The sequence below is a fragment of the Dermacentor silvarum genome, chromosome 6, assembly GCF_013339745.2.
Source record: "Dermacentor silvarum isolate Dsil-2018 chromosome 6, BIME_Dsil_1.4, whole genome shotgun sequence".
Lineage (NCBI taxonomy): Eukaryota > Metazoa > Arthropoda > Arachnida > Ixodida > Ixodidae > Dermacentor > Dermacentor silvarum.
In genome coordinates this window covers 25,900,239-25,967,028 of record NC_051159.1, presented here as the reverse complement: position 1 = coordinate 25,967,028, position 66,790 = coordinate 25,900,239, and the positions used below count along the sequence as shown (strand labels likewise).

The 66,790-nt window shown below is 49.0% G+C and overlaps 2 protein-coding genes across 2 annotated transcripts in view; one reads left to right on the top strand and one right to left on the bottom strand.

Annotated features, from left to right (window-relative positions):
- LOC119456584 (uncharacterized) overlaps positions 1 to 25,092 on the top strand; it is a 69,675-nt gene extending 44,583 nt beyond the window's left edge. Inside the window, exons 5-8 of the mRNA XM_037718414.2 lie at positions 8,792 to 8,960; positions 9,462 to 9,599; positions 24,543 to 24,660; positions 24,942 to 25,092. Coding sequence (XP_037574342.2) covers positions 8,792 to 8,960; positions 9,462 to 9,599; positions 24,543 to 24,660; positions 24,942 to 25,092 — 576 coding nt within the window. The remainder of the gene's footprint in view (positions 1 to 8,791; positions 8,961 to 9,461; positions 9,600 to 24,542; positions 24,661 to 24,941) is intronic.
- Positions 25,093 to 51,088: 25,996 nt separating this feature from the next.
- Positions 51,089 to 64,602, bottom strand: LOC119456583 (ATP-binding cassette sub-family A member 2-like). The gene is made up of 4 exons (XM_037718413.2): positions 64,276 to 64,602; positions 54,399 to 55,016; positions 53,260 to 53,488; positions 51,089 to 51,394 (listed from the first exon to the last, which is right to left on the bottom strand). The coding sequence occupies exons 1-4, from the start codon at positions 64,506 to 64,508 to the stop codon at positions 51,089 to 51,091; spliced, it is 1,386 nt and encodes a 461-aa protein (XP_037574341.2). The 5' UTR covers positions 64,509 to 64,602.
- Positions 64,603 to 66,790: the final 2,188 nt, after the last annotated feature.

The window sequence follows — 66,790 nt, the reverse complement described above, 5'->3', positions numbered from 1 at the left end:
GCCAAACTAAATGGAATAATAAACTACTGATGGGCACATGTTTGTGAGAGCGCAGCAGACCGTTACTCTTTTGTCAAGAGGGGTGCGCTCATCTCCTGGTTTGGAGGCAACATTGTCAATTGGCTGAACAGCCCTTCATTATGAGATACTTGATGCGTACAAGGCCAATCACTCGTTCCACGTGGATTCGGACGTTGGCCAGCTTTCTCGTTTTTTCAATGTCTACAGCTGTCAGCTGCTTCTGGCCCTTAGTAAATGGAGGTATATCCAGCTTAGCACAGTAGAGACCCACTGAGTCAGCAATGTCAAATCCTCGATCAGCCAGAATTACATCTTCTTGCGACAATTTCTCCAGGATGCCACAGTGTTCCGTGATAAGTTTATCACTGCTTCTGCCTCCCCAGCCTTCAGAAATGTATCATATGGAACCCTGAGGGCATATGCCTATTAAAAACCTTGCAGCGTTACAGTTCTTATAATTAGACCATGTTTCTCTCCTTGGTAGCAAGCATGATGGCCTTTCAATCCTAATTTCAAAGCAATAAGCTGTAAATGCTACCTTTGACCCAAAGGAATCAAAGAATGCCTGTGGCATGGTCCTCTGAATGTCACTTCTGGATGGCCATGATATCAAAGACTTAAGTCTCCAAAGTGCAGCGTCAAGCCACTTATCAAAAATCCTGCTTATGGTTGCGCACGAGACACCAAACCTATATGCCAGGTCCTGGTGTGGCAAGTTTAACTTTAGCTTCATTAAAAACACAACAAATTCTTCAAATTTGGGTAGCCCATTCTGTATCGTGTGCTTCACCGCACATTCGATACACTGAAATACTGCCCACAACGTTGAAAATTTGAGCAATCCACTATATAAAACTACTTTTCCATTGTCCTCGCGAAGTGATGCCTCAGAAATTCTTTGAATATCGTTTTCCTTCTTCAAATGGCACACCTATGAAGCGAGTCTTCGGTTGTCGGTCTCAAGTGCCTGCACGTCTTGCAGTGTGAAGTCTGTCTGCACAGGAACCTGTGCTGCTAAAAAAAGAAAAAGACAGGCTTTGCTCATTGAGCACCAAGAGAGATCGACATTCAATTGATAACTTATGCGGAAAATGGTTTGTGCAAACTTACCTATGCTTGTTTCCGCTTGAAGCCTCTTAGCAGCTTGGAGGCGGCGAACAACTGGCGGACTCTTTTTCCGAGCTCGCATCCCTTTCATGCAGGCAGTCGTCTGCTCATGAAAACTGGCAGCCTGTCATGCTAGTTGTGGCGACGAGTGTTTTAATTTCGCTGGGCTTTTTTGAACGTTGAAAGCGTGCGTCCTCAGTTGCAGTTCTTTCGTCACCGCCGTAGCCCAGATACAATGTAGGCGCCTAGTCTAGATTCGCATCGTCCATCAGCTTGGACGGTTAGCCTGCAAATGAAGAGTCGTTCTCAAAGCAATATTCTGCAGGCATTTAAAGATTGCTCAGCATATCGCTAAGCGAAGCACACATACCAAGAATTGACGATGCGAAGCAGTTTGCAGGCCGTAAAGAAAGAGAGGTTTTTCCGTGCTAAAATCACGATCTAATTATGAAACACGCGGTAGTGGAGGGTTCCAGGATAATTTTGACCGCCCGGAGTTCTTTAACGTGCACTACAACACAAGTACACGGGCGTTTTTCAGAGCGGTAAAAGCGACCATGCGGCTCAGTGTGTGCGGGCAGACGGTCACCAACGAGTACGGGTGCTGGCGCTTTCGCTGCCGCCCTTTTACGATCATGCATCAGTGATGTGCAGTGTTTTGATGTCTTATATACTCACCCGAAACAAAGTGACGACCACAGACACGCACGTTTTTGAGGTTCTTCAAGTCCTTCTGATTTATCCGGGAAAGCCACATGCACCGATGTTTCTCCGACAGCATTCTTGTGCATTCGCACGGCCATGTTATTACTTTTGGTAAGGAGTACAGACCTACGCCCGGATCTGCGTAGCTCGGCTTCGCGGCAGTGGTACTTCTTGTGCGGCAACCGAAAATCGTACAGATTGGCATGATCACGACGAGAGAAGGAACTTCGGATCAACAACGCGTCAGCGCGTGCAGCCTGCTCCAGCACGCTTCCGCAGGCGCGCAGGTGCCTAAAGATGGTGGACAGGACAAACTATGTATAGTCATCTCGTCAAACTGGCAATCGCCATGGTTCAGTCAATTGTTAAAGAGGTTGTGTAATAAGAAAAAAACATTTTTCCCTCTGCAAAACTAACGGCTACTCAAGAGCGTTTGACGGCTTATGAGGCTGTGGCTACCGAATACAAAAAAGCTCTCAAGCACGCCAAGGATTCATTTTTCAATACAATGTCATTACCATCTCTTTTAACTAGTAACCCTAGGCAATTTTAGAGCGTAGTCAATAAAATAGACAATTAAGCTGTCATCCTTAAAGACTCAAACGATGAACTGATCCTACTTTATCAGTGCGCAAATGTTCTGAACTCTGTATTTGTTTCTGCATTTTCAAAAAAGTGTGTTCTCTTATCCCTACCTGTCCCGGTACTGACTTTTTACCAATGGACCCTTTGTCTTTGATATTGCTGGCATAGAAAAAATATTATATAAACTAAAGGTTTCTTCATCATGTAGTGTTGATTATATGAATTCTAACTTTTTTATCATGACTAAAGTGTACAGTGCTGTAATACTTTCTTATCAATTCCAGAAATCTCTTTAGACAGCCTGCATTCCTGTAGACTAGAAGGTCGGTAGGGAGATTCCTCTGAACAAGTCTGGGGATAACCATTCGCGACTTAATTATCGACGAATTTCACTTACGTGCATTCCATGTAAAATTATGGAACATGCCATTTGCTCTCACCTTGCATCATTCCTACAGTCAAACGCCTTTTGTACAGATCACCAGCATAGATTTCGCAAGTCAATTTTCTGTGAAACTCAACTTTTATCGTTAACAGATGACCTAAATGGCATCCTGGACAGGGGTTCCATTGTTGACTGTATATTCCTAGATTTTCCAAAAACGTTTGACAAGGTCTCTCATCAGCTGCTCTTTTATTGTGATAGCAATTATATGGACACTTCCACCGGATTTCTGCCGTCGGCGTCACCGTCATCGTCGCCATCGCCGTGAGGTTCCGTATAGATAAAATCTTCGCCGCGCGCCGTATGCCCGAGCGGAAGCGTGCGGGGACGCACGCTGTCACGGAGAGCGAACGCACTCAATCGTCCACACGCAAGCAAGGAAGCGGGAAGCGAGCGCCGGAGGGAGCGGGGGGGGGGGGGGGGGCGCACTTCTACTCTGCCAACAACCGCGCTCGTCGCTCGCTCGCACCGTCTCTTATCTCCACACGGCTCTGACCTTTATGCGCTGTGCATTCGCCGCTCAGTTTCCGTTGAAGCGATAGACCGCACGTACCTTCGCCCGCTGCGGCGTATATGCGCTTGCTGCCAGCGTTTTGACAGTCGTTGTCTGCAGTCATTCAGTGTGATCTATTCATCTTTTTTGTGCGCGCTCACACCACAGTTAGTAATAGTCGGGCCACATTTTCCAACGCACGCTACACATGCAATGTGTGCCAGGATCGGCAGTGCAGCGCTACAGGTGTGTCCCTTCGCACGCGCTGCCCACGGGCAGCGCTTCTCATCAACACCACCGTTTCACACGCGCCCTCTCGTGGTCATCGAGTTTCTCTTCATGTCGGTCTACTTACGCCGCAGCACACCTGCTTACTTAATCAGCTCATGTTTACTACAATTCATATTGCTACCAAAGCCGCTCACCTTACTTCGTATGACATTGCTGTGTTGCTATCGCATTCATTGCTTCGCCCTTAGGGCGAAACTGTGACATTTTTTGAAACTAAGTAAACTTAACCTTGATACTAACGTTCCTCAATGGCTGCGCTGTTTCCTCACCAATCGTTCACAATTTGTCACAGCTAATAGCACTTCCTCTTTCACTTCTGCAGTTCAATCAGGCGGGCCTCAAGGTTCTGTGCTGGGACCATTGCTTTTTCTCATCTGTATCAACGACTTACCTGATAGGTTATGTTCATCTATTATATTTTTTCAGGCGACTGCGTCATATACCGCGGAATTAACAGTGACTCTGATGTTGGTCTTCTTCAGTCCGATATCAACCATGCTCTTGACTGGGCTAACATGTGGAACATAGAACTAAACACTAAGAAATACAAGTACCTGCGTGTTTCTCGTCCTAATACCACATTGCCCTCATGTCTTCTTAATACTAGTAACCTCGAATGTGTGTCCTGTTACGAATATCTAGGCGTATTTATTTTTCTACTCTTACTTGAAAGATGCATGTAGACCATATAACTAACAACGCTAATCGCATGCTGGGCTATATACGCCGCAATTTATATCTGTCCTCTTGTTCTGCAAAATTACTTTACAAATCGTTAGTTCGTACTAAACTGGAATATGCTGCATCTGTCTGCGACCACAGTTAAGCGATGATCATCTATCAACTCGAATCTGTCCATAACCTGGCGGCTCGCTTTATTCTTCCTAATTATGACCGTAACTCCAGCTTCACTACTATGAAAGCAAGCTTATCATTACCACTGCTATCACTACGTAGGAAAATATTCCGTGTTTGCCTGTTTCATAAGATATATCATGACAACCCTATTCTTAAAAATAAATTGATAACCCCCTCTTGTTACGTTTGGTATTCATTCATGCCAGACCAACCACTTTTTTTTTCAATTTATGCATCCCCAGCACGTCAGCAAGTTGGAATCACTTTCCCCAATCCATCTTCGAAATATCTGATAATGCTAAGTTCAAAGCTGCTTTAACTAACCTGCTCTTGTCATAAACACAAGAAATTGTAGCATTGCCAGCTTTTTTCTTTTCACTTAGCAATTTTTCTTTCCAATTTTTTTAAACGGGTGTTCTGCGTTTTGTAGGCACATATTAGTGCTTTGAGGGTCATTTCTATTGTTTTGTTTCTTTGGTGCAAAAGATCTCTGTATGTTTCGTTTTCTCAGCTGGTTATTTTACGCTCCTTTTACTGTGCGCTATTTATTGTTAATTTTCTTTATTGTTGTGATGTCTCTTTCTTTTTTTCCTGTGAGCCTCAATTATGCTTAGGTTATATAAATTTACTGCAGTTTGTTGTCTTCCACTTTTTCGAATGTAACCCACCCCCCTCTGTAATGCCTTCTGACCCGAAGGGTACTGAAATAAATAAATAATAAATAAAATAAATAGGCGGTACATCTATAAATAACGGGTGTACATTGACCTATAATTACAGATTTTGACAACCAACGACGGCGCTCGCTGCTGTCGCGCTTTCAATGTTGCTTTTTGATTCTAAGCGTGAGTTCCCCAATGTCCAGTCAAATTCTTAATTAGTGATCACAGTGCTCTGAGTGTCCACCGTACGCGTAACTACAATGTGACAATATATAGCGTACATTGCATTAATAGAGTTTATGCAAACATCGGACCTAAATTAAAGAAGATTACGGTTGATCCCTCTTTCACAGGAATTGGTAGGACACGGAAGTGAAACTTGTCTTCACAGAAGCTGTTGCATATTTGCTTCATGAATTCACAGCCCGCTGCAGCGAAAGGCGCACAACTTGCGGGACGGCGACCGTGTTGCAAGTTCGTTTCGCGCGCGGCGTCCTATTGGCGAGCGGCGTTTCAACGCGTTGACTTGCCCGCGAAAAATTGATAATGCCGTTCTAAGCCGTGTGTCGGTGCTACCGTCCGTGGAGTAAACCGGCAACAAATTTTAAAAAAAACGTCGATGGAGTAATAGTTTCAATGTCGGGCTTCCGTACAAATAGTCCTGGGTTCGAATCCTGCCGTCGGACACTTTTAACACTGTTTCTTTTGTTATTTATTACACAGTACTTTGTTGCTAAATCCTGACTGGGAGCATACAACTGTCGTTGAAAGGAAAAGTGTACAAATATTGCATTTTAGCGGGGCTAACATATCGGGCAGAAATTTGGAGGTGAACAAAGAAGCTCGAGAAAAAGTTAAGGACCGCACAAAGAGCGATGCAGCGAAAAAAAAATCGCGTAGATTGCACTGGAGGCGCAATGCTAAAGAGACATCGGAGCTGATGGGCACCTAGCTAGTCCTGGCTTTTCGGCTAGGCTAAGCACTACCAAGTCATCCCCAGCATTTTCCGGAATTTATTGATCGATTATCGATTAGCTATTCATTGGCTATCGCAAGGTACGTTGGCCACGTATTTGTGCTAGGCTAAGCACTACCAAGTCATCCCCAGCATTTCCTGGAATTTATTGATCATTGATCGATTATCTATTGATTGGCTATCGCAAGGTATTGGCCACGTATTTTGGCTAGGCTAAGCACTACCAAGTCATCGCCAGCATTTTCCGGAATTTATTGATTGTTGAGCGATTATCAGCTATTTATTGGCTATTGCAAGGTATTGGCCACGTATTTGGGCTAGGCTAAGCACTACCAAGTCATCCCCAGCATTTTCAAGAATTTATTGATAATTGGTCGATTAGCTATTGATTTGCTATCGATGAGTGACTAAGCTTAAGTAATCTCAACCATTCTTAGCTACACTTAGCCACACTCAGCTTCGCTAGTTCACAGGAGTATGTGCCATTGCGCTTGGACCCTTTCTGCACTGGCCGCCAGGATGGGTCCCACATTTTTCATCCGCGACGGACGGACTTAGGCCCGTTTCACATGGTGCGATTTTGTCTGCGAATGCGCACTTACGAATTCGCAGCTGCGGGAAATAGGCCGGCCGACCCTTCGTGCGGGCGATTTTTCGATGTTCGGTGTGCTGAACTTCTCTGCGAAAATGCAGATGCGGTAGTAGCCACTGTAGCGGTGGAAACAGAGGACCAATAGGAGGCGGCTCGCTCATACGTCATCGTCAGTCAGAATGCTTAACGAGTATGCGAAAAACGCAGCTGCCGTAGATCCATGTGAAACGGGATTGCGAATTTCGCATCTCCTGAAAGCTGCGAAAAACGCACTGCAAAATCGCACCATGTGGAACGGGCGTGGTGGCGTGGGGCGTGGCCAGTGCTGTACGGAACGGTGTTCCTGGAAATAGTTCCATTTGGGAGGAACGGAGTAACGCCACCGTTCCAGTTATGGTCGGTGTAACTGTAGCGGTAACTCATTACGTTTACCAAGGAACGGTAGAGGGAATGGCGTTCCTTCTGTAAACGTTCCACGGCATTGAACACACGCACGCCCGTGCGCAGCACGTCACGCAGGGCGGATGAGTGACCATGTGAGGCGCGTAGAACTACCGCTTTTCGGGAGATCTCTGTGGTATGTTTTTACTGCTAGGCTTCAAGATGGTCACATGACAGATGGTCACATGACTCCTGTAGTTTCTTTCCTCCATGCCGGCATGCCGGCCTCCCGCAAGTGAACCATGACATCAGGATCGCAGGGCCGCTCGAGGGACTTCGCGGCGGATGGAAAGTTTCCAGTGCTCGTGTCCTCAGGGAGAGGAACGCTTGGGAGGAGATGCATAGCGGAGGACCAGCGCGTCGCTCCAGCTTTTTCGCCTTTCTCGATCTCGCATGTGCCGATTTTCACACGGATTTTCATCTCTACGGACCCAGCAAGATTCCCCGATCACTGGGACGTGCGGAAAGATGAATTTGAGTGAGTTTTTGGCAATTTTTCGATCCTCTTCGACTCGGAAGATCGCACTCCGGCTTAGGCGTGACGAGGAGTACGCCCGTCGCCGGCGGCGGCGGAGCAGCTAAGCCTACCACAGCAAGGAGCCTCTCGGCGCCACTTAGAGAAGCCATGCAGTCGAACGAAATTGACGGCGAAGATTTTCGGGAGGACGACGCGAACGATAGCGGTTGGAACCTCGTTAAAAGGAAATCTGCTTGCAGAAAAAAAGACGGGCGCGTTCGAGTTTCTCAATCGCCGCCGGATCCCTCAATATGGTGGCCGCGTTGGCGCCAAAAGTGGTCGGCGCAGACCGGCGCTCAGAAGGAAGGTTTTCGCAGCTTCTAGAATAACGTAGCTACTGGAAGAGCATGAGAAGTTCATCGTGAGGCCACGCAACGGTCTCAACTTGAGAAAAGCCAGCCATTACGGGGTTTCTACGGCCATATTTAGGGCGGCAGTGATTTCCATTATGGAAGTGGAGACCGACGTGGTGTGCCCGAAGGTTGTTCAGAACATCGTGGTCGTCTGTACGTAAAAGGAATCCAACACAAAGAAGCTGCTGAGAATCAAGTCAATTTCGGCCAACGGCAAAGAACACGAAGTCAGCGTGTATGCTGCTGCCGGGAACCCATTCGTCGAGTGAGTGCTCCGCAACGTAGAGCCGGGAATCAGCGAGGCGGATCTGAACACCCTGATAGTAAACCGGGGAAATTCCTCAGTGCGACAAGCCAATCGCATCAAGGAAACGGGTTCGGTGATTGTTCTCTTCGATGGGGACGACGTGCCGGACTACTTGCGAGTTGGCCAGACCCTGTACAGATGCTATCTATGCAAGAAGCAGATCGAGGTTTGCTAGAACTGCGCCCGCGTTGGACATCGGGCTGATGCCTGCCCGAAGCCTACGTTCAAGGTAAGCCGTGGCTGCGGAATTACAAATCCCGCGGACGGCCATGAATGTCACGCAAGATGCAAGCTCTGCGGAAAAGGCCACCCCACCGGCGACAAAGCCTGTAAGCAGCGATACCAAACGCCGTTCATCATCAGACAAAGAAGAAGAGAGCGCGCCGAGGCGCGCACCTTCAAGTCACACCCCATGGACTTACCTCAACTCATGCCCAGCGGTGCAGCGATGACGCAGCAAGGCTGGGTTCAGCCCTTAACGATGGGCGGAGGTCAGATACTGCCTGCCACGGCAACGTGGGCCAACAGACCCCGGCCACCAGAGACTACGAGAGCCAGGCTGCAGCAACAGCATCAAAAAGAAGAGAGTGTGGCACCCAAATGTCAGGTAACCGGGGGCAGTTCGCAAGAGCAATAAAGAGAGACCAAGGAGCTGGAAAAGATTAAGGAAGAAAATTCTCAGCTTAGAGAGCTCGTGGGTGAGATGAGAAAAGAGATGGCGGAACTACGGGCGGCTATCTCCGCACCTCGACAGGAGCGGGATCAGGCTAGCATGGTGGGCCACAAAATAGGAGAGACCCCGGAGCCGGATGGCTTCGAGGCATTCCAACAGCAGATTAGCCAGACACTGGCCAGGATATCAGAGGTAATAACCAGAATCGGCACGGATATTGTCGACCTTAAGAAACAGGGAACGGAGCGCAGAATGAAAGAATCTGTGAATTGGAGAAAAAACAGGGCTTGCTGCAATGCAGAAACTTGCAACCCAACATACTCATGCCCAGCGGGAAGCCGGATGGTCAGTCAAAACCGTTCAGTTAAAATGGCGGGGGACGACAAAAACACAGGGATCTACGCGTGTGGCAGTGGAATTGCCGCGGATACACAGGGAAAAAAGCAATACTGGCTCAATACCTGCGCACTCAGGAAGAGAAACAGCAGGTGATACTCCTGCAAGAAACCATAATAGAGGACGTGCCTGTTAACGGATACGAAGTCTCGGTTCGCAAAGCGGAGAATGGAAGAGGTGTGGCGACCTGTGTCTGGCGCGGTATAACCACCATAGACCATGGAATTCTGGATAAACGATCGAACGCGGAATACATATGCGTGGAACTCTTACCGGGTAGACACTTTAGAACGGGCTTCCTTATTCTCAATGTATATAGCTCGCCCAAAGAGAAGGGAGAATGCTTCTAAGCGCTCATAGTCAAGGCAGCCAGTATAGCGGCTAAGGGGGGGATTCCCCTACTTGTAGCAGGAGACTTTAACGCACCACATGCCACATGGGGCTATGGGGCAAACACACCGAAGGTAGAATCGGTCGTGAAATCCTTTCACGATCATGGCCTCACCCTGCTTACAGATCCACATTTCCCCATTCGCATGGGTAAGTGGGTGACCAAACCCTCCTCACCCGATCTCACTTTTATCAACTACACAGGCAACAAAACATGGACGAATAGGGGGGGGGGGAGACCTAGGGTCGGACCATTACACTGTGCAGACGTGCCTATACGCTAGTTGTAAAGGTACGAGGACTCACAGAATAGTAGACTGGAACCAATTCAGAGTCAGCAGGAAGGATCTTCTTTGCGAGGGTGGCTATGACGACTGGAGGGATAAACTCCTCTCCGACGTCGCTGCCGCCACCAAAGAAGTAGAAACCGACGCCGACATTGAGGTTATGGACAGCCACATTGCACATCTTATGGAAGCTAAACGCTCCATCAAACAGCAATGGGAAAAGAACAAACTGAACCGAGCACTCAGGAAACGTATTGCGCGGATTAACACACAGATAGCCCGGCCAGTACGCACGGGAGCTGGAGAGGAAACAATGGATTGAGGTGTGCAAATAAGTCGACGGACAGATCAGGGTAGGGGGTAATTGGAATCTGCTTAAACACTTCATCAAGGCAGGAAACACCCGCAGTGCACAACGGCCAGCCATTGAGCGCCTTGTTCACAGGGAACTCGAGGGGAGGGACAAATATGAACCCATGGACGAACCCGCGCAATGCTACCTCTCGATACCAGTCGGGAAAGACGAGCCCGAGGAGTCCGTCTACGAAGGAGGGGAGGTACAGGAAATAGTGATAATACATCATGGGAGGTGAGGCACGCACTGCACAAGCTCAACAGTACATCGGCCCCTGGGGCGGACGGGCTAAACAATCACATACTCAGAAACCTGGACAACGATTCGGTGGACTTTCTCACCGACATGTTCAACGAGCACTGGCGCGCGGGCACTTACCCCAAAGAATGGAAACACACTTCGGTAATCCTCATACCCAACCCCCACAAGAAAGCCACACTGGAAAACTTGAGGCCTATCTCGCTAACATCATGCATCGGCCACGCAGGGGCGTCTGCGGCAGCAGGCGTTTGGTGGTTTGCGACACCACGGACCCGAGCACATGAGGGTTGGACCCTCCGCGTGAAGCGAGCGCGGCTTAGCCGTGTCCGGGAAAGAGGAGATCCTGGGGGTGGAGCCGATGCCGGGTGTCAGGATCCTGTCTTTCCTGTCTTCTTTTCTCTTCCATTTCCTTCCAACATGCCAGGCGGCGAAGGTTAACCTTGTGTGCTATAATATAACCACCCTTGGTAATACGTATTTGGTTATAGTAGTGGCATACAGCTGGCGTTCCGCAGGACTTGTCTTTTTCCAGGTGCTGCAGCGTCCCCTCGTTGGGCTTCATGGTGGGTGGCTGGCATTGCTGTCGAAAAATTCTATACTTATGGCTGAACAATTCCCCCGACTCTCTATTTGCCGTCAGAAAAGAGGGCGCACCGAATATGTGTTCCAGTTTTTTGGACGCCAAACACAGAATTTCCCCCGATTTCATGTCATTCACTCTGAAAAGTCAGACAAACCAGTACGCACAATTTCACCTTTCCTTGTCTCAAAGTCTTTGACTGATAGTTTTGGACAAGGCTATAAAGCATCTAGGATGGTAAGCGGGGATCTCCTTTTGGAACTCCGTGATCTCAAACAATACGAGATACTGTTCAATCTAGCGTCATTTGGAGATGCCCAAGCAACAGTAACCCCGCACCGTACTATGAATACCACCCGTGGCGTTGTCTCAGATGATGATCTGTTGCAGCTGAGTGAGGCTGAACTCCTGGAGGGTTTCAGTGACCAGAATGTCATCAATGTTAAACGAATTAAAATGAGGCGAGTTGGCAAAGAATTCCAGACCAAGCATCAAGTACTTACTTTCAACTCAAGTGTTCTGCCCGAGTCCATCGAGGCCGGGTACATCAAGCTTCGTGTTAGGCCATACGTGCCAAATCCTCTTCAATGTTCAAATGCCAGCGGTTCGGCCATAGTTCCCAGAACTACCGAGGCCGCCAAACTTGTGCGCAATGCAGTGGTCATGAACACTCCTCTTAGTCTTGTGAAAGCGTCTACATTGTGTGAACTGTGATGGGGAGCAGGCCGCATACTCGCGGTCGTGTCTATCCCGGAAAAAAAAGAAACAGTGACAATAAAAGTGAAGGAAAATATAACTTTCAAGGAGGCACAGAGGCGGGTATTGTACCTGCCGAAAACCAGCTTTGCCGAAGTGGCGCGTCAGGGGGCTGTGCCACAACGGCCCCCGGTGGCTGTCTGGCACACGCGTAGTGAGCCAGCGGTGACGCCATCCGCCCCCTCGGTGGGTGCAGCCAGTGCTGCTCCGCCATCTAAGAAGGGCCCATCAACCTCCGGGCTGGTGGGCACCAAGGTCTCGTCTTTTGAGGCGAGGCTTTCAAAGCAAACACAGCGCCCACAAGACCGCGTGTCCAGCGCCTCGCAAGAAGACATGGACACAACATCAAGCGTGAGGGCGCAGCCAGCGCCTAAGGAGCGGCGCGATTCTATCGAGCGCTCCAAAAAAGAAAAATCTCGTGTCACGGCGCCTGGAAAAGGCCCGTGAGCCAACATTGCAGTCTTGAGCATGCAGCATAAAACACTATTCAAATGGACACATAAATCCTACAATGGAATGTGAGAGGACTTCTCCATAATCTCGACGACATCACAGAACTCCTCCATAAATATAAGCCAAAAGTGCTGTGTCTTCAGGAAACGCATTTAATACCCCAACAAACAAACTTCCTCAGACATTATGCTATCTTCCGGAGGGACCGTGACGATGCTCTTACCCCGTCCGGTCGAGTAGAAATAATTGTAGATATCTCTGTTGCTTATCAGAACCTTTCTCTTCAGACGCCCCTTGAGGCGGTGTCTGTGCGAGCAATTCTCTTTAACGAATTAGTAACAATCTGTTGCATTTAAATACCGCCTCATTACCGACTTAGCTAAACAGATTTCTACAAGCTGACTGACCAGCTCCCGGAGCCCTATATAATAACCGGTGAATTTAACGCTCACAGTAGTTTGTGGGGAGACTCCCGGTCTGATACCAGGGGTCGACTTATTGAAAACTTTTCGTAACATCTGGTGTGTGCCTCTTTAATAAAAAAGAGCCCACCTATTACAATATTCACAACAATTCATATTCTTCTATAGATTTAGCGATTGGCACTGCGAGCCTCCTTTCTTACATAGACTGGAATGTTGTCAAGAACCCATTTGGGAGCGACCACTTTCCTGTAATGCTTAACTTAATACAGGAACATGACAGTCCACCCCACGCCCCCCGTTGGAAAATATCGTCGACTGATTCGAAAAGTTTTAAAGAGTCAACGAACTTATCCCAAGATTTTATGACCAATTTTAGTATTGAAGACGCAGTAGCGCATTTGTTTAGCTAAATTGAAAGCTACCTTTCTAACTGGACGTTCCGTGTTAGAATTGGCAACATTTTGCCTAGGATATTTGTGCCGGAAACTGGAGTGCCTCAGGGTGGCGTCCTTAGTTCCATCCTTTTTATTGTTAAAATGAAATTATGGCACTCCTGTATTCCGCGAAGTTTATTTTATTGTGCGTATGTTGATGACATGCAGATAGGGTTCAAGTCATGTAACCTGTCCATCTGTGAGCGACAAGTTCAGCTAGACCGGAACAAACTGACTAAGTGGGCTAATGCGAATGGATTTAAGCTCAATCCCCAAAAGAGCTCCTGTGTCCTGTTTACACGAAAAAGATGCCTGCTCCCAGAGCTCAATATTGAACTCCATGGAGAACGCGTTCCTGTGAATGCAGAACACAAATTTTTAGGTATCATACTAGACTCTAAGCTTAGCTTTATTTCTCACATAAACCACATTAAAGGTAAATGCCTAAGAACGCTAAATATCCTTAAAATCCTGTCGCACACAACGTGGGGTAGTGACAGGAAGTGCCTCATGACACTTCACAAAAGCCTTATATGCTCGCGTTTAGACTACGCTGCTGTAGTCTACCAATCTGCTTCACCAGACCCCTGAAGATGCTAGATCCTGTGCACCATCTAGGTATCCGCCTCGCGACCGGTGCCTTCAGAACAAGTCCCACACAGAGCCTCTATGTAGAATCAGATGTGTGGTCTCTTGATCTGCAGAGGACATACTCTTGTTTCTTATACTTTCTGAAAGTAAGCTCAAACTTTGAACATTCACGCTATTCAGTGATAAACGATACATCCAGTACACTTTTTTGCAACCGACCTTCGCTGGCACAGCCCTTTTCACTGCATGTAAGGAAATTGAGTGAGGACATAGGTATTCCGCTCCCTAGGCACGAAATAATGGCTCCAGCAAAGCCACTTTCGCAATGGCTGTGGCAGGAGATAGTGTGTGACTTGTCATTTGAAGAAATCATTAAACACGCTTCAGAAGTACACATTTGTATGCACTTCCTTGAGCTCCAGTGGAAGTACTCGTGTACACAATTCTACACAGGCGCATCGAAGTCACACTCCGGCGTCTCATATGCAGCTGCTGGTCCATCAGTTTCAGAATCCAACGTCCTAGCACCGGGAAACCAGCATCTTTACTGCAGAAGCTTATGCAGTGATGGCGGCTGGGAAACATATTAGAAAAACAAATCTTACAGAAGCCATTAATTCAGACTCCGTAAGTGTAGTGAAAGCTTTAAAATCACTACAGAAACATAAAAATCCTATAATAAATTACCTTTACGCACTGCTATGCAGAACCTACATGTCTAACCAACATTTTGTATTATGCTGGGTGCCTGGGCACAGAGGCATCGAGGGAAATGTTGCAGTAGATGAAATGGCTAAAGCCATGGTAACGAAAGCTAGCAGTTTCTCCATAGCAGTCACAGTCACAGACCTGAAGCCATTCCTTCGTAAAAAGCTTAGGATCCATTGGCAACACTTGTAGGATGCCGAAACCTTGAATAAGCTGCACGAAATCAAACCCCAGTTAGGTTAGTGTCGCCACTATCAAAGTCACGACGATGTGATGTGCTCTTTTAGCCGACAAAGAATAGGGCACACCTATGGTACCCATTCTTATCTTTTAACTGGTGCTGAGCCTCCCAGCTGTGGTAGATGTGGCGTGAGGCTGACCATCCTCCACGTCTTGGTGGAGTGTCGGGAAGCAGTACCTGCACGGAAAAAGCATTTTCCTCAAGCTTACCAGCAGCGTATATCCCTTCATCCCGCACTGTTTCTTGGAGCAGAACCATTCTTCGGGTCTAAAGCGGTGCTCAGTCTTTTAAACGATGTTGTGTTGCACGGTATTAGCCCAAGAGATTCGTAGCACGCCCACTCTATAGAGGGTGCAGCTGCGATAGTAGTGCTGTAAGGCATAGGCCTCTGGGCCCTTGCGCTCAAGGGTTCTGGTGAAGCAGCTGTGCCATTATTGGCTTGCCACATTTTATTGTGTTATCCAGGCAAGGCACTGCATCCAGGCAAGGGGCAAGGCACTGGCCTGGCAAGGCACTGATTCGGCAGCAGCAGCGGCGGAGTGCACGCATCCGACTGACGCCGTTTCTGCAATACTTTTGCAGATTCCTCTGTGGTGCCTTGGCTTGGCGCATGCCCCCTGCACTGCGCTGTAGATACGCCTCGACGGGTCACAGGAAATTCACTGCTACAGCCCACAAACGATAATCCGCCCCCCGATTGGATTTCCTGGCTTGCTGCAAATCGTCATACCGTCCTCGTGCCTGGCTTTCTGAGCAACGTTGCCGAGGTGCCCTCTGTTGCTTTAAATGCGGAGTGCTGTCTGGTCTTCGGCTCGTTCGGCAGCAGCAGCGGCGGAGTGCACGAATCCGACTGACGCCATTTCAGCAATACTTTTGCAGCTTCTTCCGTGGTGCCTTGGCTTGGCACATGCCCACTGCACTGCGCTGAAGATATGCTCGACGGGTCACAGGTAGTTCACTGCAACAGCCCACATGTGATAATCTGCCCCCCCCCCCCCCCGATTGGATTTCCTGGCTTGCTGCAAATCGCCATACCGTCCTCGTGCCTGGCTTTCTGAGCAACGCTACCGAGGTGCCCTCTGTTGCTTTAAATACGGAGTGCTGTCTGGTCTTCGGCTCATTCGGCAGCAGCAGCGGCGGAGTGCACGCATACGACTGGACGCCGTTTCTGCAATACTTTTGCAGATTCTTCTGTGGTGCCTTGGCTAGGCGCATGCCCACTGCACTGCGCTGAAGATACGCTCGACGGGTCACAGGAAATTCACTGCTACAGCCCAAAAGCGATAATCTGCCCCCGATTGGACTTCCTGGCTTGCTGCAAATCGCCATACCGTCCTCGTGCCTGGCTTTCTGAGCAACGCTACCGAGGTGCCCTCTGTTGCTTTAAATACGGAGTCCTGTCTGGCCTTCGGCTCATTCGGCAGCAGCAGCGGCGGAGTGCACGCATCCGACTGACGCCGTTTCTGCAATACTTTTGCAGATTCTTCTGTGGTGCCTTGGCTTGGCGCATGCCCACTGCACTGCGCTGAAGATACGCTCGACGGGTCACAGGAAATTCACTGCTACAGCCCACAAGCGATAATCTGCCCCCCGATTGGATTTCCTGGCTTGCTGCAAATCGCCATACCGTCTTCGCGCCTGACATTCTGAGCAACGTTGCCGAGTTGCCCTCTGTTGCTTTAAATACAGAGTGCTGTCTGGTCTTCGGCTCATTCGGCAGCAGCAGCGGCGGAGTGCACGCATCCGACTGACGCCGTTTCTGCAATACTTTTGCAGATTCTTCTGTGGTGCCTTGGCTTGGCGCATGCCCACTGCACTGCGCTGAAGATACGCTCGACGGGTCACAGGAAATTCACAGCTACAGTCCACAAGCGATAATCTGCCCCCCGATTGGATTTCCTGGCTTGCTGCAAATCGCCATACCGTCATTGTGCCTGGCTTTCTGAGCAACATTGCCGAGGTGCCCTCTATTGCTTTAAATACGGAGTGCTGTCTGGTCTTCGGCTCATTCGGCAGCAGCAGCGGCGGAGTGCACGCATCCGACTGACACCGTTTCTGCAATACTTTTGCAGGTTGGTGAAGCATTCCCAAACATATCTGCTTATATTTTGCGCTTATACTGCTGCTGATGCTGCCGCTGCCTTTGGTTTTGCCCGCTGCCTATTTTCGCTCATTTTGTGTGTAACTGTCATTTCAGTTTTGTGAACGATAGCGAGCGTCATGAATCCTAAGGGTAATCGCGCCTGCGGCAAATGCAATCATGGTATAGATGAAGATGAACCCTATTTCACATGCACTGACTGCTCAATCTGCTATCATCTTGGTGGCGCCTGCTCCAGCGTCTCTGAGAATACGTTCAAGTCGGAGCGTGATGAGTATAAGAAGTCATGGCGATGCCCTTCATGTCGAAAAAACAAAGCAAGCGCTTCAGCACCGAAGGAAAATAATGAAACGATAGCTTCCATGCTCATTGAAATTAACAGGAAACTTTATGAACTTCTGCCCTTGAAGCAAACTGTCAGTGACATAGAGGTATCGGTACAGCTGCGGTACAGGGAACTTGAGATTGTTGGCTTGCTAAAATAAAGTGTCGATCTGCTGCCCATCCTGGACTTTTTATAACAGAAAACCTCACTGCGCAGAACAGAATGCTCTTGAAAGCCACAAAAGAATGGGCACGTGCAAGCAAGTTCAGTTTCGCTTGGCACCGAAACGGGAAAGTGTTCGTACGAAAGAGGGAGAGAATGCATGCCTGATTAGGTGTACCGCAGACCTTGCGAAGCTTGTTGCGTCACCTGAGTAGGTAGCTCTTTGCTTATGACGACAGCATCACTTATTCACTCAGGTCAGCTAGACCATTCAGGATTTCATTCGCTCCCATCACGGGAGATCCATATCCTGTATTCATTTAAACTGCCAATATGCAAAAAGCAAAAAGGATGAACTCGATGTACTTTTCAGCAGAATTAACTTTGAATTTCACTTTATTATGTTTTCTGAAACCTGGTATGACCGCCATCCTGTACCCTGGTGTTTGCAGAAGTATCAGTGTTTCACGCGGTCTAGAATTGGAAGTCGAAGTGGTGGAGTCAGCATGCTTGTACGCAAAAATTTCTATGTAGAATGTATCCCTGATTTTTCTTGTGTGACCGATGATTATGAAATTTTGTCTGTTTTACATGCTCGCACCGTGTACTCTGTTGCATATCGCCCCCCTCGTGGTAATATACAATTCTTTTTTGCATTCCTAGAAAAATTCTTAAACTACGTTACTGCATTACAATACAAAATTTTACTCGGTGAAGATTTCAATTTCAACATGTGAGAACGTTCCAGCATGACTCGTAACCTTGAATTACTATTACAGTCGAATGGCTGTTTAAATTTCATTATTGCCCCCGCTACAATTACACTTGACATGTATACATGCCTTGATCTCATCATCATCATCATCATCAGCCTATATGTTATGCCCACTGCAGGACGAAGGCCTCTCCCTGCGATCTCCAATTACCCCTGTCTTGCGCTAGCGTATTCCAACTTGCGCCTGCAAATTTCCTAACTTCATCATCCCATCTGATTTTCTGCCGCCCTCGACTGCGCTTCCCTTCTCTTGGTATCAATTCTTTAACCCTAATGGGTTGGAGTGCATACGGCAGGCATTACCAAATCCTGACTGGGAGCTTACCACTGTCGTTGAAAAGAAAAGTGTACAATCATTGCGTTCTACCGGTGCTTACATATGGGGTAGAAACTTGGAGGTTAACAAAGAAGCTCGAGAACAAGTTAAGGAACGCACAAAGAGCGATGGAACGAAAAATCTTAGGACTAACATGAAGAGACGGGAAGAGAGCGGTGTGGATCGGAGAACAAACGGGGATAGCCGATATTCTAGTTGATATTAAGCGGAAGAAATGGAGCTGGGTCGGCCTTGTAATGCGTAGGATGCCTTGGTCTATTTATGACTAATTATGGCTTGAACGAGATTAATTGGGGTGTTCTGTCATATAGCCGTAGCGATTACATGCCTATTTTTTCAGTCTACAAAGAAAAGCTAAAATACCACTTGTAAATGACATTCCGTCCCAAATAATCACGCATGATAGGCTAGTACGTAAGTCAGGTTGACTGGAGTACTGTGTACAGTGCTTCTTGTGCTGAAGTGGCTTACAACACATTTTTGCAAATATTTATCGCCGCCTCTTTGAAACATTTCCCCTCGCGTTCACACCGCACAGGGCCTTAAAGATACGCAAACCTTGGGTTACGAAGGATTTATTTGAAAATATTAAAAAGAAGGGAAGATTATTTATTCAATTCCTTAACTCACGAGATCCAGCTGATCTTAAACCATTTAAAAGTTTCCGTAATGGCCTGAACAAACTCCTACGCACTGCTAAACTTGCTTTCTACCACAAATCATTCGCGCTATGCAACAACGATAGTCGAAAGCTATGGCATAATCTCAATTTATTGATGAATAGTACCCAGTTCCACCACTGCGCTACGAATCGTGCATGATGGGGTTGAACTGAGCGGCGACTTGTTGTCTGATTGTTTCAGCTATTACTTTGTCTGCCTGCCCCACCAACCCGTAAGTGCCAACGCCTGCCAATTTATTACTACCACTTGCCCAGACTCGATCTTCATTAACCCTACAACAGAATCAGAAGTCACCTCACTTTTTTTCGAGCTTAATAACAGTCATGCCTGTGATGCTGACGATATTCAAATTAAACCTGTTAAGTTTGTCCTGTACATAATTGCGCCAGCATTAGTCCATATTTATAATATCTGCCTCTCGTCAGGAGTATTCCCACACGAAATGCAGACGGCGAAAGTAACCGCAATATTTAAAAAGGATAATAGAATCATGTTGTCAAATTACAGGCCGGTGTCGGTTCTGCCAGTTTTTTCTAAAGGCCTAGAAAAAATTATATCTTGCAGGATAATTAACTTGGATAAACATAATCTGTTAACGAACCAGCAGTACACTTTTCGCAAGTATAGATCCACTCAGCTTGCTCTACTAGAGCAAAAAGAATTTATCTTAATTAATATTGAAAAAGGTCTGTTTACACTAGGGGTCTTTATAGATTTCTCGAAAGCTTTTGATTTCATTAGCCATGATCTCTTGTTTTCTAAAATGACAAATTATGGCATTCATGGCAGTGCCCTTGACCTCATTAAACCCTACCTAAATCACAGAAAACAGTTTGTACAAATAAACAATAAGGCATCTCAAACTCGTTCAGTTAATATTGATGTTCTACAGGGCAGCATATTGGGGCCCCTTCTCTTTAATATTTATGTTAACGATTTAGTGAACATTGATGGCGACTCACATTTTATAATCTATGCTGATGATACTACGTTATTTCTTTGGTCTAAAAATCCAAATGGCTTAGTCTCAAGGGCTAATATCGTACTGGAGAAATTATATAACTGGTCAGTAGGAAATGGCCTATGTATTAATTCCTCAAAAACTAAAGGAGTGCTACTTCGGGCTAAAATATGCAGGCCACTTTGCAAGAAGACCTGAGGATTACTTTCTCTACGATTGAAATCACTGAATCTATAAAATCTCTAGGTGTACACTTTGACGAACACATGACCTGGAATAATCATACAGATTTCGTTGCAGGTGAACTGTCCCAAATTGCTGGTCTGATCTACTCACTGAACTTTCTCCCCCGTTCCGTTATAATTCCTTATTCATGAGCCACTTAAACTACTGTTGCCTTGTATGGGGTACGACTTGCAACTAACATTAAGAAGTTGTACGTACTACAAAAGAGAGCAGTTCGTGCTTTATGTAACAAGCCGTACGACTTCCCATCTGCATCCTTATTTCAAGAGCTTAGATCTTTGAAAATAACAAATCTTATGAAGTACCGTCTGGCAATAACCTATAAAAAGGAACACAAAAGCAATATAAGCCTTATACACCCAATAGCCCAACTCAACAAGCGTAAAGCAACCTACACAACCAAATTTCCAGAATACTGGTACACACCTCACTCACGGACCAATTACGGCAAGCAATAGCTATTTTCAAGACTGCCTAGGCTACTCAATGAACTGTTGATGAAAAAGCTAGGCACGGCCATCACCGCCGAAGACATTACTTTATGGTCGCTTCAGGGCTCAACGGGAGAAACGGAACAGACCCTACAAGAGGCGGTCGAAAAAGCAGGCAGATCACACGCCCTGTGGGAATCGATGTTATGCGAAGCAGTGTGCGGGGAGCCTACCATGTTAACGAAACCACCACGAGAGCATCAAGACATAGGCGGCTCTTTCATGACCTACATGACACGCATGTCCTGGCACTTAAGTCATGAGTACTCAGGAGTCCCTTTAGCTACACTTAAGAAATCATAAGGCGAAAGCCTTAGTCACGCTCATGACTATGCCATCAACCTTTAGCCTTTTCCTTCACTTAGTACCACATTTGAAATCATTCCATTGGTTTTTTAGTGGTAATCTTTTTTTGCCGAGTCATTCTCATTTTTGCTGAGTCATGGTCATGACTATGACTTCTAGGACAATCCTTTAGTGTTTTCTTCACTTAGTGCCCACATCCCAACCAATTTCGGTGTTTTTGAGTATTAATTGTTTCGCTGAGTCATTGTCATTTTGCTGAGTCATGCTCATGATTATGACTTCTACCATCGTCCTTTAGTGTTTCCTTCACTTAGTGCCCAGGTCTGAACCCAGTCCAGTGGTTTTTGAGTATTAATCTTTTTCTCGCTGAGTCATTGTCATTTTTGCGGAGTCATGCTAAGGACAATGACTTCTACCACCGTCCTTTAGTGTTTCATTCACTTAGTAGCCACGTCCGAACCCATTTCAGTGGTTTTTGTGTGTTATTCTTTTTTCGTGGAGTCATTGTCATTTTTGCTGAGTTATGCTCATAAATATAATTACTGTTATGATCCTTTAGTGCTCCCTTCACTTAGTGCCCACGTCTGAACCCATTCCCGTGGTTTTTGAGTGTTAATCTTTTTTCGCTGAATTATTGTCGTTTTTGCTGATTCATGCTCATGACTATGACTTCTACCACCATTCTTTAGTGTTTCCTTCACTTAGTACCCACGTCGGAACCCATTTCAATGGTTTTTGAGTGTTGATCTTTTTTGCGGAGTCATTCTAATTTTTTATGAGTCATGGTCATGACTATGACTTCTACTACAATCCTTTAGTGTTTCCTTCACTTAGTGCCAACGTCTGAACCCATTCTATTGGTTTCTGAGTGTTAATTTTGTTTCGCGAGTCATTGTCATTTTTGCTGAGTCATGCTCATGACTATGATTTCTACCAGCATCCTTTAGTGTTTCCTCCACTTAGTACCCACGTCGGAACCCATTTCAGTGGTTACATCGCTCTCGCAGGTGTCATTCCTGTAGCCGTGTGAACCGTGGTGTGCTGCCGATACAGGAACCTCGAAAGCCGACACTGTATGGACCTCTTTGCATCCATCAGAAGTGCTCGCTTCAGTTCTGCCACATAGCGTTCTGCCTGGCCGTTTGTTGCAGGGTGATACGCTGGTGATGTGGTGGCATGTATGCCATTTGACGCATAGAATTGCTTTATTTCGCTAGAAATAAAGGCTCGTCCGTTGACGGAGACGACTTTTCGGGGTATGCCGAACGTAGCGAAGAGACTTTGGAGTACATCGATGACAACTGCGGATGTTGGTTGTGTCACGTGACGCACTTCCACCAACTTTGTGTACGCGTCCACAAGAACGAAGTAGGTGCGCCCGTGTAGTGGCCCCGAAAAATCAATGTGAACTGTGTCCCACGGTGCGTGGCGACGGTCCCAGTTGGGAATAGGAACTTTGGGTGGACTCTTCTGCATTGACTGGCATTGTCGGCACTGTCACACTGCTTATTCGATAACATTGTCGATTCTGGGCCACCTACGTAGCTTCTTGCGCATTTCTTCATAGCTACCATGCCTCGGTGACCAGCATGTAGAAGTTCCAAAACGTGAGACCGTACTCAGCTTGGTATAATCACCCGTGATCCAATCGTGTGACATTCGCGATGAGTTGCCAGTGCAGTCGCTCTTCTTCGGTAAGGAGTGAACTCATCTCTAGTGAGTTACATCCAAACGCAGATGCGCTAAGCCGATTGCCATATTACCGGAACGCTCAGACGAGCCATGGCCACCGCGCGACGTACTATTGTTTGAAGCGTTGTCAAGACCTCCGTTTACAGCTACAGAGATATCTCGTGTGACGCAGCAAGACAAGGTCCTGCAAAAGCTATACAAGTCAGTACAGGATGGCACAGTGGAGAAACTCACTGGAGATGAGCTTCTCCCTTAGACGAAGTCTCCATAGCGTTCTGGAGGCCGCCTAACTTCTGGTGGTCGGAGTTGCAGGTGTTTCCTGGTTGTGACGTCGAGGTCAATGTTTGAGAGGTAGTGTTCTCTTGCGTCTCGAGTGAGTCCGGTACCAGCGGAACAGCAGCACTTGTTTCTTCTGGCATTGTGTCCGAGAATTCATCTGCTGTGCTTCAGTCTATCGGCGCTTGGGTGGCTTGCCTGGTCGGATAACTGTGCCATCATCGGCAGCCAACTACGGCTGTACAGACGCAACAGTCACATAAGACGTACGAACCTTCGGTTGTCCAGCAGCATATCAGAGCTGCTGGTACACCAGCCTATCCGTATGGGGCGCCGATCTAAAGGCTGGATCCCGGTGGAGGAGGTGGATATACACCTAAGAACGACAGACGGCGAGGAAATCCGTCGGGTAAAGACAATAGGAAAACTAACTTCTGGGAAAGCTAATATCTGCAAACGGTAGAAACACAGTCACGATAGAGAAGCTGCAACAACGCAGCGGCCGCCGTCCTCCTCATACAAAGGATCTCCGGGATGAAGGGCGGCGTCAAAGAAGACAATCTTCTTCGGCTCTTTCATGCCTTCCTTCCCAGTCACATCGACTATGTGGCCTCCATGCACAATTGGAGCGCGGTAGAAACGAACAAACTCGAGGTGCTCGTCAGTAAAACGGTCAAGCGGGTGCTAGATCTCCCCTTGAGAACTAGCACAGCTAAATTACAATCTATGGGTGTTCACAACACTGTAGACGAATTGGTAGAGGCTCAGCGTAAGGCACAGGACTCTCTAACACCGCTGTAGGCAAAACGATTCACGAAAAGGCAGGCATCAACTCACCTCTTACCTTTGAAAGGGCAACTCCACTGCCACAAGCAATTAGAGAAATTATCGTAGTTCATCAGCTACCGAGAAACGTGCACCCGATTCACAGTGTGGGCAGACACAAAGCGACGGCTAAGGCCATCCTAGAGAAGCCAGACAGCCGGGGCGATGGCGCAATCTTTGTAGACGCCGCTAGAATGACTGCAGACAAATACACGGTAACGGTAGTTATTAAAGGGCGGCTATTCAATGCTGCCACAGTTCAAACCAAGTCCGCCAGCATCGCTGAGGAAGTAGCCATTTCACTCGCTATGACAATGGAAGATACCTTGACTATCTTCACCGACTCCATGTCTGCCGTAAGGGCTTTCGACTCCAATCACATTGCGGAAAACGCTGCCATGATTCGGACTCACTGCAAAGCATACTCTCTCGAGTTGGTGTGGTTTCCCGCCCATCCAGGTGGGGCCGTCGACGGCATCCCCAACCTCAACGAAATCGCTCACGCCCGGGAGCGAGGACTCACGTACCGCCCCGGCGCGTTGGGTCCTTCTCGACCGGGCCTCCCGCACCCCAACGGGTGTGGGGCGGGAGTTAGAGATGCGGCCGGCGGTGACCCGCTGACCACCTTTAATGAGATCACGAATCACTACAAACTAGGTAGGAGAACCCTCCCCACTCTGCACAAAGAACTTTCCAGCGGCCACGAGATAGCCCTCCGACTAATTCAAATGAACACCTTTCCGTCGCCAGCCATTATGGCCAGCTACATGGAAATCTCACCTCAGTGCTCTCTCTGTGGCGAATTGGCCGCCTTTAATCCCATCATGTGGGGCTGCCCCGCTTGCAAATCAACTCCAGGGTCCATCGCATCGACGAGACTGACTTCTACACCTCCATCACGAGCTCCGACCTTCTGAGCCAGCTACGGGCGATCCAGGGGGCCTGCGAGGTGGCAGGGGATTTTGGGCTCCCGGTCCCGACGTGGGTGACGCCTAAGGAGGGTCGCTAGTCAACCCTCCCCCAGTATAAAATAAAGGTCCGTCCGTCCGTCCGTCCGTCCGTCCGTCCGTCCGTCCGTCCGTCCGTCCGTCCGTCCGTCGTCCGTCCGTCCGTCCGTCCGTCCGTCCGTCCGTCCGTCCGTCCGTCCGTCCGTCCGTCCGTCCGTCCGTCCGTCCGTCCGTCCGTCCGTCCGTCCGTCCGTCCGTCCGTCCGTCCGTCCGTCCGTCCGTCCGTCCGTCCGTCCGTCCGTCCGTCCGTCCGTCCGTCCGTCCGGTCCGTCCGTCCGTCCGTCCGTCCGTCCGTCCGTCCGTCCGTCCGTCCGTCCGTCCGTCCGTCCGTCCGTCCGTCCGTCCGTCCGTCCGTCCGTCCGTCCGTCCGTCCGTCCGTCCGTCCGTCCGTCCGTCCGTCCGTCCGTCCGTCCGTCCGTCCGTCCGTCGTCCGTCCGTCCGTCGTCGTCTGTCTGTCTGTCTGTCTGTCTGTCTGTCTGTCTGTCTGTCTGTCTGTCTGTCTGTCTGTCTGTCTGTCTGTCTGTCTGTCTGTCTGTCTGTCTGTCTGTCTGTCTGTCTGTCTGTCTGTCTGTCTGTCTGTCTGTCTGTCTGTCTGTCTGTCTGTCTGTCTGTCTGTCTGTCTGTCTGTCTGTCTGTCTGTCTGTCTGTCTGTCTGTCTGTCTGTCTGTCTGTCTGTCTGTCTGTCTGTCTGTCTGTCTGTCTGTCTGTCTGTCTGTCTGTCTGTCTGTCTGTCTGTCTGTCTGTCTGTCTGTCTGTCTGTCTGTCTGTCTGTCTGTCTGTCTGTCTGTCTGTCTGTCTGTCTGTCTGTCTGTTCTGTCTGTCTGTCTGCTGTCTGTCTGTCTGTCTGTCTGTCTGTCTGTTCTGTCTGTCTGTCTGTCTGTCTGTCTGTCTGTCTGTCTGTCTGTCTGTCTGTCTGTCTGTCGTCTGTCTGTCTGTCTGTCTGTCTGTCTGTCTGTCTGTCTGTCTGTCGTCTGTCTGCTGTCTGTCTGTCTGTCTGTCGTCTGTCTGTCTGTCTGTCTGTCTGTCGGTCTGTCTGTCTGTCTGTCTGTCTGTCCTGTCACGTACTCACGGGCACCAAACCATTCCAGTCGAGGCACAGGATGGGCTGTCGTGGCACTTGCTGGTACCATTTGACTACCCGCTGTCGCAGATGAAGAACTTCGAGGGATGAACTAACTTTTCTTCAAGTGCTACATGGCAGTACCCTCAAGCGCTTCGGTGGAACGGCTCTTCAACATTGCCAACGAAGTACTAACTAAAAAATCAGGAGCCCTTCCCCTGTCGAGGAAATGGGTGTAAGCGAAGCTTGTGGCAAGACGACGCTGTCGCGTGCGTTCCGCTTCGTTTGCCCTAAACTCAGGGTCGGCGGCTCTTCACTGACGTTTGGTATCAACATCGCGCTCCCGCAACTTCGGGTCCGCGCCTCTTCGCTGACGTTTCGCCTGGGCTTCGGAAGCCCTCGCGCTAAAATCGGCACGTTGACGACGAGCCCTTTCGTGAGTGAGTACGCGGCGCCGTCGCTCAAACGTAGCCTGTTCCTCGGCAGAACGCCTCACGCGAGGGAAGCCCGGCGGAGCGCGATTCAAGCAGCTTTCTTTTCCCTCCCCGTGAACCACCAGACCGAGCAGCGTCACGTCATCCGGCGCCGGCACAGCTTTGAACGCACCTGCTGTACTAAGGGAGCAGAGCTCATATGTGCGGCCCCGGTATGAGTCACACGTGATTTCTTTCTTTCGTTCTCACTTTCTTTCTTTCTTTCTTCCTTCCTTCCTTTCATTCATGTCCCTGGCTCATACGCGCATATCCAACACGGATATGCGCCACTCGTGATTTTATTATCGATAATCGTGACGTAACTGACGAGCTTGTGATGGTATTGATGTCATGACCTATCAGTCATGTTAGTCATACATTCGTACCCTTCCATGCCAATTTTGATATATACCAAGCGAACGAGAGGCGAGTTTTCGACACGTTTTCGATAGGGTTTTAGCATGACACCACCACCCCTTACACTTGTAAGGCAATACAACCTTCGCTTGAAAAACGAGTTCGTCTGGCAGGCACCAACATCGAGATGCAACTCTTACTGAGTTCAAACAAGGGACTTAACTAAGTTGCGATTATGTATTCTGGACATTTCTTTTCCCACTCATACTGCAATATTGAATTAGCATTCATTAAACGCCTATGTATTGTTTCTTTCGATGTGGTTTCTTGTGCAACCAATTTAATTATAATGGTGCATGTGAGTAACTTTCTATTTGTACATCTGAAGCGCCGTATCCAGACTGCGCATTTGAAGACCGAAGTGGAAAGTGCCATATGTGTTGCAATTGTAATAGACTAGCACCAAAGGTGCATTTAGACGTCTGTGGAGTATGCCCGGTGCTCCCTGAAAAAAATCTTATGGGAGCATTTCTTTGGATTCTTTTTATTTCTAGATAATCTGCTGCCGGCGATGTTCTAATCCATGTAATATACGTAGTTCGATGTGAGTTTTATTAATTGTGGGGTTTTACATGCCAAAACTACGATCTGATTATGAGGCACGCCGTAGTGGGGGACTTCAGAATAATTTGGACCATTTGAGGTTCTTTAACGTGCACGTAAATCTAAGTACACGTGTATTTTCGCATTTCGCCCTCATCGAAATGCGGCCGATGTGGCCGGGATTCGATCCCGCGACCTTGTGCTTGCAGCCCAATGCCATAGCCACTAAGCAACCACGGCGGTTATGTGAGTTTTAAATGGATCCTTTTATTGCGCCTCAGGATTATCCGACCCTATATTTTATTAAAGAATCATAAAATGTAACGTTAATGTAATGACACGTTTCAATGTTTGAACAGTAACTGGAACGCGTTCCTTTAGCATTAAAGGAACTTGTAACGGGAACTCGTTTCAATAATGGCTAGGAACGAGAAACGAGCTTTCGCTCCTGTTTTAGAAGAACGTGTACAACACTGGGACAAACAGCCACCTCAAACAGTTCCGCTGTTTGAATGTTAGGCCAAACGTTAATAGACAGGAAGAGAGCGGTGTTACCGTGCGCTAGAAGGCTTTGTAGTGGGCTCAGAGGAAGGCGCGGGCTGAAGCAGTGCGTGTTGCCTGCCGAGAGGGGGCGCAGCAAGACCTCCTTCCTGAAGCTTCGCTCCGGGACAAGTGTTTCTATTTGCGGCCAACCCTAGCGCTCAACCGCTGGCGCAGCCATGCGCCGCTCGCGCGTACCATGTTTCTAGCCGCCGCCGTTGGAACGGAGAACACGCAAGGCTGGTGGGGACTAGGCAAAACTGTGGCTGTTGTTAAAGGGTCGATGGTATTCCTAAGTAAACGCATCACTGTTTCAATGATCAAAATATAATCTCACTATCAGGGAGGGAGCAGTCTACCTGACTGGAGCAGTATTTTTTTTATTTGGAGTGTTGCTACGCAACGCTCCGCAACGCCCCAACGATCGCCGCTTCGCATCGGCAGCGGGCACCACGGCTTCCGCCGCGGCACCAGGGCACAATCGACCACGCCGCCAAACAGAGAGGGGAAAAAATGAAAATGCTGATACCAAGAAAAAAGTTTCTTCCTAAGGCGGAATTCGAACCCTGAAGCGAGCGATGTAACCACTAGGCCATAGAGGCACTTTTTTCTTTATTACATGGGAGCAGAATCTTCAGCACCACAAGAAACAAGGAGCTACAAGTACATATTCAAAAGTCAGCCAAGCATGTGCACGCGTCCAATAAAGGCATCCAGTCCGGCGCTGTTTCTTGAGCAGCATACACACTACGAACGTAGGCAGCAGATTCCCAAAAAAACGACCGAGTACTTCGCGGTGGTTCAGCGTGCCTGTCACACATTCTACGGCGCCAAAGACTATGTAGACCAAGTACTATGAACATGTCATATGGTGGGTCACAGGGATCTTTAAAAGGTAAGAAAAGAATTGTGGAAGGGGTGATGTCTAAATCTTTTTTAAGTGTTCTTTGGAGAATGCCCCAGAAGAACATGGCATCCCTACAATCGACAAAACAGTGATCAATAGTTTCAGCATGTGGACACAACCGGCAGTTTGTAGACCACGGCACGAAACAGCCCCCTTTTTCTAACCAGGTTTATACAGGAAGGGTTGCCAAATGTACGTTAAAGAAAAAAGTTTTGATCCCTGGAGGAATGATAATGCGACGTACACGCTTAAGTACATCAAAGTAGCAACATTCCAAATAAGGCGCACGATAATGGGGAACAGGAAACAATGTGTCTATCAGTGCAGCAGAAATTTCTTTACGGGATGCAGTGAAAATATTATCCAAGCTAAAGCGAGCTTTAAGAAAGCGAAAGCCTTCAACAACCTCTTTCAAGAAGCCCCAAGGAGCATCTGTCATCTCTGACAGATGACGACACAACTATTTCTGGAAGGTAATTCATTAATCGAAGTTGTAACATCTCTCTTATAAAAGGACTGTTTACATCACGAAAGAAGAATAACCGGGAGACAAGTTGCCTAACAAAAGGTGAACTAGGCCAAGACCACCACTCTCAAGAGGAAGAAAAAGGTTATCACGCCGCACGGCCTCAACACGTGAGCTCCATACATATGTAGCAAACACACGATGGAAAGCTTGCAACCTAAGTCGCGAGCAGTGTAATACCTGCAGGGCATACATAAGTCGAGCTGTTAGAAAAAGATTGCAAGCTTCAGCTCGGCTAAATATAGACAACTGCCGCCCCGGCCAGTTGTTAACCTTACGTTGTACTTCTACAACTTCCGCTGACCAGTGTGGATTGGTGTTGCGATATTGAGAGAGGGGTACACCTAAATACTTAGTCTTGCCTCTACTGAATACCTGCGAAGTGAGTTGGCATTTTAAACCATAGCCCGAACCAAAATCCGGAACCCTTCTCAAAGTTCACAGTTGCACCAGAAGCTGAGCAAAACTGCTGCGTTATGGCAAGGGCAGTCTCCACACTTTTCTTGTCAGCGCAGAAGAAGGCTATGTCATCTACATAGGCAAGTACCTGGACCTCATTGGATAACAATTTGAACCCGTGAAAGGTATGATCCTTCAAAATTCGTGCACAAAGCGATTCCAAGTACAAAGCGAATAATAGAGGAAACAAGGGACAGCCTTGCCTTACCGATGCCCTGAGGTAGATAGATTGAGATAGACAACCATTAACTATTGGCCTTGTTGTGCCATTAGCATAACACATGGAGATGCCTTTAAAAAGAAGAGATCCAATGTTCATGTGCTCTAAAACACTAAACAAGAATCAGTGATTAACTTTATCAAATGCTTTTGCCAAATCAACCTGAACTATTGCAACCTGACCCACACTTTCTGTCACACACTCTAGCACAGACCGTGCAATGTGGATATTTGTCTGAATTGATCGTCCTCTAATGACACATGTTTGATGGTCTCCCACCAAATGATCCAATTAGTTCTTGAAGGCGACTAGCTAATATCTAAGCAAATATTTCATAATCCACGTTGCAAAGTGATATGGGGCGATATCCCTCAACTTTCTGCAATTTTGTTGCATCACTGCTTTTTGGGATAAGTACTGTGTGCCGTTGAGAGAGCGTAGCAGTAGGTATCCCATCATGTAAGCTTCTTTATACACTTCAAGCAGAAAGGGAGCCAATATAGAGCAAAAGCACTGATAAAATTCCGCACTCAAGCCATCAGGCCCAGGAGTTTTGCCTTTGGTTAGTGAAGCAATGCTTGCTTCCACTTCCTTGATACTAATGTCTCTATCAGCGTCATCGCTTTCTTCTTGACTGAGCTGTGGCAGCAACGAAATTAAATTTTCCGTTACAGCTTCACTCTTAATTACATTATGAGACCGAAAGATATTCTTGTAATGATCCGTGAACGCTTTCATTATTCTATCCTAGTCATTAACAAATTACAATCGCTCCGGTACACTCTATCTCGAGAACTTGCTTCGACAGAGCATGCGGACGCTCATCACCAAGCGAACGACTACAAGGCTGTTGCTCCAAATACCGACGAGTACGCGTTCGAACTAGTGCACCTCTGTATCTCTCAGTGTCCATTGTCTGCATTTGTGCCTTAACGTTATAAATGTACTCAATGTACTTGCCAAGATGCAGGCATTCAAGTTCGTGTAGCACAGCTAGCAACTTGCACAACTCTTTATATATTCCTTTTTCCTGAAAATACAATATCGAAGCTTCTTCAATGTCTATCATTTTAACATGTTGATTGAATATCTCCCATTGCGCAAAGACAGATAAAGAACTACGACTTGAAATGCTAATAAGAATTTCCGGGACGCGCTTAAGAAAAGGCTTATGTAAGAGTAACTGATTATTAATTTTCCATAAATCCCACTTCATCCGCGAACTTTGACACTGCCGTTTGCCAAAACAAACCGACACCAAACAATGATCACTGAAGAACACAGGGTGCACACTGTAGCCGTATAGTCTAGGGGGGATAGGTAAAGATACATAAATCCGATCAAGCCTTGCATGAGATGTACCTTGAAAATGTGTGTAGCGAAAAGGGACTTTTTCATGATCCCCTACATCATCAAGCTGGCCGTCACATGTCATAGCATTCAAAACGTCAACGCTGGTATCATGGCGTTGCCTTGTAGACGACCGATCCTGACCACTACACACACAATTAAAGTCACATAAGACAATCAATACACGGTGATTGCGTAAGTGCTGGGTCAATGAGAGAAAGTAGTCCTCCCGGTCACATGCCTTACTTGGGGCATACACGCAAAGAAACCTCCAAACATGACTATCAATATTGACATCACAACACACAAGGCGCCCTTCCCTATCAGTGCACAGTCCCAACACGTTGCATTGCCGCGTTTTGCTCTCAAGTATCATACATCCTCCAGAGACACCAATCGCGTGGCTGACACATACTTCATACTCGGAAATAAATGTAGCTACAGCAGCCGCTGTGTCGTCATCGGATTCAATTTTTGTTTCCTGAATTGCAATAACATCTAACGCTCGGCTACGCAACAAGTGTAATAACTGACCCTGCCATCGCTTACTACGTAAGCCATGGACATTCAGTGTTCCAAACGTTAAGGGAAGGGCACCCGCCATGATTCCACTACTGAGGCGCAGCGCCTACGCGTAGCGCTGCTACCTTTGTTTTGCCTGTCCCATCCCTTTGAGGAGTCGCAGCTGCAGGAACTTCTTGAACTGCAGCAGCATCTGCACTTACAGGGGCTCCATGAAGGGGTTTCTTCGCCTTAGCCGCGGCGACCTTGGGCTCTTTCCCAGAGCACTCCAAATCATCTGCCGGTGCTGGACGCTTCTTGGATGTCTCAGTCATTTCAGCATTCTCGGCAGGATTAAGCTGGTCTCGAAATTGTGGTGATTCGGTCCACATTGGACGAGGGTCCTGTTCACGGTTGGCCACTGTATGTTCTTCAGTAACCTTCGCTGTAGCTGTGTCCGCAGCTGCCGATACTTGCACTTCCTCAGCCCAGTGGTCTTCAGCAGGCACTTCGCCAGAGGCATCTATGGCCTCACTTAAATCCATGAGGGGGTTAACGATGGTGTCATCGTCCACCGGCTTACTGCCACGAAGCTTGTCAGCATACGTGCCAACGCAGGCCTCTGCGTTATGACCATAACGGTGGCACTTCGCGCCGCGTGGTGTTTTGCACTGTCTTCTTATGTGCCCTACTCTGTTGCATCGAAGGCACAAGGGAGGTCGTCCGGGAATCAAAATTAAGCATTGATGTCCGAAGATCGTCAGAAGATGAGGGAGGGAACTGGTAGAGAGGCCTTCTTTGAGCGTGAATTCTACATCACGATTCGTGATCTGCCAACTCTCCATGCCCTCGCAACGCCACATTTCTCTGGTTATGGATTGCACCATGCCATATGGTTCCAATGCCTCAACAATACGCTTCTGTTCTAGGTAAGGAGGAAGCCACAGAAGCTTCATTTTGATGTCCCGGCTTTCTGGGTCGATGACAAGGCACTTCAGTACTTTGACTAGTAGCTCACCTTTATCGACGAGCTTCTGCTTGGAAAGGCTGTTGGCACAGGTGACGAGCCACAGATGGCTCATATAATACTGGCCTGCTCCGAGAATGTCCTTGGTATCGAACACCGAGAGCAGGGCATCACGAAACTCCGGGGCCCGGTACGGCCGACCAGCGAGGTCCGCATGTAGGAACACTGAGTTGAGAACGGTGTTTCCCGATGGCAAACGAAGAAGAACGATCTTGTAATTACCGGTAACGGTAGACGTTGCAAGAGATCCTCGGCCTAGGGCCGATGCACTGTTTCCAGCAGAGCACATTTTAAACACGGCCGTTCAAAGCGGCTTCTTCTTCTCTATGGCCTAGTTTCATACAGAACTAAGCCATACAGCCATGCCTCCAGAGCATGCATTCATGTGAACCGTATGATTGCATCCAAGCGCCCTCGGCGAAAGAAACCACCTAGTAGCGTGGTACGCGCGAGCGGCGCATGGCGGCGCCAGCGGTCGAACGCTGGGCTTGGGCGCAAATAGAAACACGCCTCCGGGACACGAAGGCTGCCGAGCGGGCGGCGTTACTTTTACCATTTCACTTCGAAGTAAGCTGTCGATTTCTGCACTACCGACCGGGCAATTGTTTGTAGGGTAAAAAATGTCGCAGTTTCACCCGAAAGGCGAAGCATCAATTGCGATAGCAAATTAGTAGATAGCTATACGGAGTAAGGATAGTGGTTTTATCAGCTGTATAAACTTGGACATGCAGCAGCACCAGCAACGCGCAGAACTGTTGTCGACGCCGTCGGTGTTTTGCCTGCGTTCGCACCGAACACGTGCGGCGTTGTTGACTGTTGCCGGTGCCTCTGGGGGCGGCTCGGAGGTTTTCGACGAGATCGGAACGGGACGTTCGTCGAGCAGTGTCGGAAATCTCACCCACCTTCTCGCCTCGCAACGTTTTATTGCGATAGCAATTATATGGACACTCAAAAGCAGATTTCTGCCGTGGGCGTCGTCGTCGTCGTCGCCGTCGCCGTGAGGTTCCGTATGACGTCAATGGAGATGAAATCGTCGCCGCGCGCCGAACGCTGTATGTGCGAGTGAAAGGGCGCGAGGGGCGCACGCTTTCACGGGGGGTGAACGCACGGCGGAGAACAAACGCGCGTTCTGCGCCGTGCTCGCTTAAGGGCTGCAGAAGTAAGCATCTCTTTCCTCCTTTACAATCACCATATATGTAGAGCAAACCCGCCTTCTTCCGACGCACGACAGACCATGAGGTAGGGGGGAGGGGGAGGGAAAGGAAGGGAGGCGACGTTTAGCTGCGGCACCAAGTGCCTATTTATATCAGAGGCTCCGGCAAAAGTCACCAACGCCGCACGCATTTTTAGCGAACGCGGGCAAGACGCTGACGGCGTCGACAACAGTTCTGCTTGTTGCCGGTGCTGCTGCATGTCCAAGTTTATACAGCTGATAAAGCTAATATCATTACTCCGTATAGATCTCTACAAATTTGCTATCGCAATTGATGCTTCGCCTTTCAGGTGAAACTGCGACAACTTTTTTATATAAATCCGCATTTGGTGCCGCAGCTAAGCGTCGCCTCCCCTCCCTCCCTCCCAACCCACCATGGCCTTTCGCGCGATAGAAGAAGTCGCGTTTGCTCTCTATATATGGTGATTGTAAAGGAGGAAAGAGGCGCCTAATTCTGCAGCCCTTCAGGGAGCACGGCGCAGAACGCGCGTTTGCTCTCCGACGTGCGTTCGCTCCCCGTGAAAGCGCGCGTCCCTCGCGCCCTTTCACTCGCACATACAGGCGACGATTTCGTCGCCATTGACTTCATACGGAACCTCACGGCGACGGCGACGCCGACGGCATAAATGCGCTTTGGAGTGTCCATATAATTGCTATCGCAATAAAATTGTGCTTCTCCGGACCACTGCAGGCGGCTTGGGGAAGATTTCACGTCGTTCCCACGATAATGTTGAATGTCTGTCCAGTTTTTTCGTACAATCATTATACTTCCGCGGGACATTTATTTGCCTAAATCACTGTCACAGCCTAATCGTACGCAAAGGGTTGACCCGTTACTTTCGTAATGCCCTTTGCTCTAACCGCATCAGGTTTGATTGTTAAGCTGCCGTGGTACACTACGCTGCTGCAAGAGCGCGAACTTGCCGAGCGCTCGCATAGGCTCGGAGGCCAATTTGCTTAGTAATTATGGATATGCAATCTCAATTGGTTTGTCTACGGCACTCGTGCATGCTCGTTTTTACAAGACCACTTGCTTACAATACAAAGCAGAAGAGTAAATTGGCCGAAACAAACAAGCATTTTTCAGAGCTTGTATAAACACTTTATTGACAGTAACAAATACACCATATTCGTCAAGCGCTTCTTGCAAAAATGTAGCAGAACAGCATGCAGAAGGTAATCAGGAACCAAAATGACCACGTGCGCCTGCCCCCCCCCCCCCGCTTCCCCCCCCCCCCACCCCCCCTTTGTTGCATCGTCTGCTTGTTGCCTCGCTTCTCTGCATTAACTCCTTTCACGAAAGGAGTACGGCCGAGTAGTTAGGTAGAAACTGACCACCTTCGTTATTAGTTCAGCCATGTGTTCGCTGCAGGCTCGGGAGATTCGTGGGGATGGCGCCGTCCGATAGCAGGAGCATTCCGCGAGGAATGCGTATTTCCTTCCCATCGATTACATGCACATATAGCCTCTGAATAAACAGGGTATCCAACAACCATGCACCAAGATATAAAAATATGCAAATGCCGCGTAGCTGGAGAGAACCTAGGTAATTGTTGCCGTCGCTTGGAGATTTGTGCATTATGACTAAATATAATTAGATAATTAGTCAATAAATAATCAACTTCTCAAATATTATAATTAGATGAAAAGTGTTAATCGGAAAATTGTTGAGCAACTTGAAAAACTCCCCATGCAGCTTTCTGTTGATCAATACGTGCTACATAGAAGTTTTCCGAGCATGAGAGACGCCCCCGAATACACCCAAATTGCCGCGCGAATGGCCGCTCGAGGCACTTTGCCTTTATTCGCTGACTTCTTTCATGCTCGGAAGAGCACTTTTATGTAGCATGTACCGTATTCAGCAACAGAAAGCTGTATCATGACTTTTTCCTGTTGCTCTACAGTTTTCCGCACATTTAATCTAAATATATTATTTGAGAAGTTGCCTAATTGATTAGGACTAATTATGTAAATAAACTGAATGCAAGAAATAATCTGAGTATCTCCAACGACGGCAGGCAGCATTACCTTCGTTCTGTCCAGCTACATGGCATTTGCACATTTTTAAATCTTGGTGCATGATAGTTCTGATACCCTGTATATCGCTGCTCGAAATGTAGCTCGCAGACCGCGCATATTTCATTCAGTATTTTATCTGCATGTTGAAAATTGAAAGTTTCGTTCCCCCTGCTTTCTTCGTCTCGCGGAACATTGAATGTGGATGCCTTCGGTGCCCCTTTCACGCGGCTGTACACCGAACGGCACTCGGGCGCGAAACAATAGTTGCGGCGACTAAGCATGTTCGCCAACCCGGGACACACGTATGTAACGTGGGCGACACTCAGAGACAGGAACTACACGGAAATGAAGCCGGCAGCAAGCAACAAAGTCGCAGCCAACCGACCGCCACTGCCACATACAACAAATAACCACTCGCACGCGAGACAGCGAAACGGGCGGGAGGACTAGCGAGTTCAGGAAGACACTGCTGCAGCGCCTCTGGCGGGCGCATTGGCAGGCGACAGGGGCCACTTCAGTGGAGAGCATTAAAGGATGGCCGAGTGAGGCCACTAGGAAAGTTTCTAGAACACTGTAGCGGTGTGGATCAGAGAGCAAACGGGGATAGCCGATATTCTAAGTGACATTAAGACAATGCGTAGGATGGATAACCGGTGGACCATTAGAGTTACAAAATGGATACGAAGGGAATCGCAGTCGAGGACGGCAGAAAACTAGGTGGGGTGATGAAGTCAGGAAATTTGCAAGCGCAATTTGGAATCAGCAAGTGCAAGACAGGGGTAATTGGAGATCGCAGGGAGAGGCCTTCACCCTACAGTGAACATAAATGTAGTTTGATTATCACTTCGTTGAAAATGACGAGTTTACAAAGTCACGAAGCCGTTTACACTTAGTTCATTATTATGTGGCTACTGCGCGTTGGAGCCTCCGGTGGCTGTGAATACCGAAACGCTCCCTGTCGGCGCTCGTTAGTGTCACTGTTCATGCCCCCGAAGAGAGGAAAGAAAGAAACAAAAAATGAAAGGAGAAAGCCTGGACCACCAAAGTGGTATAGCAGGCATAAAATCAATTACAAACAACCAAAAAGGGGTGGCGCAGGCAACACCCCCCCCCCCTCCAATAAAAAGGAAAACAAAAACAAATACGTGGGCAGCTTGCAGTATTGGTGCAAGGCTGGTGGTGTAAACAGCGGAGCTGGTGATTGACCCAGCTTCTTCCATTTTTTTATTGCGATAAAAACTTGCCGTTAAGGCATAATTCTTGATGTGTATATGAGTATTATGTGTGCTGTGAGGCCTGTGTTGTGTATGAATTAAAGCATTGTTTTGTGGAATCTGTTATCATGTATCCAGCGGCAATAGCTGGTTGTGAGACTTTAGCGGAGGCCGGCTTGCAGTAGGAGACGCGAGCGTTCCGATTGTAAGCATGGACATGTCTATATTAGGTGGTACGCATTTGCCTCCATCACTGAGATTGAGCACTATGGACACGTAGCACCCAGTGATAAATGCGACCAGTACCACCTTGAGATCACAGCCGTTGTAAGGTCCACCCCGGCACGAAGCCTCCTAAGCACAACATCCTGCACCTTAATAAGGTGAAGGGGGAGGGAGCAGACACGCGCTGAGATAAGAGTGCATGTGTCCTGCCGGAGAAAAATTTTACGGGCTCGGAGTGAGTTAAAGGGGTTTTACTAGGCTTGGCTAAGTTTTGCTAGGAAATGCTAAGTGCTGATAGGCACAGTATTCCGAATCAGCTCGCCGCCGACGCACAGATTCTCGCTTGGCAGCGCGAGGCGCTTCAAGATGAGCGTCGTCTTCTTCGGGTGTACGGATCTTCTTTGGTAGTCCCATGCAAAGGCTACATGTAGTCCGTACAAAGTCAACGAGAGTTCTGCCACCACTGCGGCGGCTCCAAACTTTATCTCCCCGTTGACGTCACGGCCAAGCTGCACCTCCACACTTGCCAGGGCGTGGCTGGTCGAAACCTGCAGAGCCGCCGCCAGAGGCGCCTTGCTGCAGTCACAGACACCGCGCGTTCGGCGCGAACGCGGGGAAACGCGAACGGCGTTCGGCAGCAGCTCTGCGCGTTGCCTCTTTGGTGCTAGTATTATTTCTTTCTCTCTCTATCTCTAATTTTCTCTTTCTCTCTCCCGAGTAGAGCGCGCGCAGCGCGCATGCTCTTCTTCGCCCTCCTTACCGTCCCATGTCAAGGCAATATGTGCACGGCACGGAGAGGAGGCGAAGCACACGCCGTTCCGCGAGGTGGTTGCTAGGCAACGCTCTCGCTAGGCGAATTTTTTTTTTTTTTTGATTCAGCAGACACATTACGCCCGGCTTAAACAGCTCCGCTGTTAAAAAAATTGCGATTCAGTACAACTTCGCTTCACTGCTCCTAGATGGTGGCATGTCACGTAAGTTACATCCGTTGCAGGAAGTCATTTGTGAAAGTCGGCATAAAACATTTTCGTGTTAAAAATGTATTATGGGGCTTTACGCGTCAAACCACGATCTGATTTCGAGCACTCGGACTCCGGAATCCCGCCGTGGCCGGGATTTGATCCCGCGACCTCATGCTTAGCAGCCCAACACCATAGACACTGCCACCATATTGCTACCATAGACACTGAGCAACCACGGTGGGTTCGTACTTTAATTAAAATAGCCAATGAACACTAGCCCAATCGGCTGTTAATTTTATTTAGAATAGAAAGCGCTGCTCGTTTGCACGCACCACGATGACAATAAATACCCAACATTAACGAAAGACTGCGCGTTTCTAACGCGTTTGTGCTAGCGCGTTACGGGCCGTGTAAGAAGCTGGTGTAAGACGCAGTGGCCTCTCCGCCTTACCCCCGTATTCATAAACGCTGATGGCGTCGGCAAACGCGGTGCACGTTCCGGCATGTGTAAACGGCTGCGTAAGACGCTATGGCCTCTCCCCCTTACTAAAGAGTGCTGCACGTTTCTAACGCGTTTGTGCTAGCGTCCCCTTAAGCGGGAGTTGGTGCAATTATAATGAAGGGCGCTGTTATAAAATAGCAATGCCGTCACATATGACGCGTGTCATTGGTGGAAGTCAATCGTTCGATTTAGTGCTGCGAGATTGGGCGAATTACACGGAAGATTGACGGTTTACTGATGATTCCCTCCGGAGCTTCGCCCACTCATCATCATTCACCCCGTGGATATGCGGTGTTTTTTTTTCATAAAAGTAGACGTGGCTACCTACTACTACTACGACGACGACGACTACTACTACTACTACATACTACAGAGGAGGGACAGACCCACACCCTAAGGAGCTTCGCCCCTAAAAAATAGAAGAAGAGGTTTAGAACGCAGGAGACGAGGGCTCACGCTAGCGTCATCTTGAGCAGTCGGTTCAATAAACCGCAACCGGCGGACGCGCAGTCGCTTCGTTCCTTACATTTATGGTGCCGAAACCCAGGAAGGAAACTGCCATCCGCACAACCGACCATGGACCGACTCCGCCGTCAGCGCGACGACATTCGAAGTGCCGCTACCTGTGTCATCGCAATCGCAACCGAAGTCTTGCAAGAAATCGAACCGACGCTTACCGACTTGCAAGTGCTCCTGACCGAACTTGATGACAAAGACCATAGCCTCGCTGAAATCAACGCAAGAATCGAAGAGGTCGTAATCGACGACGACGAATACGAAGCGGAATTCACCGAGGCCCTTGAATGGCTCGGTTGAAGACGAAGATTGCGCCTCCTTGCAGGAGGACGTTGAAACCTAGCATAGGACGCTGTGCCTCGGCTGCTGGCTGCGATCCCCTGTGCCCCTGTGCCCGTGCTGTTCGAGTCGTGTTGCGGGGAATTGGTCAAGTATCGGGCGGCTTTTTTTCTTTAGCTTTGTTTAGTACTTTCCTCTTATTGTGTAATTAATCTGATTGTGAGTTCCTAATGTCTCTTTCTTCTCCCGGCCAGAGGTCTTTCCTCTGGACGGCTTCACTTCCCAATAATGATATTCCCATAGAGGCTTTCTTGCGCAGTGGTATTCACAGCGTTCCAGTGGCCCTAGTGCCGACCAATGGGGGATACATCCGCGTGAAAAATCCAAAGGTGACTCAAGAAGAGCTGCGGAAAGCAACCCCGCACTTCCAAAGCATAACCGATGTTCGACAGTTTGGCAGAGGGGGCATTCTATGCTGTTCGCCGGACCAGACCTGTGTCTCCGACCTTCTGCAGTGTCAAATGTTTGCGAATCACCCGGTGAGGCCTTTTATTCCTCCTCATCTAGCTTGCGTTAAGGGGCTAGTTCGTGAAGTCGATGCGAGTCTGTGTGCTTCCGAGGTCCTGGAGATGTTCTCCCCGGCAGGTGCCGTATCAGTCTACCGATGTTCACGCGTTTCTGATAACCAAAGAGTCCCCACAGAGTCGGTCATTGTCACCTTTGCAGGCACAACTAGGCCGTCAGAGATCAAGGCGTGGCCCTTATTATTGACACGTACACATGTTTATCTTTCACCGGTGGCCGCTTTCAACATTGGCTGACAAATGTTAAACGTTATCGCTCGGCGCAGGACGCACCTGCATTGGAAGCTTCTCGGACGTTATCAATGCTTCTATCCGTCGTCTGTGGTCATCGACGCCCATGTAATCTGATTGTATGAGCGACGCGAATTGTCTAGAACTTTCTGGAAGACACGCGGGCATCAGGGATTAATCTGGAACCTTCGATGACTCAGGTATAAAAGCCGACGCGTTTCGCCGCTGATCAGATTTCGACGATCGCCGACTGTGTTCGCCGCTATCGTTGTGCTTCAAGTGTAACTTGCTTTTGTGGGCACAGGTTCGCCCAATAAAGAATCAGTTTCGTCATTCCCAGTTTTACGACTGTTTGCTTCATCGTCACTACTACGTGACATCTGGTGGAGGTGCTTTTATGTCCTTGTACCGGACCCCCCCGTCCAGCCGTGAGCCAAGCCCACACCGTCTAGAAGACGTCGACGCCTACCCCGACCAGCGAGCTAGTCGCAGGCTACTGAACCTGCCACCGGAGTACGAACCCCTACCTGAGAAGACCAAGAGGACAAAAGTCATGACCTCGGCAGCAGCTACCATGACAGCCCCTGTGCCAACATCTGCGGTCGTGATGCAACAATGCAGGGAGCCGCCGACTTTCCGCGGTTCGCCATGTGAAGACGCCGAAAGCTGGCTGGAGGCATACGACCGGGTCGCTACGTTCAACAAGTGGGACTGCGACGAAAAGCTGCGCCATGTTTACTTCTCTCTTGAAGATGGCGCCAGAACCTGGTTCGAGAATAGGGAACGTTCACTAACAACCTGGGACCTCTTCCGAGCCGCCTTCCTGGACACCTTCACGAGCGTCGTCCGTAAAGAAAGAGCTGCAGCCTTGCTGGAAAACCGTGTACAGCTCCCGAATGAGGGCATCGGTATGTACACTGAAGAAATGACTCGATTGTTCCGGCACGCCGATCCAGCTATGCCCGAAGACAAGAAAGTTCGCTTGCTCATGCGGGGAGTTAAGCAGGAGCTATTCGCCGGACTGGTACGGAATCCACCAACAACAGTCCAAGACTTTCTCTCGGAGGCTACGACGATCGAGAAAGCACTCGACATGCGCAACCGGCAATACAATCGCCGTTCGACGCCACACTACGCCGAAGTCCAAGGACTTTCCGACGACCTACGAGACACCATCAGGGCGATAGTACGCGAAGAGCTGCGGAAGTTGCTACCGTCGTCGCAGCCTCAAGTTGCTTCCATCGCCGATATCGTGCGGGAGGAAATCCAGCAATCGCTAGGACTTCCCGAATCGCCGCAACCCCAGCCGGAAGCGATGACATACGCCGCCGTCGCCCGTCGTCAAGGCCCCCCTCCGCGCTCGCGCCAGGGCCCCGTAACGCCGCAATTCCGTCGCCCAGCGCCGCCGCCGCAGCCAGCACGCCCGCCCGTCGCCCAGCGCAGCTACCCGAGAAAAACGGACATTTGGCGCGCCCCCGACCACCGCCCGCTCTGCTATCACTGCGGGGAAGCCGGCCATGTCTACCGCCGATGCCCATACCGCGAGATGGGCCTACGAGGGTTCGCCGTCAACGCGCCACGTCCACAGCTTGGCGAGCGACCACGTGACATCGCCGACTACCTCGCCGGAGCTCAGTGGCAACCACGAGGACCCTCACGCTCGCCGTCACCAGGCCGCTACATCTCGCCCCATCGCCGTCAGTACACCGGTCCCACTCGGGGCCGATCTCCCAGTCCTTACCCGGGAAACTAAAGGCAGCAACCGATGGAGGTGCGGTTGCTGTACGACGCAATACCGAAGATCCTCCGCCGCCGACGAAGAAGATACGCGAATCACCACGACGAGGTATCAGCACACCGCCTGGCAAGAGCCCTAACGACAACACTTCGCCGCCGAAAGAAGACCTACCGACGCGACGTAGCAGCAGCGGAGCAAGCCGACGCATCCGTGATCCGACGCCACGACTTAACCTCAACGCCAGACGACGGTCTACCGACTTAGACGTGCTAATCGATGGTCATCACGTCACTGCTCTCGTCGACACTGGAGCCGACTATTCCGTCTTCAGTGGGCCGTTCGCCGCCAAGTTGAAGAAGGTGAAGACTGCCTGGCAAGGACCCGATATCCGTACAGCGGGAGGCCACCTAATAACGCCGGCTGGAATCTGCACAGCACGAGTCACTGTGAACAACCGCACTTACCCGGCGAGCTTCGTAATCCTGCAGCACTGCTCCAGGGATGTCATCCTAGGCATGGACTTTCTAAACCAACACGGTGCAGTCATCGACTTAAGGTCCAAGTCGGTAACGCTTTCAACGCACAACGCGATACCACCGGATACAGACATCAGTTACCATGCCTTGAATGTGCTAGAAGAACAAGTCACCGTTCCGCCTCGCTCCAGCGTAATGATTTCCGTCGGTACCGAAGTGCCTGCAGACATGGAGGGCGTCATCGAGGGCGATCATCACTTACTGCTCGACCGTGAAATTTGCGTCGCTAGAGGCATAGCTGAGCTACGTGCAGGGAAAGCAAGGGTGATGCTCACGAACTTCAGCCTCGAATACAAGCACATTAACAAAGGCACCACGGTCGCCTACATCGACGAAATAGTACAAGCCAGCAGTGCTTTCGCCTTCACGGATTCCAGTGCACCTGCAACAACGACTATAGTACCTGAACCAACTTTCGACGTCAATCAGAACCTTTCCAGGCATAGGAAAGAACAACTAAAAGCTCTGCTCCTGCCATACAAGGACTGCTTCTCGTCGTCGTCAAAAGTTCGACAAACCCCTGTCGCCAAGCACCGCATCATAACCGACGAAAATGTCCGCCCACTCCGTCAGAGCCCGTACCGAGTTTCGGCGCGCGAACGCGAGGCCATAAGGCAACAAGTCGACGAAATGCTACGCGACGACATCATCCAGCCGTCCAAGAGTCCGTGGGCGTCCCCCGTGGTGTTAGTGAAGAAGAAGGATGCAACCCTACGTTTCTGCGTCGATTATCGTCGCCTCAACAAGATCACGAAGAAGGACGTATACCCCCTCCCACGGATTGACGACGCCTTGGATCGACTCTACAACGCAAAGTATTTTTCGTCGATGGACCTCAAAACCGGCTACTGGCAAATCGAAGTCGACGAGAGGGACCGGGAGAAGATTGCCTTTATAACACCAGACGGACTGTTCGAGTTCAAGGTCATGCCGTTTGGTCTTTGCTCGGCACCTGCGACTTTCCAACGCGTCATGGATACAGTACTGGCAGGCTTGAAGTGGCAGACTTGCCTCGTGTATTTGGACGACGTCGTGGTGTTTGCCTCAAGCTTCGAAGAACACCTGCGGCGCCTTGAAACAGTTCTTCAAGCTATCAAGACATCCGGACTCACGTTGAAGCCAGAAAAGTGCCGCTTCGCATACGAGGAGCTCTTGTTTTTGGGCCATGTCATCAACAAGTCTGGAGTGTGCCCTGACCCACAGAAAACGGCGGCCATCACTGACTTTCCTCCGCCCGCCGACAAGAAGGCAGTGCGTAGATTTCTTGGCCTGTGCGCCTATTACAGGCGCTTCGTCAAGGATTTTTCACGGATCGCCGAGCCACTGACGTACCTCACGAAGGCCGACGTCGAGTTCAAGTGGGAGACGCCGCAAATCGAAGCATTTGAAGAACTGAAGCGACGCCTACAATCGCCGCCCATCCTTGCGCATTTCGACGAAAACGACGATACCGAAGTCCACACCGACGCAAGCAGCGTAGGACTCGGCGCCGTGCTTGTGCAGAGGACTGACGGACTAGAAAGGGTTGTAAGTTACGCTAGCCGGTCGCTATCGAAGGCGGAATCAAATTATTCCACAACAGAAAAGGAGTGCCTCGCCATCATCTGGGCTACATCAAAGTTTCGCCCCTACCACTATGGCAGTCCCTTCAAAGTTGTGAGCGACCACCACGCCTTGTGTTGGCTAGCTAACTTGAAAGATCCTTCAGGTCGCCTCGCACGATGGAGTCTGAGACTTCAAGCATTCGACATCACCGTCGTTTACAAGTCCGGGCGAAAGCACTCTGACGCCGACTGCTTGTCTCGCGCCCCCGTCGAACCGCCGCCACAGGATGACCAGGATGACGACACTTTCTTGGGACCCATCAGTGCCGACGAATTCGCCGAACAACAGCGAGCCGACCCGGAACTAAGGAACCTTGTAGATTACCTGGAAGGCAAGACCGTCACTGTGCCGAAGGTGTTCAGGCGAGGATTGGCGTCGTTTTTCTTGCAAAACGACATTCTCCTAAAGAAGAACTTCTCGCCTCTCCGAGCCAACTACCTCCTCGTGGTACCCTCAGCATTGCGTCCAGAGGTTCTGCAAGCTCTCCATGACGACCCAACGGCTGGACACCTCGGTTTTTCGCGCACGCTCGCGAGGATACAAGAAAAATACTACTGGCCTCGCCTCTCTGCCGACGTCGCCCATTACGTAAGGACATGCCGAGACTGTCAGCGACGCAAAACACCGCCGACAAGGCCAGCCGGACTTCTACAGCCGATCGAGCCACCTCGCCGACCGTTCCAGCAGATTGGGATGGACTTACTGGGGCCTTTTCCGACGTCGACGTCCGGGAATAAATGGATCGTCGTAGCTACGGACTACCTCACCCGCTACGCCGAAACAAAAGCCTTGCCCAAAGGCAGTGCTGCCGAGGTAGCCCGATTCTTCGTTGAGAACATCCTCCTGCGTCACGGTGCCCCAGAAGTCCTCATCACCGACAGAGGTACTGCCTTTACGGCAGAACTAACTCAAGCCATCCTGCGATACAGCCACACAAGCCATCGCCGGACCACCGCCTACCACCCGCAGACGAATGGCCTCACCGAGCGCCTAAATAGGACCATCGCCGACATGCTGGCAATGTACGTCGACGTCGAACACAAGACGTGGGATGCCATCCTTCCGTACGTGACCTTCGCATACAACACGGCCGTGCAAGAAACGACGCACATGGCGCCGTTCAACCTGGTCTACGGAAGGAACCCGGCAACGACGCTTGACGCCATGCTACCGGACGTCACCGACGAAGAAAATCTCGACGTTGCCACCTATTTGCAGCGTGCCGAAGAAGGTCGACAGCTCGCCCGACTGCGCATCAAGAACCAGCAGAGGACCGGCAGCCGACACTACAACCTTCGACGACGCTACGTCGAGTACCAGCCCGGTGACCGTGTTTGGGTCTGGACTCCGATACGCCGACGAGGACTTAGCGAGAAACTGTTACGTCGCTATTTCGGACCATATAAGATCACCCGACGTATTGGCGCACTGGACTATGAGGTCGTGCCAGACGGCATTTCGCAATCACAGCGGCGCCGGGCACGACCTGAAGTCATCCACGTGGTGCGTCTTAAGCCATTCTACGCCCGCTGACAAACTTCGGTACTTTGTTACTTTTGTTATCGTTTTTTGTTATTTTGTTTATTACGCATGGTTTTGTTTTCGCTTTCGTGTTTGTTTGTAGCATCGGGACGATGCTTTTTAACGGGAGGGTATTGACACGTACACATGTTTATCTTTCACCGGTGGCCGCTTTCAACATTGGCTGACAAATGTTAAACGTTATCGCTCGGCGCAGGACGCGCCTGCATTGGAAGCTTCTCGGACGTTATCAATGCTTCTATCCGTCGCCTGTGGTCATCGACGCCCATGTAATCTGATTGTATGAGCGACGCGAATTGTCTAGAACTTTCTGGAAGACACGCGGGCATCAGGGATTAATCTGGAACCTTCGATGACTCAGGTATAAAAGCCGACGCGTTTCGCCGCTGATCAGATTTCGACGATCGCCGACTGTGTTCGCCGCTATCGTTGTGCTTCAAGTGTAACTTGCTTTTGTGGGCACAGGTTCGCCCAATAAAGAATCAGTTTCGTCATTCCCAGTTTTACGACTGTTTGCTTCATCGTCACTACTACGTGACATTATACAGGGTGGAAGCACTTTCTCCCCGCCCAGTGCAATGCGTTCAGTGTTGGCGATATGGCCACAGTATTAAGGGATGTAGATCTGATGTTCGGTGCCGCATTTGCGGAGAAGGCCACGATGGAAAAACGTGTTCCTCTCAGAGTGAACGATGCTGTTTGTGTGAAGGTTCCCACCCTGCGGACTGTACGAAATGCCCTGCGAGAGACCAAGAGCTTGAAATTATGCAAATTATAGAAAGGAAACGGTGTTCGCGTCGTGAAGCTCATGCTCTTGCCTTAGAGAAATCCTGTGGTTATGCTGAAGCTGCTGCTCTTCACTCCAAAGCTATGGATGCATCTCTTGGTGATGTTGTAGCTGCAGCTGTAGAGAAGGCTATGGCAAAAGCCCTTGACAGTTTATTTACGAATCTTTCAGAGACAATTGGGCAAGTTTTCACTTCTCAGTTGTCGCAACTTTTGCATGTTACTGCGCATAAAAATGTTCCTTCTGAAATCGCAGTTTCTGATGAAAATATAAAGAAACACCAATCGGCAGAGGCCTCGCCTCGCAGTACTGATGACACCGCAGCTCCCGCAACTCCTGTCGAACCTGAGGGCTTTAACAGTCACGAGACTGGTTCAGGTGCCACTGAGAGCATGGATTTAGATGCTCGAACGTGTAAACGTCGTGCTTCTCCAAACTCCCCGAGAGCAACTACCCTCCATAAACTAAAAGCTAAAAAGAGTCAAAATGACAGGTTAACAAAGGATGATTTCCTAAAGGATAACATTCTACAGACGGCAGTAAATACTGCCGGAATATCGTCAACATAGGAAGCTTAAAAGTGCTGCAGTGGAACTGTCGTTCCATTTTTGCTGCAGCCGCTGATCTGTTATATCTCTGTGAAGAACTTTCTCCTGATTTGATAATTTTGCAAGAAACTTGGTTATCCACAGAAAAGAGTTTTCATTTAAAGAATTATCGCAGTTTTCGTCTAGATCGCCCTTCTCGTAGAGGGGGATTAGCATTCTTCATCTCAACAAAAATTTGTCAGAGCTAAGATTAGTCACCAGTCATTCTCTGCTGAAAGTGAGATTCTAGCATTGGATTTAACGCTTCCTGGATGCGTCCCATTTTCGATAGTCAATGTTTATTTTCCTACAGGAGTTCTCAATACAGGAGTTCTCGATGCCGTGCTTGCAGCCTGCACAAAGGATCTAATCGTAGCTGGTGACTTTAATTCTCACCACGTATGATGGGGTTATCGGTCCGACCCTTGTGGTAAGAGATTGTTGGATTGGGTTTCGTCAAATAATCTTAACTGTGTAAATTCGAGAACCCCAACTTATGTATCCGGCGAATCACGTTCGGTGTTAGACCTAACTTTTTCCAGTTCGGGTTGTGCAATTTTCTCCTGGTCTACTATCACGTCGGCCACAAATAGCGACCATCTTCCAATAATTTTTGAGGTCATGCGACCAATTAATTTAGTCGAAAAGCATGTCCGAACCTTTGTTAACTATAGTAAATTTCAAGATTCACTGCGATCAGCTTTAAATAAACAGGTTGGTCTAAATGATGAAGTTAAGGCAGTTAATTTGTGTGAAGTTATAATTGACAGTTACAAAAAATCCAGCTTCAGTATGCAGTCAACTAAAGGGGGTACTTATTCACCATGGTGGAATCCGGACTGTGAACGCGAATATAGAAGAAGAAAGGCAGCCTGGAGAAAGTTACTGTATAATCAATGTCCACGTAATTGGAATGACTATAAATTTGTTGCAACTACATTCAGGCAAACAGTTGACCAAGCGAAAGAAAATTATAACACTAAACATTACAGTTACCTATCGCAGTCTAGTAATAAAAAAGCCCTATTTAGGTTTCTACGGGCTAAAATGATTGTTTCAGCCCCAATAAATGTAGAGTCTGTTAGCTTAACTTCCACTGAATTGGTAGAATCACTGGAGGAGATTGCAAAAGGCTTAGAGCGTCGATTCACATCACTTCGCCCCTATCATATACCGGCGCCTGAAACAGCTAATGATTACATAGCAGTCACATTAGAAGAATTAATGAGAGTGGTAAACATGCTGCCAGCTTCAGCCCCAGGTCCTGATGGCATAACTACAGCAATGATAAAACTATTATTCGAATTATCACCCCAGGATTTGCTTAATCTTATAAATTTCTCGATTACAAATGCATGGATTCATCCAGACTGGAAGGTTGCCAAAATAATTCCACTACTCAAAAAACCGGGTGATGGATATACAATAAATAACATTAGACCTATTTCTCTGACCTCAAATCTCGTAAAGTTAATCGAGAGAGTTCTGTATGGTCACATCGATAGGTGGATAGGCGAGAACCAAATATTAAGTGATTCTCAAATAGGATTCAGGCCCGGCTGCTAATTTGGTGTGCTCATGTTGACTTGGAGAGTCGAATTCAACTCGCTCGCCGTAACAACCAGTACGCTGCCTTAGTCACATTAGACATTGCGAAGGCGTATGACAGTGTCGATCACAGTATCTTAATGAACAGACTCGAAAGTGTGAGTCTCCCACAGTACATAATTGCATGGATTCAAAATTTTCTAAGCGGACGCACATTTTATTGCTATCAAAACGGTTTGTCTTCTCGCATTTACAAACAGACAAGGGGCGTTCCTCAAGGTGCAGTACTTCCCCCGTATTATTTAATATTTTACTAAATCACATCCCGACACATCATGACGTACAGGTATACGTATACGCTGATGATATCGCATTTTTCTCAGTATCAAATGATATTCATAGCTTATATAAAACTTTACAATTGTATTTGAATCAGATTGAAATTTGGCTAAAAGGAATACAAATGTCGCTAAATGTCAGCAAAAGTGCAATCATTGTTTTCCCCTTAACTTTTCCTATCCGAATAACACTGTCGTATGGCCAGGAGATTATTCCACAGGTGCAATCTTTAAAAAATCTGGGAATGATTTACACAGAAAAGCTTAATTGGAAGACACACATAGAATACATCGCATCTAAAGGAGCACTCGCAGTTGGTTTATTACGACGAGTCAGCAGCAATCATTTTGGAATGCGCAGAGAGACCTTGCTGATGATTTATTGTATGTATGTCCGCCCCATTCTAGAGTTTGGATGCGTGTTATTTTCTGGAGGCCCTATTTATAAATTACGCCCTCTGGTTCTTTTAGAACGCGAATCACTACGTCTATGTCTCGGCCTTCCTGACCATCTTCGGCAACAAGCTGGACCACAAATGAGGCAACTTAAAGGCTCGCGTCAAGAAGACCAACAAAGGCGGTGAGCCGGCCTGGAACAACGTTTGCTTTCCCATCGATAACCTGCGTCGCAAGAAAAAGATTCGGCAAGTTGGAAGACCGCATTGTTGCACCCCAGGAGTAGCCAGCCTCTGAGACCTACTGTAACTACTGGCAGGTAGTGGCAGGTCCACAGCTTTCCCTTTCGATGCTTCAAGCCCTTCATCGAAAACCGCGTTGCTTCCTTGCTCACCTACCCGTCCTTTCATCGTTAAGCTAGCCTTCTTCCAAGAACCGCCCTTCTACCAAAACACTTCGGAACGTACTTCCGTTGTACCGAAGTCCTCCCAAGCCCCTGAATTCAGCCCGTTGTTCGCTTACGATGCTTAAACCCGACGCCCGCATCTGTGAACGTCGTTATATCTGATTCCGCGCACTACTGTGCCTCTGCCAACTCAAAGCGTCACAACCCCCGACAGCAACCATCGTTTCCTGGAAATGTGTTATAGTCTCTTTGCTATAAGACAGACTTCTATACCATCCACCACGCTTCCAACGCATCCAGCGTCGTCTGCTAACGCCAGTTTCTAGGTGCCACCCTTCTTCACTGCACTGCGGACCGGATGTTTTCAATTGCTCTAAAAGGTCGTTCCTGATACGTAGTACTGTCGATCGACCAACAGGATCGACGTCCTGTGCAGCGTATCTACCTTCTGAAAGCGCACACGCGCAACGCGGCCGCGGGAGTATATTGAAAACTATAGAAGAAGAAGAGGTTTAGAACGCAGTAGACGAGGGCTCGCGCTAGCGCCATCTTGAGCAGTCGGTTCAATAAACCGCAACCGGCGGACGCGCAGTCGCTTCGTTCCTTACATTTATTAAATGTGAACACGTGAATCTTAATAAACATTTGCTTGACTAGAGGGTGCCACTCGCGCATTGAAACCAGCTCCCCTTTGCAGCGACGTTTTGTCACTAGAGAGTGAGGAAACACCAAGTGACAGCAAAAGTTTTATTTCTTGCCCGTCGGGTATGCGTAGCGGCTGGGGTATGCCGAGCGTGGCGGCGGGCCAGCGTACAGCTCCCCGGCGCCTCCAGCAGCGGCCAGGCCGGGCACGGGTGAGGCGGGCGACATGAGAAGCGATGGCGCCGGTGTCGATGGTATCTCCACGAGGCGGCGGTAGAAGGCGCACTGCAGCACAGTGGTGGCCAGCACGCGGCAATCGGACAGACCGAGGGAGCGCCGCAAGCCGTCGAGGGCGTCGACCAGCAGCTCCCAATCGACCGAGTCGTCCATGACGCGGAATCGCACGTACGACTGAATCAAGAAGGGGTGGAGCCAGACATTTATTGCTCACTGTGCAAGTTCCAAGGTATCGTTGGCGAAATGCCTGAACCTGGCATATAAGAAAAGAATTGCCCGATTTTAGGTTAAAGTTGACGAGTGAAGCTGGACCTGTCAGCTTATCTTTGGCGCGCTTCCTCAAACGGTATCGCGGTAAAGTATTTCTCGAGAAAAAAAAAACAGGCGGTTTGTTACTAGGTTGTTCGATCTCGATTAAGTTAAGGCAGGGCAATGAAATAACAACGTGAACAACAATATGATGACACAACTTAAATACACGATGAGGTTTAGTGATGTTATTGCTACCGTAACCACCGTGGTGGCTTCGTGGTTATTGTGGTGCACTGAGCAACGGCATTAGTTTTGATTGCCAAACACGGCAGTCTCATTTCGGTTGGACCGAAATGTAAAATCGCTGGTGTAAAGTGCAATGCGTGCATGTTAAAGAGCCCCAGGTGGTGAGGTGAAAGTATAATGTGCGGCGTTCGTCAAAATTTAGTAGTGATTTGCGAACGTAGAACCCCAGAGTTGTTGTTGTCCTCTACATTTACGTATGTACATGTGTATACATACATATAACGAATACGTACATTTCCTTTCTATGTAAAGGAAAATAGGCTCGGTTATGAGAAACACGGCTGCTCACAGCCACGTTCCGTGGTGCGCCACTTACGGTCGCCAAGAGAAATACTTGCGCAGGCGCGCTGAAAGCAAGAGGCGGCGTCGCAAATCCTCGCCTGATTCTTGCACCGCCGCTTTGCTTGCATTGCGTAGCCCGAACGGTCGTCTTTCGTGGAAACCATCCTAATGCGCCGACGAAATAGGGTAGCAATTTGTAAAGAGGAGGAGAAGAGGAGACTATAGGGCAAAGAGCTGGCGATGAGGGTGAGAGGGCCGCATTTATTTATTTATTTTATTATACCTCAAGGGTCCCGTTAGGGATATTACATGAGGGGTGCGAGACAGCAACTGTACCAAGGGCGTGCGTATATGGTTTGGTAGACCGTGTTTAAAAAAATTACACTACCGCATCTCTCATGCGTGAGTAAAGATATCATCTACATCATCATCATCAGCCTATTTTTATGGCCACTGCCAGGACGAAGTGCTCTCCCAATGATCTACAATTACCCCTTTCTTGCACTAGCTGACTCGAACATTAGACATTATATCCGACAGTAAGAGAAAAAAAAATGGAGCTGGGTAAGTCATCTATTGGGTAGAATACATAACCGGTGGACCATTAGAGGCACACAATACGTGGCAACGGTATTTAAAAAAAAATGTCGCAGTTTAATGATTGACGTTGAAGTTTGCAGCGAGGCTGCGCCTTAATGCATGGGCTAGTGTGCCCTAGAACTTTGCCGCGGATCCCCGGATGGCATGAAGATAGACAACTGGGTCACACTAGAAATATATTCCTGACTTTGATGCTCTTTTACGATGGCGTCTGCCTAAAATTTATATTACAGTACTACGGCACCTGGTCTTAACAGAAGCGCCACCAGTAGAAAGAAGTAGTGTTAGTAGAAGTTGTGTTAGTAGTAGTAGTAATTGTTTGCTCTTGTTTCTTCTACGGCTGCAGCAGTTGTGAGGTTGTATCGAGAGCAGTTCTTCTTAGCAGCCGCAGTATACTAGTAGCTGTAGTAGTAGTACTAGTAGTAGTAGTAGAAGTAGTAGGAGCACTAGCAGCAGTAGTAGTAGTAGTAGCAACAGTAGCAGTAATAGTAGAAGTGGTAGTAGTAGTAGTAGTAGTAGTAGTATTAGGATTAGTTGCTGCTGTTGGTACTTCTGCTACTGCAGTAGTTGAAGCGCTTTTTTATGTTCGGCAGTTGCACCTTCAGCCTGGTGACAGCGAGGTTGCGGCCCGGGAACAGGCTCTGTACAGTGTCATTGACCTCTTGCTGCGCAGCGGCTGCAGTCAGGCCACTCAAGCCATCCAGGGACATGGTGATCTCGTATCCTCGCTCCACACCTGGATACAGGTCTTGCTCGCGGAGCATAGGCCGCGCACGTCCCCGGTGCAGGAACAACACTCGAGAACCCACGGACTCTGCCTCCTCGATGCTGCGTACCGCATGGTCCAAATTGAATCTGATGTATAACTGCTCACTTGACTTAGTTACCTGCCTATGCAAATGGTCAGCTCATTTCAAATCAGCGGACTTGCGAGCTAAACGTGAACATGGCGATGGCCTCCATGCGACTTGTGCAACACGAACGACATAGCACGAAAACACCATCTAGTGCACCTGGCGTCATTCGCTGACCCACACTGTGGTATTTGTGTCGCTGCCTGTTCTTATGTGAACCGACGAGACTGTCGCATTACCTGTATGATTTTAGGTTTTAACAAGTAGATTATTACTACAGGAATCATAAGGTTCCAGACGGGTATGCCTTAACCACTACATCAATGCCAAATAAAAAAAAGAATATTAGCGTGCTTAGACCTCAAAATAATCCATAATGGAAAAGTTATGCCAACACAGCTAGAGCGACAAACATGACGTCTTTGCCTGTAACATGTGATAAAGTGGAAACAAGGTTTGGTCAATTGTAATGCCAATTCAACGACCTAGGATTTCAAAAAAATATCCATATTACGTTACCTCGAAGTTATAACCAAGTACACCTGAACCACTACAGCGGAGAAGAAGAGCCAATGACAATTTCTTGCATGACGAATTTGTTATCTTTTGCGTTGAGTTACCCCCCACCTAGCATACGTGGGTGCCAGGACAGTAAATTTCTACAGACAGTTGTCAGCTTTCCGTCTCCGCCTGCAGAGTGTGTTGACCCTGAGGTGCATACGAAGCGTTATAGATGGCTAGAATCACATCCTGACCGCAACCCAGTTATGATTACGGTGCATCTTGCATTGGATCTTTAGATGGATTGACGACAGCTGACTATAAAATGGTTGCGGTCCCATTACCGCTCATGGGTGTGCTCCTGAACCGATAGGCACACTCACTCGTCGGTGGCCAGTAACACAGACATGTGCGTCTTCTTTACGAAGGTGATGATAGTGTGCCAGACGCGACGTCGGGCCACGGGGTCCAGTCCTTCGGTCGGCTTGTCTAATAGCACGACGGGTGGCGCGCCCACCAAGGCCAGCGCGACGGCCAGCTTGGCACGCTCGCCGTTGCTGTATGCGGCCACGTTGCGCTCGGACTGGTCGACAAGGTCCAGCATACGGAGGAGCTGCTCGACCACTACCGCCACGACCTTGGGGGGCACGCGACGCATGCGGGCCACGTGACGAAGCACCTGGCGGCCCGTCAACCAACCAGTGGCGTTGCGTTCTTCGGATGCGTAGCCCAGCGCCCGGACGAACTCGCTCGGATGAGCGAAGAGGTCGGCGCCGAGGAGGTGAGCGTTGCCATCTGACACCGGAAGTTGTGCGGTGAGTACGCGCAACAGCAGGGACCGACCTGAACCTGTGGGTCCTAGCAGGGCGAGGCACTCGCGCCGGTGCATGCACAGACTGACGTCATGAAGCGGCGCGTACGGTCCGGTCTCCTGGCGGATGTGGCTCACCGTCAGCGTGTCAATGCAGGGCAGAGTCTTGTCCCTGAAGTGGCGAACTAGGCTGCGTATGCAGTGATGTGTACAAAAGGGGAAGATAAAGTTCCTTTAAAATTATTGAACAGCTTGAACAAAAGAAAAAAAGTGAAGAGAACTTATGATCAAGATAATAGTATTAGTATACATAGAGTCTCCTGTGTCTTCGTTCCCTTCTGTCCTCCTATACGTTCTATCTTGCGCTTAACCTGAAAGTAAACGTAGAATGAGTGTCTAGGTGGTGAACGAATGGATAAATTTTAGTTCGATGCACACCATACTCTATAGGTTTCCTCGCCTGCAACACGGAGATAGAGTATCGGGAATGACCACACTCTTTGGGCAAACTAGGTTCTGCTTAGCCACAAATTGTGTTTTAAATGTGGTGCGATCCGAAGGCCCCATATGGTGCCCTTCGGCCGATGTCTCGCAGATGACGGCGTGTCAGGATCAGCTGCGCTCCCACTGTGCACTTCTTACTAGTCGTACATCAGACATGGGTTTATTGCTTCCCAAGTTACTGTTCTTGTGAGCGCGAGCCAATGACAAAGTGCAATACTGTGTTCCTTCACGCTTCAAACTATCGTAGTGTACATGGACGTTGTTGTGCAGAAGTCGATGGGTTAGGACAAGTTTTTCGTAGCAACATTCGTGATCCCAGCTTAGCAAAAAAAAGGTATTTATACTAGGAAGCTCGTTCTTAAAGACAGAGACGGACCCATGGCCAAGGCTGGCTAGACAAAATCTCGATATCACTAGTGCCTAATGCGCCATCAAGAACTTATCGAGCTGGGCAGAGTCACCACACTCACAGAAGACATCACATGCTTGGCCATCTTGGAAATACACATTCGAACGCTGTTGTGTCAGGTAACCACGCAACATGAGAAGTACTCATCTTTCGTTTCACGTTGTGGCCTGCGAGCGACTGTCATGCACTCAAACCACCCACCCACCCGGATGCTGGCGATAGCTGCTGTTTCCCTCGAGGCAGTTACGTTTACGCAAACTGAAGGAGGAAGCGAGTAAGGGTGATCTCATTAGACCTTAATCGCTGATAAAGTACACACTTATACTGCTTCTGTATAAAATGCTACTGGGGAACATGCCAGCTAAGTGAATCAAAGACGTCTTGGACTTGTGTATGGAACAGAACAAGATAAGGTGGATTAGGAAAAGCTTTTCTGTTAGCCATGCTTTCCCAGAATTTGGAGGTCGACTGGCTTCGTAAAAAACCATTTGACTAGGGTGGCCATGTATAGTAAAGACGTGAGGCATGCTTAACCGCGTGACTTGTTTAATTTAATATAACTTCTATTGATGAGAGCAGGAGGACAGTGCGAAGACCGCCTTTGTTACTCCAGACGCATAATACTACTTCTAAGTGACGCGCCTTGGTCTTTGCAATGCCCCGCTACTTCTGAACGCATGATGGACTGTCTTCCAGGCTTGAAATATTCAACTTGCGTGTGATATCTCGACGACGTGTTATTCGTCCCCCTTTTCGAAAACTACCTTCAGCGTCTTTCAGCTATCTTTGCTGTTTTCCGCCATGCCGGTTTTCCGTTAAGCTCATTCAAATGCACTTCCAGACGACTTGAGATCAAAATCATCGGACAATTTGTCGACTCTACTGGTGTGCAGTGTGAAAAGCCTTGCGGAAATCGTAAGTCCTCTTATCAACCTACTCCAGAGGGACGTCTGATTTCCCTGGGGTTCCGGCCAAATTCAAGCTTATTCGCGACTTATTGACGCACTCACGACTACCCCTTTGATAGCCCACTTCGACCCATCTGCACAAACTCAAGTCCATGCAGAGGCCAATTTGCTATGGAATAGGCCCAATCGACTAGGCCCAACCGCAGCATGACCGACAACGAGTCAATGTTTACACCACTCACCTTCATCAACACCTGAGCGGAATTACTTCATCACGGAACGCGAGTGCTTAGCACTCATGTGTGCCATAAGAAAAGTTCGTGCTCTGGTGGCTGTTCTCCCCGAAAGAAACCACAGGGCACCTTGGCCGCTGGAAGTTATGGCTATAGGAGCACACCTTTTCATCACTTCCAAATCTGCGCGCTTGCATCAGGACGCAGACTGCTTATCGCGTGATCCAGTTGACCAACTTGCCTCCGCTGAAGGTGAAACTGACGCCTCCCCTTTTCTATAACTGCCTTTCCCTACACGGTCATCGAGCAAAGCCAGAATCATTCTTCCGTTTCCTTCGTCGACTGCCTCTCTTCCACTCCAATAACCCAACGCTTCATCTGTTTCTGATACGAAACACTTCATACCAGGGCAATTAACAATCGCACAGCGGTGATCTTCGCTCTTCCGTCTTTGCAGAACATTATGATACCACAGCCTTCTACTTTTCTTCTGGAGAACCAAGGTAGCTGTGGAATTCTTGTAGATATTTGCTAAGATATTCACGTATGCCTCCTGCACTCCTGTAAGAAAAGTAGAAAGTCACCTATCAAGAAAGGGGTCAGGCAAGGAGACACAATCTCTCCAATGCTATTCACTGCATGCTTAGAAGTACTCAAGCTCTTAGACTGGGAAGGCTTCGGAGTGAGGATCAACGGCGAATATCTCAGCAACCTTCGGTTTGCAGATGACATTGTCCTATTCAGCAACAATGGAGACGAATTACAGCAAATGATTGAGGACCTTAATCGAGAAAGTCTAAGAATTGGGTCGAAGATGAATTTGCAGAATACAAAGATAATGTTCAGTAGCCTGGCAAGGAAACAAGAATTCAGGTTCGCCAGTCAGCCTCTACAGTCTGTAAAGGAGTACGTTTATCTAGGTCAATTACTCCCAGGGGACTCTGATCCTGAGAAAGAAATTCACAGAAGAATAAAATTGGGTTGGAGTGCATACGGCAGGCATTGACAAATCCTGACTTGGAGCTTACCACTGTCGTTGAAAAGAAAAGTGTACAATCATTGCATTCTACGAATGCTAACATATGGGGCAGAAACTTGGAGGTTAACAAATAAGCTCGAGAACAAGTTAAGGACTGCACAAAGAACAATGGAACGAAACATCTTAGGACTAACGTTAAGACACAGCAAGAGAGCGGTGTGGATCAGAGAATAAATGGGGATAGCCGATATTCTAGGTGACATTAAGCGGAAGAAATGGAGCTGGGCAGGCCATGTAATGCGTAGGATGGATAATCGATGGACCATTAGGGTTACAGAATGGATACCAATAAAAAGGAAGCGCAGTCGAGGTCGGCAGAAAACCAGATGGAGTGATGAAGTTAGGTAATTTGCAGGCGCAAGTTGCAATACGCTAGCGCAAGAAAAGGGTAATTGGAGATCGCAGGGAGAGGCCTTCGTGCTGCAGTGGGCATAAAATATAGGCTGATGATGATGATGATACCCCAACCACCGGGCACTTTAGTGTCTCGTACACTTGACCGTGTGCGACGACAATTCTTCTGCCCACTGGTCTTTCCAACGTTACCCTTGCCGTAAGAAGCCATCTTTGCTCTCAGCCGGTCGCCCTACCCCATTGATGTCCCAACCGACTCATTTTGTTGCGTTGGACTAGGCTACCTGGAACCTTTCCGCACGTTCACTTCTCGTAACAAATGGATTATTGTTTCCACAGATTACGCCACGTGGTACGAAATCCCACAGGCTGTGCTACCTACGTCGTCCACTTTCCTCTCCGCGGCTATTTGTACATCACGGCGGCCCTCGTTATCTCATCACTGATAGAGGCCTTTGCTTTCCTTTGAAAGTTATGGACGGACTTTTGTGCTCCTGCTCGACTCGCGACAATTTCATGACAGCGCATAATCCCCAATCCAATGGACATACGGATGTCTGAACCGTACGCTCACAGACATGCTTTACTCGAATCTATGTGATCACGTGGGCTGGCGTAATATAGGCACGACCGTGCACTTGTGCTGTTATGGGACCGACGCAAGAGGAGCCAAAGAGAGTAGCCAAACTGAGAAAAGAACAAAAAAGGAAGAAGAAAGCACGAGGCACGGGCAAAGGAGAGCGTGAGCTACGGGGCTCGAAGGCTGGCGGCAAGGAGTCGGTGCTGGTTCGGAAGGTGGCCGCAGCGCGTCTGGAGACCGAGCCAGTAGGCAACCCTGCTATTCGAAGGAGCCAGACTGTTCCGGGGACCATCACAGACAACGGACCAGACTGTTCCGGGGACGTTCACGGACGACTGGCCGGACTGGCCCGGAAAGTTCACGGACGACGGTCAACAGTCGAACGGTGTTGACGTCACGGAGTGGACTGGCCGGTCATGCGAGAGGACACGGCCTTGGCCCACGACCTGGGTTCCGTCGACCGTTGCTAACGCAGTTCCTCACCCGGTCTCACCGACGTCTCCTGGAGAACATAGCTGCAACCCACTCATCGACCGTGCGGGTCGCCACAACCCAGCTTCACGTGGCAGGCAGCGTCGACAAGGGGCTATGCGATTCATCCTCCGCCTCACCCTCGGCAACCACCCTGTCATCTGAGCCGACGCAACTGCCCGGGTAGATCCGTGTGTCACTATCGCCGTGGCTTCATTGCTGGAAATGAAGCACTTGAGCTCTACTCTGTACCATCCTATGTGCAACGGAATGGTAGAGCACTTTAATGGCACACTGAAGCAAATACTGCGCAAGTTGTGCCAGGAACAGCCCAAGTCCTGGGATCGTTTCATTGCACCACTTCTATTTGCCTACAGGGAAGTACCTCAAACAAGCCTGGGTTTTCCCCCGTTTGAGTTGATATATGGAAGGCATGTGCGAGGACCCCTTACAGTTATAAAAGAGCTCTGGACTAAACAACACCTTAGTGACGAAATCAAGACGACATACTCACACGTTTTTGATCTCAGGCAACGTCTCGAACAAACCTTGGAACTTGCGCATCAAAACTTGCGGCGAGCACAAAAGACTCAAAAGTAATATTTTGACAGCGGTGCCAAGCGCCGACAACTGAAGGTCGGATATCGAGCATTGATACTGCTCCCAACAGACAACAACAAATTGCTTACGCAATGGAAGGGACCATACCCGGTAATCGAAAAAAAGAATGATTATAGTTACTGGGTGGATTTAGCCACTGTAAGAAGCTCTTCCACATAAATATGTTGAAACGCTACGAGGAACGCTCTATCCCACCTTGTCAAGCTTCAGCGTTTGTCGTCGTAGAAGAAGCCGAGAGCGAAACACCACTTCAGAGTTTTTAAAGTGAACGGGGTAAAGGAATTGAGGCAATTAAAGTCTCCGATGAACTAGACAAGAGTCAATGCTCCGAGCTATATACTCTTTTAGAGACGAACAAAGATATATTTTCTGAAATTCCGGGGAAAACTAACCTGCTAGAATATCACTTAGAGTTAAATACCACCGAACCCATCAATACTCCCCAGTACCCGCTGCCGTTCGCCTTGAGAGAAGTTGTGGAGAAAGAAGTTAATGACATGCTGAAGTTGGGAGTTATATAACGCTCTCAGTCTCCTTACAACTCACCCTTGGTTCTTGTACGCAAAGCCGACAAAAGTTACCGAGCGTGCAGTGATTTTCGCCGAATAAACAACGTACTCACCGCGGATGCAGTGCCCATTCCGAGAACTGACGTAATGTTTGCGGAAGTTGGTACAAAGAAGCACTTTTCAAAGTTTGACCGGACGAAAAGCTATTGGCAGGTACCATTAGCGGAATCTTCAAGGGCCCAAACAGCTTTCTCCACTCAATCCGGTCACTACCATTTTCTTTTTATGCCATTCGGGATCAAAACGGCATCCGCCATTTTCACTCGCCTGATGAGGACCTTGCTAAAAAACGTCGTGCATTATATTGACGATGTACTTGTGGCAACCTCGACATGGCCAGAACATCTCGAAGCTCTACAGCAACTCTTTCATCGAATACGAATGGCTGTGTCTTACGATAAAACCACAAAAGTGTGAGATTGGAGCGTCGTCAATCACGTTTTTAGGCCATCGCTTGGGAGGCGGACAAGTCCAACCGGTAGAGACCACAATCACCAAAATACTCAATGCGCCGAATCCGCAGAATAATAAGCAAGTGCGATCGCTTCTTGGCTTAGCTGGGTATTATCGTGACCTCATCCCGGGCTACGCCGATACAGCGCAACCTCTGCTGGAAATGACGCGAAAATCGGCGGCAAACCAAGTGATTTTGACACCTGCACGCGAGGACGCATTTTCCAGGCTTAAGCTCGCTCTCTCGTCACGACCCGTGGTAAAGGCACCAGATCTTGATAAAAGTTCGTGCTCCGGACAGACGCGTCCAACACAAGCTTAGGCGCAGTTCTGTTGCAACTATACGATGGTATGCTTCACCCAGTCTCCTATGCTAGTCGGCAACTTCGCCCACGAGAGACACGGTACTCTGCGATTGAACGTGAGTGTCTGGCACTCGTATGGGCGAGAGAAAAATTCCACATTATTTTGTATGCAACCTTTTTTGTCGTGCAGACAGACCATCAGCCACTGCAGTATCTTTCGCAGGCTAAACGTTTAAATAGCAGGGTACTTCGTTGGAGCTTGGCCTTGCAGGAACATTCCTTCCGCGTGGAACACATCAAATGATCTGCCAATGTTGGTGCCGACTACATGAGCCGTTGTGACAGCGCAGAGACCTCAATATAAATGCATGTACTCTGATCAGAGAATGTATCCACTGTGAACATTCGGGATATACTTGAACTCTGAACATTCTTTTTATTTATTTCCCGCGCATATATTTCCCAGCAGTTTTTTTTTCCTTTGTTCTTAAACAAAGCAAAAAAAGAAACTCCTTCAAAGGAGGGCTTTTGCAATATACGCGCGACCGTGCACTTGTGGTATTCTGGGACCGACGCAAGAGGAGCCAAAGAGAGTAGCCAAACTGAGAAGAGAACAGAAAAGGAAGAAGAAAGCACGAGGCACGGGCAAAGGAGAGCGTGAGCTCCGGGGCTCGAAAGGCTAGCGGCAAGGAGGTGGTGCTGGTTCGGGAGGTGGCCGCAGCGCGTCTGAAGACCGAGCCAGTTGGCAGCCCTGCTATTCGAAGGAGCCAGACTGATCCGGGGACGTTCATAGACATCGGACCAGACTGTTCCGGGGTCGTTCACAGACGACTGGCCAGACTGTCCCGGGGACGTTCACGGCCCACGGACCAGACTGTTCCGGGGACGTTCACGGATGACAGGCCGGACTGGCCCGGGAAAGTTCACGGACGACGGTCAAGGGTCGAACGGTGTTGACGTCATGGAGTGGACTGGCCGGTCAGGTGAGAGGACACGGCCTTGGCCCACGACCTGGGTTCCGTCGACCATTGCTAACGCAGTTCCGCACCCGGTCTTACCGACGTCTCCTGGAGAACATAGCTCCAACCCACTCATCGACCGTGCGGGTCGCCACAACCCAGCTTCACGGGGCAGGCAGCGTCGACAAGGGGCTATGCGATTCATCCTCCACCTCACCCTCGGCAACCACCCCGTCATCTGAGCCGACGCGACTGCCCGGGTAGATCCGTGTGTCACTATCGCCGTGACTAATATATTTACCGCGTCATTGACGGGTGGAACATTTAACACTTACTTATTGTAAACCTTTCAACGCATTTTTTTTTTCATTTACTCTTTAATATGTGGCATATATACAAGTGCTAATGTGTTATAAGTGTACAAACGGCTCTGTCTATTACTCGCACCAAGGTTTCCCTTAAGTGCGCAACACTAAACCCGAACCTGTCATCACGGCTGGGACACCGCATTACCTTTCGTTATATTCGTCTATAACTCTTGACATCCCGACACTGCCCGCTACTCTTCGTTTTACATTTTGTTTCGCCGCAACCCCCTCCTCCCCCTTGTAACGTTACTCTCTTCAGATGTGGCCTGGAGTAGTGCGTACACACGTGATATTCTTTCCCACGCTAACATCGCCAAAACAATTGCCCGCTTTTGTGTGTCGGCTTCACCGGTAGTAGAAAAGGCCAGTTACGAGCGTCGCCATTTGGGGTGTGCACTTCAAGCCTGGATCCTTCGCCTTACTCTGGACACCTTTTCGTTCCATCGGACTTAGAGCACTGCCCGGGCCGATTTTTTCAGCCCGGCCCGACCCGGGCCCGGAAATAATCTACGTTCCCCGCCCGGCCCGGCCCGCCACCCCTTTACCTTCGGCCCGAGCCCGGCCCGAGACCGAAAAATATATGTTTTTCAGAGTTGAGATGCCCGAGAATAACTCGCTGCACGTTACATGAACACCACCAGAAAGCCCGAGCCCGGCCCGGGCCCGCGTCAAAAAACCCGAGCCCGGCTGATCCCGAGAAAAAAACTGCTCTACCCGGCCCACAGGCTCGGGTAAGCCGGAGCCCGTGCAGTGCTCTAATCGGACTCTCTCAGAAGCTCCTCTCGCGCTATCACGGAGCATACGGCATCTTGCGTCAAGCCAGTGACAGAATGTAAAAGGTTCCCTCCCTGGCCCCCACATTGTCATCTGCTGATAAATGCACCACCATGTTGTCAAATTTGTTTAAGTGATAGCTTTCCTTGGCTCCACACCCCACTTTTTAATTTTTATGTTTCTGGATGTTTTTTTTTACAGGAGGGTCAAATTGAGTCACTGCGTGCTTGCTGCTGCTGTCATGGCGAGCAGACAATATGGGTCACTGGGTACGCGTCCGCATGCTGATGGCAGCTGTCTGCCCTATAGACTAGACAGTTTGGATCACTGGGCGGGCGCCACAAAGCATGTGCCCCAACTTCTGCAGTGCCTATGTGATATTATGGACCCATTTCTTGCGAATTCCTTGTAACGGTTGTGACAAGGTAACAAGTGGTGCAGCAAACAAGTACAGCATTACGCACGTCAGTCCCTACCGTCATCAGCGCAAGATATGTAAAAGCACGTAAGTGAAGACCATCAAAATCAGAAGCTGGACTCTCTGCACTTAAGTCTCAATTACAGATAAAAATATATAATGGCGCACTCGCGGCAAACAGTTATGAGAGAAATAAATATGCGCTTGCCATAAAAAAGACCCGGAATAAAATGACCCTACAGGCCCCTATCTTACTAAATGATGTTGTACTTATAAAAAAAAGTTGCGCACTGGTGTAATGTTAAAAATGTACGTGCATGGTTGAGCTTGGATGCCGTAACGAATGTACGAATTAAGATTTCATGAGCAAGTAACATGACAGATTTCTCGCATTTATCATCGAATGCATAAGAACAAAGTGATTTCCACCTAGAAGCGCAAGAAATATGCGAAGAGCGACGAGCACTGCACTTATCTCACTCACCGCTCCTTTTCCCCTTCGTGAAGCAGGCACTGCGGCGCTCGGGTCACGTACAGGTGCGGCTGGTACCCGCACATGCGTCGAAGTAGCCACCACACGTTGGTCTCGGCAAAGCACAGTGCGGCCAGACAGAGCAGTCCCATGAGCAAGAGGCTGGCCACCTCGGGCCACACCGAGTGTGGATTCCACGTGAGCAGGTGGGCGTTAGGCAGCACGCATTTGTGGACACTGTTCATGCATGCCAGCCGTGCGTTGCAGCAGCGCACCAGGAACCAGTAGCGTCGCACTAGGTGCGTCGGTGACTCAGTGGCGTTCAGGATACGACAGGCCTGGATGGAAGGGTTTGTTTTCAATGTCTTTTGTCAAGTTTTCGTCGTCTGCCTGCGGTGTAGCCACTAGTCCTTCTCATCTTTTCTCGCGCTCTGTAACGTGCGTATTGGGAAATGAAGAGGCTACAAGCGCATGGGGGGTGGCAAGAAATCTGTGTGACTCGATGGTGCAATGGTTTTCCTCTCTCAACAGAGAAGAAAAAGCGACTACGTAATCAAATTTGCTCCTAAGATATTGCTTGTTTAATACGTTAAGGCTCTTCTACAGCGGAGTGCTGCATGGTGCTGCCCGTGAGTGGAGGGTATGCATGTACCCCAAAGAACATGAACTACTAGTTTCAGGTCGTCAGGCATAGCATCTCATTATCACAAAGACGAAACATCAGGCGTTTCACCACTGCATCCACGGTAGACCGTTACACCGCACACCTTCTACAGCACTGGGCAGAAGATAAAGCCTCTCATGCCACCGCTTTACATGTGTGCGGTATATCCGTATACTGCCCGCAATCACCACGGGGCCTCTTCAGCGTAGAAACAGACGTACAACGGTCAGCCACAGAAGGACAGCTAGTGTTCAATAATAATTGTTTTGGCTCAACATAAGGCGTTGTGGTCGCATGCGTTTCTAAGGTGACGTGCGTAAAGGACAGGAGTCTTTAGGGCCCAGATGCTTTCGCTTCCGATGTGCGAAACGTGTGGCACCTTTGCAATACCCACATACGACGTTACATGCGAGTAGCACAGGAAGACAGCATGTCGACATTAGAGTGCTAATTGCTCTGCAATGCATTTCCTATAGACATCGCGGATGCGCCTACGTCACAGTTGCATCTGCGATCAAGCCAAACGGCATTGACAGCTTCTCGAATTTCCTTATGATTCCTTATGTTCAATGATTTCCTTATGTTAGAAGTCACATTTCACGCGCAGCTTTGCAGGACTGCAGCGGCAAACCAACCATTTCGCATGAACAGAAGTAATTCCACGTACAGTACTCACGGATTGAAATAGGACACTCGGAGCGCGTGGCTGATGATGATGATGATAATGATGATGATGATGATGATTTATTGGCATCCCCTTTGAAACGCGGCGGCAACAAATAGTCACCTAGCCTGTTTGATTTAATCTGGTATACACGCTGCATGTACCAGCGTGGCCGCTGGTACATGCAGCGCCACCTGTGGTTGCTCATGGAACCAAGGTGTTGCATTGTGGTATAGCGCGAGAGGGAGAACATCTACGGAGCAGAATTGCTCCTTCCGGTCGCCAACCAGCCGGTCTGTAGTTGACCACACTGCCAGCGTGGCGCTGCAAGGCTTTCTTAAATAAAGTCCCCATATAAGAAAAGTACCGCCATCTACTCTTTCCTCCGCCGCCTCCTCTCCTAAAGCGCTTGCTTTTTCTTTACTTTTTGCTTGCGAAAGCGAAGTCGACGGTGGCGCACCTAGAAAGTCCACGTTGAAGCTTTCAGGCCGGGCGCGCGCCGCCGCTGCCGCCGGCGACTGCGACTGCGCAGAGGACTTTCAACATGGCTCTTAGGCGGAAAAAAAGAAAATATAAAGAAGTGAAAAGCGCGCGCTATCATCGTCCAATCGGAGATACAGGAGAGAGAGAAGCGGCGTTTATCAAAGGATGGCGGTACTTTTCTTATATAGGGACTTTATTCTTAAAGCACGCCAGCGCGTGCCGACCGAAATGGCTCGGCTATCGGCGGTGCGCACCGCCCATATTGCGGCGGCGTCTGATTGCGCGCCTTCGCGAGCGCACGACGCTCCCGTTACACGCGCTATGGCGATGCGGCACGCATGCTGTGCAAGTAAGGGCCCATTCACACTTGCGACTAGGCGAGGTCGCGCGACCAATTGCGACTGGCGACCAGAAAACTACTCAAGACGAACGATGTTCACACTTACAAATGCGACCGACGAGTCGCTAAACCGAAATGTATCACGATATGCCATTCACGTCTGCTTGAAATGTCATCGCTGCGTAAAATAAGCGTCAGCGTATACGGACGTCCTGTTAATTCGCATCTGATTGGTTTCAGCTGTTCTGCGACTGCGGTCGCGCGACTGAAAATCGAGTAGTGAGCGACTGGCCCGAAACGGTCGCATTTCGAGGAAAAGCGACCATTTGCGACTACTTGCGACTGGTCGTTTTGCGACCAACTTGGTCGCGCTACT

Bases quoted from the DNA above. Each gene is read 5' to 3' on its own strand.
- LOC119456583 (XM_037718413.2), bottom strand. From the start codon at position 64,508: ATGAACAGTGTCCACAAATGCGTGCTGCCTAACGCCCACCTGCTCACG. The intron at 53,489-54,398 runs GTGAGTGTGCCT...TGCGGTACGCAG, and splicing joins GTGTTACTGGCCACCGACGA to CATCGAGGAGGCAGAGTCCG. The intron at 51,395-53,259 runs GTGCAACTGCCG...TTCTTGATTCAG, and splicing joins TCGCTGTCACCAGGCTGAAG to TCGTACGTGCGATTCCGCGT.